General features: G+C 42.7%; 1 protein-coding gene across 3 annotated transcripts; it reads left to right on the top strand.

Annotated features, from left to right (window-relative positions):
• Positions 1 to 51,350: 51,350 nt before the first annotated feature.
• On the top strand, positions 51,351 to 63,351 carry Ccnl1 (cyclin L1). Of its 3 annotated transcripts, XM_036190517.1 has the most exons (12): positions 51,351 to 51,784; positions 52,024 to 52,098; positions 52,514 to 52,623; positions 54,256 to 54,328; positions 58,019 to 58,139; positions 59,033 to 59,097; positions 60,777 to 60,876; positions 60,980 to 61,084; positions 61,171 to 61,312; positions 61,456 to 61,567; positions 61,676 to 61,774; positions 62,564 to 63,351. In XM_036190517.1, exons 3-12 carry the CDS (start codon positions 52,587 to 52,589, stop codon positions 62,910 to 62,912), a joined length of 1,203 nt encoding a protein of 400 aa, XP_036046410.1. In that variant the 5' UTR covers positions 51,351 to 51,784; positions 52,024 to 52,098; positions 52,514 to 52,586; the 3' UTR covers positions 62,913 to 63,351. The 3 variants fall into 3 exon arrangements, with proteins under 3 accessions (XP_036046410.1, XP_036046408.1, XP_036046411.1); XM_036190515.1 differs by lacking the exon at positions 54,256 to 54,328; XM_036190518.1 differs by lacking the exons at positions 54,256 to 54,328; positions 60,980 to 61,084; positions 61,171 to 61,312; ... (1 more) ...; positions 61,676 to 61,774; positions 62,564 to 63,351 and adding an exon at positions 59,339 to 59,352 and having other exon boundaries at positions 51,397 to 51,784; positions 60,777 to 60,839.
• The last annotated feature ends 8,738 nt before the right edge of the window (positions 63,352 to 72,089 follow it).

The following is a 72,089-nucleotide window of genomic DNA, read 5'->3' as shown; positions in this document are numbered from 1 at the left end:
TTTCCTCTGACCTCTACATATGTTCCTAAACATGCGCACACACACACACACACACCATGCACACACACACACACAAACAATAAAAAAAAATCTAATGAACTATGTAGACAAGGGAAACATAAGAAAAAAATTAAAACCACTAACATCTGCCATGTTTCCTTTATATAAATACAAGAAGTTATAGGAATCATATTCAAATAACGGTCACCAAAATGCAAAATTAATAATGGCATGGTAGTGCATGCCTATTGCAACACTCTAGAGAAGGAGGCAGGAGTTCAAGGACAGCCTGGGCTATATAATGATGCTAAGAGAAATTTTATTTACTTGTACGATAAAAACAAATTGGCAATGTTTCAGATTATAAACCAACCAGCCTAGGCTGCCACTCTGTTATTGCTTCTTTTAATCTAGAAAACCAATGCTGTTTTGCTATCCTACCCCTCAAAGATCTGCAAGGCTTGGTAACCAGTCAACAGCTACACACACACACAACATGTCTGCTTCTGCAGGGGACTGGCAACAGCAAGGCGCTCAGAGGAGGACAGTAGCTAAGTCAAATTCAGCACAATAACTCAGGGGATGCTACTGAGGACTTCACAACACTCCTTTGAGGAAAGATTCCTTGCTGATCTTAGTTAGTATCAGGAATAGCTCCATTCCATCAGTTTGGAACTTATATCCCTCTGGACATCATGCTGGGGAGTTTAGAGAGCTCTCTGGCCAACGTGAGCAAGGAGGCTCATCTTTACAGTGTATTTCATACAACAGCGCAACTCATATTTCATAACACAGAGCTTCACTGTGGATTAGGAGGTGTGGCCTTGTTGGAGGAGGTGTGTCACTAGGGGCTGACTTTGAGGTTTCAAAGGCCTGCACCATTCCCAGTGAGATCTCTCTGCTTCATGGTTGCCTCTAAAGATGTAAGCTCTCAGATGTTACTCTAGCACCATGCCTGCCTGCCTGCTGCTATGCTCCCCACCATGATGGCTGTGGACTCCAACCTTCGAAAACTAACCACCTCTTTCTTTTACAGGATGCCTTGATCATGGTGTCTTATCATAGCCATAGAAAAGTAACTAAGGCCTTCTCTACATCTTTCTCCCTTGTTGAAGGCTCTCATATGCTTATCTTCTTGTTTTCAGCTGTATTTATCTTTTCACAACCTAGTAAATATTAAATAATTTCCTGGGGTATAAAATACCATTAACAAGTAAATGCATATATACGTCTATACATAAATACATGTACATACACATACAAAATGTGTTCTAAGTATGAAAACCTAAAGTAATGTTTTGGATGTATCAGTTACTATGCCCTTAATGTGTTATAAACAATAAGTGGAAAGTTTATATCCAAAGTATCTATTTCAGGATCTGAATTCAACCACATGATCCTCTTGGCTTCACTATGCTGCTGCTCACCTTAGCATGTCAGCAGAATTTGCCACTATGCTCAGGAGGAAGCAGAAAGATTTCCCACCTCAAGGCACTCTCCCTCTACCTGTAAAATCCCTGAGAGTTTGATTCCAGAGTTAGAGGTAGGAGAAGACTGGAGCCAGACAGAGGAAAGCAAAGAGAGAATCATGTTAATGTAATTCTATCTGATCATACAAAGAGCTGTAACTGCCTCCAGTTTTTAAAAATAAAACCAGCTGCAGGCTGAGTTGATGCATTGTTTGCTGCATTAGTGCATCACTAAATGCAGGCATGGACTCTGACCACGAGGAAACCAAGTGTGCTGAAGGCATTCCAAAGGAAACCAAAGTGAGTGTGTGAAATGGAGGAGAGACAGAAGAAACAAGGACCACAGGAAGTGTGACAAAATGTTATGCTATGCAAAGTCTTCCTTTTGATTACAAACAACATTAAAAATGTTTTTAATGTTATCGCATCAGCTTGATAGTCACACACACACACACACACACACACACACACACACACACTAAGAAAAACATGCTTTTGATTTCTAAGCTTTGAGGACTACATCTGCGTGAAGCTAACAATGGACATATGCATCTCTAACCAGTCACTGCTGTGACAGCATATTTTTGAAATGATTCTGTTCAAAGGGCAGGTAAATTTTTTATCCAAAGCCTCTCTTAGAGATTTCATGTAGGAAAGACTCTGAGGAAAGCTGCTGGTGCTGCTGCTGGTGGCTGCTGCTCCCACCTCAAAGCTTCAGAGGCTGGCTTTTGGTAGAACCCATAGCTAAAGTGGGAGCTCTAAAGCAGGCAGCTTAGAGTCAAAGTTCAGCTTGGCACACACAAATTTTTGCAAACCTTGACTAGGCACAACTAAATCGTATTTCCTAGAATCACAAACAACACAGCACCGAGGGAAACTGGAATCCTAGAGTTCCCATTGAGACATTCAAAGAAATTCTTGAAATGGCTTCAGTGTTAAAAGCCCAGACCATACCCTGCTCAGGTCATGCCACATGAAACTGTCTCCCTCCTTCCTTACAGCTTACTTGTACACAGTCCCAGGCTAACAGACTCTGAGCTATCAGAGGCCACCAGTGACACACTCACATGATAGATACACATTGGCTAAATGAGCCCCACATCCTCAAGGTCACACATCCCTTCCTTGGAATACAAGACCCTTTTCCTGTTCCCTGCCACCCAGGAATCAGAAACAACCTGTACTTTGGACCTATCCTCAAACAAACATGAGGCAAAGATGCTCCCCTTTCCTCTGAGCCCTGTAAGAATGGTCCCCCACTCCATGTGTAGGCTGATCTCTCCTCAGATTCCCCCACCATGCTATCGTCTTTCTATAATAATTCACTCTCTAAATCTCTTACCCAAAAGGACACTCCATCTCAGCGTCTTTTGAGTCCCAAACTCAAAATCTTTCTCTAGGAAACTGTCTAAAGTTATATTTCTTCTAAAATAATGTTTCACAACTTGTTCCACAGAGCACATAATGAAATGAGCTTCAAATGCTTCTGCTAGCTCTGTGCATAAAGAATGTGGTAATGCAAGACTTGGAAGTGTGTAGCTGTACCTCAAGCATTCCAGAAGCTGAAGCAAGAGGATCAAGAGTTCGAAGCTAGTTTGAGCTACATAACAAAGCCATGTAAGAAAGGGAGAAAGGAAAGCAAGAGAGAGGAACAGAACTACTGAACTATATAACCCAAGCATGCAATCATGTGACCTCCCTACCACCGTGTTAAGAGGACTACTTCCGTTCCAGAGCATGCAATGTTCTCTTCTGGCTTTTGTGGGCTCCAGAAAACACACATGGTGCGCATAAACTCACTCGGGCTCCCACAAATACTCATAAATAATAAGTAAATAAATCTTTTAAAAAATAATAACTCTTCAGCTTGCATGAGTCTTTCTCCTCTTTAGAAAAGATATAGCCAATATACGGCTTAAGCCAGGAGCCAGGGTGATTGCTCAGTCACTAGAATGCTTACATGAAGAACACAAGGGCTTGAGTTTGATTCCTAGAATCTATGTTATTAAAAAATAAAAAATGTTGGTTGTGGTGGTGTTTCCCTTGTTTCCCATTTCATAGATTTCTTTCCACTCCTCAAAAACACTGGCTTTGGTTTATATCTTGTATCTGTGTGTGAGTGTGTATGTATATACACATGTGTGCGGGTATACATGTGTATATGTGCATGTAGAGGCCATGGGACAATGTCTGGTATCACTCTTCACATGCCATCCACCTTTTTCCCCTTGAGACAGGTCTCTACTGGCCTAGAACTTACCCAAGTAGGCTGACAAAATCACAGGAGCAGGCGCCATAAGCTTCATGGTGGCAGGGCCAGGGGGAGTGTGGATTATGGGTTGAGATGGTAGAGAGAACCATTTGGAAAGGGTTGATAAATGGACAGAGTTGAAGAAAAAGGGTTGTAACCAAAAGAAGAAATCAAGGTGAAATATTTCAAGGAATGGCAAGGCCTGGGCTGTAGGCACACCAGCAGCAGTAGCAGCAAAGCTGAAGTCAGAGGATGATAGAAAGGATCTGGGTGGGTTGTTAGAATATTGGAATCATAAAGCTGAGTCAAGCCCTCAGAGTTCTGAATCACCAGCCAGTGTTTTGATGTGTAATGTACACAAATATGGCTGTCTAACACACTGGAACCTTGCCTTATTCTCTAGTGATCTTCTGGATCACAGTCTGTGTCACCCAGACTGGTTTATTTCAAATGCTATAGAACATAGTCTACAACAAAACCTTAACTCATTGTTCCTGTCCTTGTTTACTAGAATAAATTGCATAGAAACTGATGAATCTTTGGAACAAACATAGTGAAGTAGTACTTCTATTTCAAGATATGCAATCATGAAAATATGAACTTTATTATTGCCTTCAACCAAATATTTTCTCTTTAATGGCAATGAAAATGATATGTTGACATTTCACAAATATAATAGAATTACTCTTTAAAAAGCAACTCTCTTATATATTCCATGTTTAGTATATTCTATATTTCAAAGTTGCTACATTTTTATTAATTAAAACTGTCTAGGGCTGGAGACATGGCTTAGTAGTTAAGAACATATACTGTTCTTGCAGAGGACCCAGGTTAGGTTTCCAGTGCACACATAGGACAGCTCACAATTGGAGTTCCAGGGGATCCTGGACCTGCTTCTGTCCTCCAAGGGCACTTGCACACATGTGGTGCACATAACCTCATGTAGACACACACACACACACACACACACAATGAATGAATAAAAAAATGTATCCCCCTGCCTGGTATGGTGTAATCCCAGCACTTGAGGAGGTTGAGGAAGGAAAACTGTGCATTAAAAACCAGTCTAAAAAATATAGCATGACCTTAGGGGAGAGCAAGAGGCTCTCCTAATGCTATAATGGAAGTAGAAGAATTTTGTTACCAACTCAGTAACATATATGCTTTTGCCATTTCCAGAAAATACATTTAATTTTTTACATTTGTTTTGTGTGTGTGTGTGTGTGTGTGTGTGTGTGTGTGTGTGTGTGTGTGTGTCCATGCATGCTCGAGCATGAACACATGCCACAGTGGACATGTGGAAATCAGAGGACAACCTGGGGAAGTCAGTTTACTCCTTCTACCGTGTGGGTGCCAGAGATGAACTCAGGCTTGACAACAGGTACTTTTACCCACTGAGCCATCTCACTGGTCCACATTTTAAAAATTTCCCATAGTGAAATTATGGGCAAATAAAATAGAAAATGAGAAATCTAGAAATTGTATCAGAAGTATCAACTATGTCACATTTTTTGGATGTTTTTAAGGCAGCCCAAGGAAGAGTTCTTGGCTTCTGTCAGGAAATGACCAGAAAATAGTTTTAATAGCATGCCCACCTCAAAGTAACTAGTGGATCGCCACTCAACCAAACTGTCTCAAAGATTTTGGAGCTTCTTTATTTGAAGAAATATTCACACCAAGGACTATCCTTTTATTAAAAAAAAAAAAAAAAAAAAATTCAGCCGGGCGATGGTGGCGCACACCTGTAATCCCAGCACTCGGGAGGCAGAGGCAGGTGGATCTCTGTGAGTTCCAGGCCAGCCTGGTCTACAAAGCGAGTTCCAGGACAGCCTCCAAAGCTACAGAGAAACCCTGTCTCGAAAAAAACAAAAAACAAAACAAAACAAAATTCTCAGTGTAGTCTGACTTTGAAACCCCTTGCACGGAAGGCAAAGCTTTATTGTCATAACAAAAGAAAAGGTTCAAAATGCGAGAGGTGCTGTTTCTAGTTGAAAATCACAAATGCAGTTTAAGAGCATGCCTCTGAGAAGGTTGAGAGAGACAGAGACAGAGAGACAGAGAGACAGAGAGAGAGAGAGAGAGAGTTGTTCGGCAGGGAAGAGAGAGAAACTAGGTAAAGTGAAGATCGCAATCCGTGGCGAATGGCTCACGCTTGTGTGCTTCTTCTTGAGTTCTGTGTCTCCTACCATCTACCAGCCTCATCTAGCACAAACAGTATAAGATGCCCCGTGGTGGTGTTTAATGCTGTGAGAATCTATCACTTCTGCTTACACAGAAGCAGGACTATACTAGCAATACTACTTTTTAGATTGATTTCTTATGTGTATGAGTGTTTTGTTGTGTGCACGTTTGTATACCTCATTTGTGTCTGGTGCCCACAGAGGTAAGAAAAAGGTGTCAGATCCCCTGGAACTGGAGTTACAAATGGTTATGAGCCACCGTGTGGGTACCTGGAGTCTAACCCAAGACCTCTATGAGAGCCACAGGTGCTCTTGACCACTGAGCCATCTCTTCAAGCCCCCTCCCCCCCACCACAATACTATTTTTAGATATGAAGATGCTGAAACTGAAATAGGTGTTGAACCATAAAGGATTATAGTGATGACGTGACTTGTTCTGTTGATGTGAATTCTTGGAAGGTCATCCGCCCTTGCATTCACCCTCCTCTGACCTCAGGCCCAGTTTCCCAGACCCATGTGATTTGGTCCACATCAGTGCTGACTAATCACATTGATTCCTCTCTCAAATGTGATGTCACTTCTGCTTTGTCTTCAGGGACAGAAAAGATGCCCTACGTGTTATGAGAGACAGGATGACTCAGGGTAGGTGAACTCCATCTGTTTTGTATTTTTCATAATAATAATTTATCCTTGTCTTGGTCACTGTTCCATTGCTGTCAGGAGACACTACAGCCAAGTTAACTATAGAAGGAAACATTTAACTGGGGGCTTGCTTACAGTTTCAGAAAGCTAATCTATTAGAATGGCTGGGAGCATGGAGGCAGGCGGGTAGACATGGCACTGGAGAGCTCACATCTGACCGGCAAGTTGCTAGCAAAGAGAGAGGTAGCAGGAGTGAGCCTGGGGGGCTTTTGAAACCCCAAAGCCCAACACCTCCTCTGACAAGGTTGCACCTACTCCAACAAGGCCACACTTCTTAATCCTTCCTAAATAGTTCCACTAACTGGGTACCAAGCATACATACATGAGCCTCTGGGAGCTGCTCTCGTTCAAACACCACAATCCTTGGATGATTTAGTGACTTCAGGGCTGAGTATGAATGAGCACATGCTGTGTGTGATCTCAGCAGGTCAACCTTGCCTCTTCAGTCTACTGTATGAGGATGAGGATGAGCACATGCTGTGTGTGCTCTGAGCAGGTCAACCTTGCCTCTTCAGTCTGCTGGACCTCCAGTGGTACTGAAGACTAGATGTGCCCTATCCTCCCTTTGAACCCTTTTGGTTTCATTTTCATAAGCAATGTGCCTCGTCTCTCACCAAGAATTTCATTATGATTGATGAGTTCACTGACAGAAAATTAATGGGCTAACTTGAGAATTAAGGCTATCTCACAGTACTCTCTTTTTTATTTTGAGCAAGAGAATTAATGGAAACAAAAGAATTAATAATTGGTTTTTTTTTTACTTTTTAAAGCAATACAATTAACATTTTTAAAGTTTCATTTATTTTTTACTTTTATGTATGTGTGTTCCCTTCATGTATCTACATGCACCACATGTGTGCAGTGCCCATAGAGGCCCAAAGAGGGCACTGAATCCCCAGAACTGGAGTTACAAGTAGTTGTGAGCCACGTTGCTGGTGTTGGGAACCAAACCCCGGTCCTCTGGCAGAACAGCAAGCATTCTTAACTACTGAGCCATCTCTCCAGTCCCCAAGGTGGATATTTAGAACAGACTTTTTCAAACGAATTGGCACTGGAAAGTGATTACTAAATAAATCATGCAGTGCTAAAACAATATACACAAGAAAATCATAAAACAAACATGTTCCTGTCAGACTAGGTGGTGCACAGCTGTAACGCCAGAACTGGGGAAGCTGAGGTCGGACTGACAGTTTGAGGCCAGCCGAGGTTACATAGTGAGACTGTCTCAGAAGAAGGAAGACGTCCCCTCTGGTATCATCACTTTCCAATGTCAAGGCTAGTTCTTCATCAAGAGAATGAAGTCAACTCACTCAAGATTTAACACAAGATCTCTTTGGATTCTAAGTGAATATTTCATACATTTTGTTTCACTTCTAAGTAATTACTTCAAATTTTCAATTTCTTTGACCACAAAATATATTCTTAAGTATAGGTTTGCTTTTCTGTTCATCGTGTCAAGATCAAACTAACTTGTTTGAAGAGCCAGATCTGGTGATGAGGACTTGTAATGCAGGTACTTGGGAGAAAGGTCAGGAGGATTTCAAGTGCAAAGCCTGCTTTGGCTGGTGAGGAAACTCAAGGCCAGCCCAATCAACTGAAGAAGAGAACAAATGCAAAAGCAGGGCCAGGTGTACAGCTTGGGTATAGAGTACTTAAACAATAGACCCTGGAAAATCCCCAGTACCACAAATACAATAACAATAATAACAATGTATGTAGATATTTCAAAATACCCTTGACCTTGTTCAAAAAATTTTAAACATGGCCTATAAAACTATATTTATTATTATGTGACTAAGATCAGGAATACTAAAGCATTTAACAAAATTTTCATATGACCTATCTCTGGAAACTTTGACTAAGAAAGATGTCTTTTTAAATAAATGGGGCTAGAGAGATGGCTTAACAGTTAAGATCACTCACTACTCTTGCAAAGGACCAGAGTTTTATGCCTAGAGCCCACACCCAGTGGCTTGCAACTACCCGCAACTCCAGCTCCATGGGACCCAATGCCCTCTTCTGGCCTCTACAGGCACTTGCATGTATACATACTCACCCTGACATACACATAAATAAGAAATGAATCTTGGGGGGGGGGGAGAAGAAATGAAAAATGCCCTCAAGATAATTCACTCAGGGGATAGAAAGATGGCTCTGCAGTTATCAGCTGGCTGCTCTTCCAAAGGACCTGGGTTCAATTCCCATCACCCACGTGATGACTTACAGCTATCTGTAACTCTACTTCCAGGGGATCTGACCCCTCTTCTGGCACCTTTAGGCAACAGGCATGCACATGGCGAATACACATGCATGCAGGCAAAACCCTCATACACATAAAATGAAAACAAATAAACCCTTCAGAGACATTTTGGAATGGGGGGCATGGGGGGATGGCAAGATGTATCAGCAGGCAAAGGCACTTGCAGCTAAGCCTGATGACCCAAGTTCAATCCCTGGCATCTACATGGCGGAAGAAGAGGACCAACTCTCAGAAGTTGTCCTTTGACCACACATGTGCTGTGACATGCATGCACTCATGTGCACGTACACACGCGCGCGCACACACACACACACACACACACACACACGCACGCTAAAAACAATTTTGAGAGAAAGAGAGGAAAGAGAATAAGAGAAAGAGACACCTCCATCACCCAGGAGGCTGAAGCAGGAATTTTGTCAAGTTGAGGCCAGCCTGGCTGCATAGTGAGTTTCAGGTCTGCTTGATTGTGATGTGACACACTGTCTCAAAAAAAAAAAAAAAAAAATTGAATCAAATAGATTACAAAAAGCACTATTTTCAAATCTGTGAGTAATCTACAGAACTTGAGGCAAGAGGCAATATAGGTTAGAAATTCTGGAACGGTCTCTCCATCTCTCCTACACAGAAAAAAAATTCCCAGAAAATTATAAAGTTACCATTTCCTACTTTTCATAATTATATGACATTTTCTCACTGCTTAGCTCTGAAATTCAATCCTTCAGAATTCCTAGTTTGTCCCACATGGTTGAATGGAATGTTCAGCATTTTTTTATATTATGCCTCATTAGGCAAGAAATCAACCAAAATAGACATTTATGATGGACTCAAAGTTCACTCATTTTAAGTAAATACACACACTAAACATTTTAATAAACCAAACTTCTAAGCACAGCCATCCCAGCATAACCACAGGGGACTGGTTCCAGGAACCCTGTGGAGTCCAGAGGCCACAGAGTCTCAAGCTCTGGACATAAAATGCTGTAATGTTTAAACAGAATCTGCACACCTCCTCCTGCCTACTTTAAATCATCCTCGGGTTCCTTCTAAGACCCAAGGCAATGTAAGTCATCCATTATACCATATTCTTTAGAGAATGATGATGAAGAGGTGTCCACACATGTTTAGTGCAGGCACATCCACAGCGGGCCACAACTACACAGGACCCAAGCCACAGCTGATTGAATCTGCAGAGATGAAAACCCTGGAGTTTAAACAACCATGGAACACTGGAGTCAACATATTGCGAAAGGCTATGAGACCTAAACCTGAAGACAAATAACAGGAGGTAACTGAATGTTGGCTTCCTGTTTAGTGAAGTAAATTGTTGGATGAAACATTGCAAGACAGAGCATGCATGACTTGTGAATGCTTACACCAGCCACTGCTTGCAGTATTTGCTAATGAACTGAAGACTTAGGTGGCAAATCCCAGGGACGCTAACGATGATTAAAATGTTCGGGAGGACTGCCCGCTTATAAGAAATGACAAAAGCAACTGGTGTTGTCCCATCCAGAAAAAACAACAAAAAACTAGAGGGTGATTCAGAGTAAATTTCAATTTACAATAGCTGTTAAGCAGTTGGGGACAAACTGTTCTCCAGTGGGACCACCAGGCAGGGATGACACAAGTTTCAATACAAGAAACTAGACTCAAAACAGGCTTCACCATAATGAGGCTCTGTGAAGCTTTAGCCTGGGTAACTAGAGGGTGACAAGTGTGACCACTTGAAGCCAGCTCCGGGAATCTGGGGAGGGGGAAGAAGAATGTATTCCCTGACAGACGGACGGCTCATGAGGAGATCAGGAGGGTGTCTCCTGGCACATCACAGAGCAAGGGACTTTCTGAGATGCCTCCTAACTCCACTGGTCCTTCCAAGACAAGGCTCTGAGTGAGGTGCCCTGCCCCAGCAGGTCCTCAGTTCTCTCCACCCCCTCCTTCTGCCCATTCAAGCACATGTTTTCAGCCTCCTTCTCTTCCCACACAGGCATTATCACAAGATGTAGACATAAAAACACTTGTGATGAGATTTTATGGCCCCCTGGGTACACCAAGGGGGTGGTAACTGTGCTGGCCAGTTTTATGTTAACTTGACACAAGCTAGAGTCATCTGAGAGAGGAGATCTTTAGTTGAGAAAAGGTCTTTATAAGATCCCACTAAAGGCAGGCCTGTAGGGAATTTATTTGATCAGTGATGGATGGAAGAAGGCTCAGCCTGTTGTGGTAGTATCCCTGTGCTGGTGATCTATAAGAAAGCAGCCTAGGCAAGCCATGAGGAGCAGGCCAGTAAGCAGCATTCCTCCATGGCCTCTGCATCAGTTCCTGCCTCCGGCTTCCTGGCCTGTTTGAGTTCATGTCCTTCCTTCAGTAATCAATAGTGCTGTGAAAGTACAAGCTGAATAAACCCTTTCCATCCCAAGTTGCTTTGGTCATGGTGTTTTATGGCAGCAATGATAACCCCAACTAAAACAGTAACAACATGTATTTCTATAAATGATACAAATTCCCATGCAACCTCCCATTCCCACCTTTGGAGGTAGTGGGATAGAATGGGCTAAGAGAAGAATAAACTCCACTGTTAGGAGTCAATCAGTGCCAGGCATGGTGGCACACACACTCAGGAGACTGAGGCAAGAAGATCATAAATTCTAGGCCAGTCTAGACTGGATAACAAGGCCCTGTCTTTAAAAAATGTTAATTTCTTTTATTTAAACACCCTCTTCCAGACATAAACACAAATCACAGTTTGAACTCCCTCTAAGGCTCTTCTCCTTTTCTTCAAAGATAAGGACTGTTAGATATGAAAGGGGTTACATGTTTCAGATGATGTGACTAAAGGGGATGATTGGGCCTAGTGATATTAGAGATGTCCCCTATGCACTTAGTAGCACCCAGGAGGTGACATTGTGGTAAGCTCCTTTTGGAAAAAGTTGAGGATCTTGGGGGTCTTTGCTTTGCTTTAGCCCAGGCTGACCCTGGTAGTCTTTGGCATCAGTCTCCTCTTCAGCTTCCAAAAGTACCTGGCAGATTGCAAATGGGGAAGGAGGGCTTGTCCCACCTGTGCCTCGGGTTTCAGTCCTTGCCTTGATATACATAAGAAGTTATGGGAAGCTGGAGAAATGTCACAGTGGTTGAGGGTACATGCTGCTCTTGCAGAGTCAGGTTCAGTTCCCAGAACCCACATAGGAGTGTACAACCGTAAGTTATGTCTGTTCTAGGCCTCTGGGGACACCAGGAACACACATGATGCACTTACACATGTACACAAATGCAGGCAAAGACAGCCATACACATAAATAAATTCATTCAGTATAAATAAATCTTTACAAAGCAATTATGAACCAAAGGATTCTCAAGGCTCTGTTTTGACCCTCTCTCTGCTTATACCTTCAACCAGTTCAAGCTTCCCCCTCCCCATGGAGTGTTGCATTTTGGGTATTGTTGATACTGTATCATGGAATACTAGAAACAAACCTCCTTGTTCTCTGGGCAGGTAAGCCAACTGTTCCACAACAACCTTTCTCTCTGGTCCATCTCTCCTCAGCTTTCATCTTCTGTTCTCCAGAAGGATGAAATAGAATGGAAAGTGAAGGGAAAATGATTTTATTCTAACTGAATTGTAGGCCTTCAATAATCACATGCCTAAAGTGAAAGAGTAGAAAATTTGTGACTAAGAAAAAATACTTCAGGCTGCTGCCGAGCAGGAGACCAGCAGGGCCAGTCCTCAGGGCTGTCACAGTGGGACCCATGGAATTGCAAGCAGCCACATTCCAGGAGGGATGAATCCTCCATACTGTTTCCTCCAGATTCCTTTTATGGAGCATGTGTCAACCTTTAATTACTATTTTAGCAATGGCCTTGTGTCAAATACAAGGTGACAGAAAATGTCTCTCCTGCCATCTTGCAATTTGTGTGTGTGTGTGTGTGTGTGTGTGTGTGTGTGTGCCTACATGTGAGGATACACATGTACAAGTACACATGTTTGCACATACATGTAGTTGCTCAAGATTGATGTCTTCAGGTCTCTCACTGAATCACCATTTTGGCTAGCTTGTCTTTGCCTCCTGTGTACTGGGATTACAGATGGGCCACGCCCACCTATCTTTTCACTTGGATTCTGGGAATCCAAACTCCAGTTCTCATGCTTGTGCAGCAAGAACCTTATCCACTGAGCCCTTTCCTCAGACCCTTCATACAATTATAAGTTTATCTCCTTCTTCTAAGTGTGTGAAAGTGGATAGACGTAATCCCAGCACTTGGAAGACCGAGGCAGAAGGACTCACCCAAACTTGAATACAGCTTGGTCTACATAATGAGCATCAAGGCAGCCGGGGCTGCACTAAGATCCCTCCTCAGATGGACTGGCATTTCCCTTGATGGATGAAATGAGCTGACCAGTCATCCTGGACAGGCGGCACCACACTCCCTTCTAGGTTAATTCAAAAGAGCCGTTGACTCTGTAAGAACAAGAAACACGAAGTTACATTTGCTGATCTACTAGTTAATATTCTTATATTTTAGCAAATCAATGTCTCCCAAATGTTGCTCTCTTGTTGACCAAATGTGTGATTTTCCTATAAGTTAGTAATGACCGAATCTCTCCCCTCCTTTTGGCTACATCTTCTGCTTTATCATTCTGCTCAGCATCTCTGCCTGCAAGACAGTCCCAGGCAGTGACCGCAGCAGCTACTACACAGGCAATTCATCATGTTGGCTGCATTTAATCTGGGCAAGATTTGAATTTTACCACTTTCCCAATATGCAAAGCTCTAATGGTATCCTAAAATGTTTGCCCTGGAAGGTTTTTGGTAATAGGTGTTTAATAGACTTCATATTAAAAAAAAAAAAAAAAAAAAAAAAAAAAGTTTCTGAGAGAGAAGCATCCATTTAATAGTAAAATGCTGCCTCCTTCTGGGTAAATTGAATTATACATGAGAAACCTGTCAAACTGCCACAGAGATATATTGTCTTAGGGGAAGGGAGGAGAGGAGAGATTTTTAAAAGAAAATTTTAATATAAAGAAAATAGAGGCAGAAGAGTTAACTTGAAAAATTACCCAAGTCTGACTTTGAAGTAATAAAGCATGTAAATCATGTATCCTATGCATGAGGTTTTGTTACCAAAGAAATGGGGCTTTTCATCTTACTGATGAAAGAATTTAAGAACAGACCAAAAGAAGCTTGAAGACATCCTTACTAGAGTTTAAAAGAAAACCCCAGGGCAGACAAGATGTAAATCCTGGCAGCTGCCTGGTGGAGGAAGATGGAGCAGAGAAAGAGAAAGCACATGCTGTTTGAGTTAAGCCTGGATGTGGGTCTGCCATATGCTAGATGACCAGCAGCCACATGGTGGGGAGGGGAGCTTTATCAAAAAAGTAGGTCAGAGGGGCTGGAGAGACAGCTCAGTGTTAAGAGCCTGCCCTTCCAGAGAACCAAGGTTCAATTCCCAGCACCCACATGGCAGCTTACAACCTGTAACTGCAGTTCTAGAGGATTCAAAACCTTCCTCAAGCCTCCCTGGGCACTAGGAAAAGTGGTGCACAGACATACATGCAGGCAAAACATCTATATGTTGTATAATATTTTGTTTGTGTTCTGACAAATAAAGCTTGCCTGGAGATCAGAGGGCAGAGCTAGCCACTGATTAACCATAGAGGCCAGACAGTGGTGGCACACACCTTTAATCCTAGCACTTGGGAGGAGGAAGCAGAAAGATCGAGAGTTCAAGGCCACCCTGGGCTTCATGACATTGAACCAGTCTAAAAGAGAAACAGAGTGGGACAGTGATAGCTCATGCCTTTAATCCCAGCACTAGGAAGGATTATGCCTTTGATCCCAGTACATGGTGGCTCATGCCTTTAATCCCAGCATCGGGAGGTGGATACAGGAATATAAGGCAGGTGGAAACAGGATCTTGGTGCCCATTCAGTCTGAGATTTGTAGAGACAGGATGCCCTCTCAGTCTGAGATTTCATAGAGGTAAGAAGTTTCTAGTGAATGGCTGGCTACTCTGCCTCTGATCTTTCAACTTTCACCCTCCATATCTAACTCCAGGTTTTTATTGTTAAGACTAATTAGGATCGCGCTTCACCCATACACATAAGTTAGAATTTATTTTGCAAATGAACTCCAGAGTATAGGGAAATGAAGCTTAGAAAAAGAAAAGACAGAAGAAAAGGAAAAGTTCCACTTTTCTAAGTAACTTACTCTTTGAGTAAAACAGGCTGAAAAGGCAGCTCTGTAAGCTACTGCATGAGCGAGGGGATTCCCAGGAAAGAATTACAGGGTTAATAAATTCTCCTAATCTCTTTAAAATGGCTTAAGGTGATCCCACCTTCCTATGGCATGGTCCCTGGGCCAAGCGACTGGTCAGGCTGTTAGGATTCTGCCTCCACGCCAGCTGCATGATTGCATATGAGTAGTTCAGGAGCTAAGCAAGGGGTCTTGCGTCTTACGTCATCAGTGCACTGCGTGGCGTAGCTGTAGCTCCGTAAGCCCACCCTGCCTTAAAAAGCCGGACACAGACTCCCCCTCTTCCCTTCTCTTTTCTCCCCCTCCCCCACATTTTCTCTTCTCTGTTCTCCCCTCTGCTCTCTGCATGTGCTTCTCCCTAGGCCTGTTCTTTTGTCCTTCCCTCCCCCGCCCCAATAAAGCTCTGATCCTGCGTTTTGTCGTGGCTCGAGCCTCATGACCTGATGACCTCATGACATGGTAACCAGCTCCGCTTATCATTTTTAACACAAGCTATCTGGATTAGGTCTTAAGGGCGGAGACAGTGATATGCCTCCACCCAGAGATAGATTCCATTCTTCTGGCTAGGAGGCAACAGCTTTCTCTTAGTGGGCCTTCAAGGCTTCCGTCACATCCCCTTTCTGATACGGTAACACCAAAATTATTTAGGAGGTGGGCTGATATTAGGATATAGAATTTTTTTTTTTTTTTTTTTTTACAACAATCTAGAGATTTGGTGAGGAGGAATCTGTGTCTGGACTGCAGTTTTAGTTCCCACCCTCACAACGAGGAGATAAGAAACCAGAGCTCCTCTCTAGTCCTCCTGGCTAGAGACCCCAGGATGTTTCTGGAACTGCTGCTTTGCAGTCTCTGCTCTGAGCTGCCTTGTCCAGTTTCTAGCCGCCCCCCACCCCAGCCCCGTTCCTGGAATAACTCACTTAAGGATGCCTGTTTAGTCTCGCCAGGCAGGGAATCAAAATTTCCCTTTTTGGGAAAACATCAGAATTGGGTTGGTTAACACCCAGTGAGGATTGGTGTATGAAACTGCCATATCACGAATTAGGTTACAATCCTATCCTGGGTGTGAAGATCCAGATATACTCCCTGTTTTCAGGAGAGAGGGTAGAGGTCAGAATGATGTAGGGGCCATGTCAGGTAAGGTCAAAGGTTTGAGGAAACTATTGAAATTCTTTGTGACAGGCACTGAGGTCAGGGACAAAGGAACCCAATGGGTTTGTTTGTTTTTTGTTTGTTTGTTTGTTTTTTGAGATCTGCAAGAGAAGGGAGACATGGGTACACACGGGCTCTCGGGGACCCATTACCCTTGGGAAGTGGAAGGATGGATTGGGTGGGAGAAATAGCAGACCAATAATGAATATGTAGTAAGGAAAGTCGAGACAGGTAGAGGTTTGGTGGTGAAAGGTAGGGTGGGAAGAGGCTCGGTAAGCAAAAGATGTCAGTGGGTGCAGGGGTAAGAGGGTTAGCAGCAAAAGTAGAGCGTGGGCAGAGGCTTGGTGGAGAAGCAGGTGGTAGCTCAAAGGTTAGGGCTAGGTCGGGAGGATGGTGTCTTCAGTCGGGCCTGGCTGGATAAGGAGGAGAATCAGCAGGGAAAGACAGAGAAGCAAATGAGTGTTTTCAGCAAGACGTGTTTAATCCAAGAAAAAACTGCAGAACGGGGTTCTCTAGACCTTGAAACCAGGGAACTCACTGTCCACTTACAGACTCAGGATAGTTATAGAGAAAGTGGAAGGAATGAACCGGGCACTAGAAAGCTTCCTCTTTCGAGAAGTCCAGTGGGGGGTATCAAGAAAAAGAATGTCAGGAAACTGATAAACAGTTCTTGTGGCCAGTGGTAACTTGGGGTCAGTAGGATGGGGGTAGCAGGAATCTAGGAAAACAAGTTGCTTTAGTTCGGAGGCTGTTAGTCACTGTGTTTCAGGAAATTATCAACAGTTAGCCAGATGGAGCTGTACAAAACGGCCTGTCCCTGGTTAATGAGTTGGGGGTAGAAGGGGTCTGTGCCACAGACTGTGGATGGAGGACAGTTTGGGGGGACTCGGCTCTCTCCTTTCCTGTGGGTTCCGGGAATCAAACTGGGGTTTTCAGGAGCCCTTGCTCACTGAGCCATTGTCCTGGCTCCGCTACTATGCCGCAATCTATAACAATACATTCACAAGCGACGGTGGTCACATTCGCTCTTGGCATTACCAGATACTCCCACTTCCTGTGGTAGCCCTGGCAGGCAGACACGTGTCCTTTTACTCCAATCTTAATGACTAATATTAACCCTCAAACCACATGCTACGCATCATACACTAAATATATCTATGGTGAGGAGGCTTACAGAATGGCCATCAAGGGTGCAGAGGCCAAGAGTTTCAAGGAGTCCTGTCTGGGAAAGCAAATCTGAAAAACTGATGTGGACTCAGAAGTCTCCTTGTTGGCAAGACAAGCCAGGCTGGAGAAGCTGCTGTTCTAAGTCGGGCTGCTGGGGTCACAGGTTTGGGAGGGAAACCACAGAGCTGTAGGGGCAAAGGAGCAGGCCTGGATCCAGGTTAAGGAGTGGGGAGAGAGATGGCCAGGCAAACAAGGACAGTTGTGTAAGGACTGTGTCCTTAATTATGTCATCAGCCTGCGATGGTGTCCCAGCCTAAGAAGCGGGCGGGCCCTCTGTGCATTCCTTTTCTCTTTTCCGCTCTCTTCCCTCCACGCGGTCTCTCTCTCTCTCTCTCTCTCTCTCTCTCTCTCTCTCTCTCTCTCTCTCAATAAAGCTCTAAAAAGGTAACTATGGCTGGTGACTCTCCTCCAGCACTCTCTTCCATCGGCATGGCCGCTGCAAGCCCCAACCAGCCACCAGCAGCGCCGCATTAACCAACAAGTTGAGTAAGCTGTGCCAAGAGTAGAAACTGAAGGCCAGGCATGGAGACGCACGCCTTTAATTCTAGCGCTTGGGAGGCACACGCAGGTGGATCTCTATGAGTTGGAGGACAGCCTCATCGACACAGTGAGCTCTAAAAAAAAAAAAAAAAGAGTAGAGGCTGGGGTGGTCAGGCATGTCCTTTGCCTGCCCACCCTTGCTGCTTACAGCAAACATTCGGTAGTTGGATGACAGGGTGGCGGAGGCTGTTTTCATCCCGGTGTGATGTGTTCCACTCTGGGATCTAGATGAAGAAGTTGTCCTTTCTTTGTGTGATGAGCCTCACAGGGTCTTGGGCTGCTCATGGTATGATTTTAATACTTCTGTATGCCCCTACAGTCTCAGCTCACCGTGATAAATTTACAGGGTAGCGCTCTTTTCATTTAAGATTTACTTTATGTTTTAATGTGTTTATTGGCCTGAGGATATGTACGTGCACCATGGACAAGCAGGTATCCAGAAGAGGGCATAGGATACCCTAGAACTACAGTTACAGGCAGTTGTGAGCTACCTGATGTGGGTGCTGGAAACTAAACCAGGGTCCTTTACAGGAACAGTGAATGTTCTTAACCATTGAGCCATCTCCCCAGGCCCGTAGTGTGACACTCTTTCTACTCCCAGGAATAAGCCCCTCACTCAACTATGGGTGGGGCCACACAGATAGTGTGGTTTAAAGTGTTCCAGGGGCTCCAGTAGTTCTCCCTCAAAATGGACTCCACGGCTGCTTGTAAAATGGAGTCTCTCTCAAAGGTGGGCACAATCTGAAGAAAACCACCGCTTTACACAATATGGAGTAATTAGAGCAGGCACAGCCTGATGTCAGCACACGGTCTTGCAATTTAACTCTTATGAGTTCCAGGCCAGCCTGGTCTGCAGAGTGAAATCCAGGACACTCAGGGCTACATAGAGAAACGCTGTCTCAAAAAACAACAACAAAAACAAACAACCAGTATCTCTTTCATTAGGTGTTGAGAGGGTGAGCTGAGTCGGAACAGCCTGGTATAGAACAGCTCTGTGGATGCTGGCTGCTGCTCTTACACACACCACAATCATTGCTGTCACTAATCTGCTGGCCATGTTTCTCAAGCACTTCAGTTTTCTGAGACAGAAGCTTGATCCTTGGAGCCTGTGGAGGACAATGTGTAGAGCTGTGTTCATGAACTAATTAGTTACATGAACTTACTAGACACATGCCCTGTTTATTTTTCAATGACAAAGTAGTAGAATAAAATAACTAGTAGTGCTATTTGATATTTTATTAGTTATAACAAGCAGATGGCCCCAGAACAAAGGCTGAAGATTATACACATTTCACGCTGTTAACAATGTCTCAACAGTAATATTTTTCAGATATCCATTAAATTAAATGAAGCTAGACACAGTGGCACAGGCTTTTCACCCCAACACTCAAGAGGCAGAGGCACATGGGTTGCAAGTTCCAGGCTAACCTGAGCTACATGTAGACTTGGCCTCAAAACAAAAGATAAAATTAGTAGATGCTAAAATAAACTACAAAATAAATGTAAGCGTAGGTGCCATAGAGTAGAGATGACATTCTTTTGGATATGGTTTTGGTTAGTTGATTGGTTGGTTGGTTAGCGACAGGGTCTCACTATACAGTCCACGTTGACCTGGAACTTGGGGTCCTCCTGCCTCCATCTCCCAGTGCTGGTATAACAGGTGTGTGCCACCACACTTAAGTCTCAAGATATTCTTCTACTTGGGAAGATTTTTCACAGAGATGCCAAGGACATAGTTAAGGATGATTTTTCTGTGTCTTGCAAGTTTCTGAAGACTTCCTGTCAGATTTGAAGCGAATGATGTTAAATTCAGATACTCCACTAGGTGGCGCGAGTATGTTATCTGCTAATATCCTTACCCAGAGGACCATTTATTCCCATAATAAAATAAAATAAGGCATATTTAATATACATGGTTGAAGAAATGCTCCTTCTAAAGAAAAAACATGATTAATCATTAAAAATGTTAATAAGAATCATGAATTGCCTAACAAGATAGACAATTGAACACAAGCTTTAATTTCCACTCCCCCCAACCCAAAAGGAAAGCTTATAAATTCATCCAGCGCTCTACACAGCTCCAGTGACTGTCCTAACAGGGAGACAAGGGGAGGAAGAAAGGACAAACACATATATATATAAAAGCTGGGGTCTCTGCAAGAAGGGACGGGAGGATGTTTTGTATCCACATTAGGAAATGAATCAAGATGGAAGACCTGAGTTCCAGGCTCAGGTCTCTCTAATCTGGGAGGGAAGACAGGATGAAAGTGGCCCAGGAATCTATTCAGTGAGTCACAGTGCTCACATCTATGATGTGAATGGAGACTGTTATAAAGGGAAGGGAAAAACAAGCGGAGCTGCAGAGTCCTCTTGTTGGTACAACCTTCCTCACGCTGGATTGTATTACTCTCTTGGAATTATAAGCATGAATTGGTGATAGATACATATGTTTTAAAACTAGGCAAATTTTTTGTTTTGTTTTGATATAGGTTCTCTCTACATAGCCCTGGCTGTCCTGGAATTCACTATGTAGATCAAGTTGACTTACAGAGATCCTCCTGCCTCTGCCTCCTGAATGCTGATTTGGCTGATCTGCTGTCTGGGCTGGTGTCTCCTTCCTCAAACGCTGTCTTTAGGTGTGCACCACCATACCCAGCCAAACTGGGCAATTTGGGGGGGGGGGGGGTGTTTGTTTGGGTTATTTTGTTTTGTTTTGTTTGTTTGGTTGGTTGGTTGGTTGGTTAGTTTTTCAAGACAGGGTTTCTCTGTGTAACAACCCTAGCTGTCCTAGAACTAGCTACGTAGATCAGGCTGGCCTTGAACTCACAGAGATCTACCTGCCGCTGCCTCCTGAGTGCTGGGATTAAAGGCATGCATGTGACACTACCACCTGGCTAGGCAATTTTTAAAAGCAAGATCGGATGTGATCCTTGACAGAATCTTGGATGTAAACTTTCAAAACTCTATTTTATGGAGACAGTTGGAGAAAATTAAATGGGGACTATGTATTTTAAAATATTGTGGCAACATTAAATTTCTTAGAGATGATAAATATATTGTAACTAGTATATTTAAAATTGTCAGCAACTTCCTACCCCCAATAATGAGAGCTTGTTTGGAGGTTCTGGGGGTGGGGGAGCACAGCTACATATACCCTTGACCAAAGATGGTCCTTCTTTATTCAGGGAAGGTTGTCCTCTTCAACCAAGCATGCAGCTTTGGGAGGGAAGCACATGGGGTAGTGGTGAGGGAGGGAGGGAGGGGACACCAGCCCAGACAGCAGATCAGCCAGATCAATCCTGGTGATCAATGGGGTGACAGATATCTCAGCCAGATCACCCCCACATTCCTACTCCCAACTATGAGTTTACTGTTGACACATAGGTTTTATGAAAACTCCCACTAAGTCAAAGCTGGAAATGGAAAAGATTCTTACCAAAATCATTATCACCAGGGACATTGATGTGAAGAATGGACATCTGATGGACAACTGTGGAACTCTCTGGAAATGACACAGCAGATGTGTGAGTAGGATTGACACCCTGGCATGAAGGGACTCCATCCAAACCACTGCACAACAGGCAATATTGGGCCATGTTTTCCTGGCTGTTCTGCTGCCAGGTGAATTTGAAACTGGAAGGTCTAAGAATGGATAGACTTGTGTCAACACTCTTCTGGCTTATGCACTGGGTCTGAAACAATTAAGTGTCAATGTAAACAAAATGAATTCCAGAGTCACCTTTCACCAGAAGACAGATGGGGAAATCATTCAGGAAGTCGGGGCCTAAATAAGGAAGCTGGCTATAACCTTGACACAGTAGCCTTTGTGTCAATTTCTGCTTGGGACGGTGACAACATGCTGAAGCCAAGTGCCAATATGCCTTGACTCAAGAACTGGAAAGTTACCCATAGGATGGCACTGTTAGTAGACTCCCATTGCAAAAGCTTTGGGTTACATTCTACTGCCAACTCACCCAACTGCCAAGCCTTTGAATCTGGCCCTCCACTCGGTTTACAAATTGATGGTATTCATACAGTCGCTATAGACCATGTGGAGACCGGCACTCTCAACCCCAGCATAGGTTTGCTACTTTGCTCCAAGTAATGTCACAAGTGAAGTCTGTTGAAATTCACCACAGAGCTTTGGGTGAAGGTCTTCTCAAGGACAAATGTGCTGCAATGTCAAGAACACACCTATCAAAGACATTCACCATGGCAATGTCACTGGTATAGTCAGCAGCAGGAATGGAGGCAGAGACTCACACTATCACCCACAGAAGCTGGAGGAATTCCCTTAATCATTTAGAAACCTCAATTCAAGGTAAAACAAGATCCTTGGTTTCAGAAGAAAAAGTAATTTCAGGACAAGCCAGTATGAAGCAGAGCTGGGGGTTATTAAAAATAGAAAGTCATTTCAGAAAAGAACGAAGTATATACGTGGCCTTCTCAAGGATGAATTGTAGTTTATTAAAAGGCTTTTAAAATTTTTATAATATTTTTATTTATTATTTTGCTCATATGGGTGAGCACATACCAACCATGGTATGCATGTGATGGTCCCTCCTTCCAACATGTGGGCCCCAGGTATCAAATTCAGGCCATCAGACTTTTTCCACTGAGGAATCTTTCCAGCCCATCTTTTTGAAATGGGTTTTTAGTGTGTCACCCTAGCTGGCTGGAAACTCATTATGCACACAGGGTTGGCCTCAATTCACAGAGATCTGCCTGCCTCTGCCTCTCAGGTGTTGGGGTAAAAAAAGCTCCAGGAAAGATATTCATCCAAGTGTAGGTATAGTTATCAAGGGGCAATCATACTAAGTGTCTCACCATTAGCCTCACTATCATTTTGGTAGCTTTCGAAGTATTGCCAAGAAACTTACTTTTTCTTTTTTCTTTTTTTGATAAATGATGTTATAGGGTGGCTCTGGTAGTGACTTAAATAGGATTCTTATTTGATAAGGGAGTCACTGGGGTTTTGTACAAAGTTTAGGACATCTTTTAATGTAAATGACCTGATGAGGTCCCAAGTGGTGTACGCTTAGAGCTGGGAAAGGGGAAAGGCCTTGAGCAGATGTTGTTAATTTTGTTGGAATTCTTGATTCTCAGCTAGTGAGAAGCTTCAAACAGACTCTGGGAGGAGGGGCTCCTTTTCATGTCTCCACAATTTTCCCCAGCTTCTCTCCTGTCTTAGTATCAGTAAAAGTGGCCATTCGATGGGGGCAGCTATTTTCACTGTTCGATTATCTCGATCCATCCAGGCCATTTCAGTGCTATCACTGCCCACACACTAGGTGGATTTACAGCTCACACTGCTTGCAAGTTTGCTGAGCTGAAGACAAAGGCCAGTAGGCACTCTGGTAAGATGCTAGAAGACAGCTCTGAGTTTTTGAGATCCGGTGTTTCTGCCATCATCCCAGACAAGCCCATGTGTGTTGAGAGCAAGTGTCCTCCTCTGGGTCATTGTGTACATTATGATGTAAGGCAGACAACCACTGTGCACGGCATCAAAGCATGGGCAAGAAGGCTGGTGGAGTCATCCACACTCCCCAGAAAGCACAGAAGGCTATGTTAACACTCCCTACCACCTGCTGCCACAGTGTTAATCATCACAGAAATGCGGATCTTAACTGCCCATCTAACTAAAGAATTTGTTCATAACACATCCCAAAACCTTCAGAAGAGAAGGTGAACGTCTTTCTTTTTCTCCATCTAAAATCTTTTCACTGAACTCGTGTTAACCCTAAGAGAAGGCCTCAAGTCCCCTCCCATCCTTCCACTTTAACATCCAGAATGTGGGGGATGACAGGCATTGTCGCCACACCTGCGTCTTAGGACATAAAACTATGCAGCACAACTGACCCCTGGTCAACCTGACACATGAACAAATCACTGTAAGGTCACAGCCTTTCTTTTCTTGTTCATCCCCAAGGTCACACATTAACATAAACATTGTAAGTATAAAACATTTTACTAACTTAAAAAGTCCCACAGCCTTACAAATCCAAACACTTTAAAAATTCAGTCCTTTACAAAAATATATCCAGTTTCTTTTAAAATACAAATTCTCTGTAAAACTTCAAAATTTCCTTTTTTAAAAATGTAAAGTCTTTCGACTGTGGGCTCCTGGAACATAAAAAATAAGTACTTTCATACTTCAACAGGGGAAGAAATAGGGCAAAGAACAAAGCAAAACCAAACTCCAACAGTGTAAATAACTCAGTATCCAACGTCTGGGATCCACTCACAATCTCCTGGGCTCCTCCAAAGGGACTGGGTCACTTCTCCAGCTCTGCCCCCTGCACCACACACAGCTTGTCTTCTGGGCTCCAGCTGGCTCCATTCCACAACTGCTGCTGTTCTTGGTGGCTATCCCATGGTACTGGCATCTCCAAAACACTAGAATCTTCTTCTGAAACTAGGCTGCACTTTCATCAATAACCTCTCCTGGGCTTTCTTCGGGGACTCCAGCATTGCCACATAGTAGCAAGCTTCAGCTGCTCTCCATGACCCCTTCATCCCTTCAAAACCAGTACCACCTGGGTGACTCATACTACCAAGTTCAGCTGCTGCATGAGGTACAGCCTCAGCCATTTCTGGAACACAGCTTTCTGTGTGCTGACTCTGAGGAAACACTTCCCAGAAGACTTCAAGGTGAATGTCTTATAGACCATTGGATTGTATATGTATAGCAATTATAAGGTATTGCTTTTTATTTTAATTCAGAATTTCAAAACCGTGTGTGTGTGTGTGTGTGTGTGTGTGCGCGCGCGCGCGCGTGTGCCTGTGCGCGCGTGTGCGTGTGCGCGCATGTGCGTGTGCGTGTGCGCGCGCGCTCAATGTTAACACTCTCCCTACCACCTGCCGCCACCGTGTTAATCAGCAGTAGAACCGTCACAGAAATGTTGATCTTCACTGATCTTAACCATCTAAGTAAAGAACTTGTTCATAACACACCCCAAACCTTCAGAAGACAAGGTGAATGTCTTCTGGGATGGACAAGAAAAGAAAGGCTGTGACCTTACAGTGATTTGTTTGTGTCAGGTTGACCAGGAGTCAGTTGTGCTGCATAGTTTTATGTCCTAAGATACCAGGTGTGGTGACATCGCGCGTGCGATGATGATGATGAAAAGAAGGCACTGGATCTCCTGGGGCTGGAGCTGCAGGAGCAGTAAGCGCTTCTAACCACTGAGCCATCATCTCTCCAGACTCGTAATAGGTATTTTCCATAGCAACAACTTGGTCAAAAATCTGTCCCAGAACTCTAAGACCATTAATACATTAATACAAAGTTTGATAAGAAAAGACTATCAGCAAGGGTGATAGAGAAGACAGACTGCCTAGAGAGAGACTGTTGGGTGGGGATGGAGGAGCTAAGTCCAGAGGAATGAGTACCCTTCCCGTGGCATTCCAGGCCGAAGCCACATAGCCGGTGGGAAAGCAAAGGCCAAGCCACTTTCCTAGGCACTCAACAAACATTAGATCAGGGTAGCCCAGTATGCAGAAGTCAGTCTCCCTGCCTTAGGGCCTTTATTTTCTGAGCTACAGAGATGCCTGTAGAAATGCCCTAAGGCAGCTGGGGTGTAGCTCGGCAGTGGTGATTGTGATTAGTGTGTCCACCACCCTGGGTTTAGTCCCCAGCGCACACTAAAAACCAGAGAGAGGTGGAAGGGAAAAATGTTTCGAGGTGAAGCACACTCAGGTGAAATGACCAGCAGAGATGTCTGTAAGGTTCTGCCCATGAGAAAGCAGCAGCAGAGAAGGTTAGAGAGGGGTCTTTATGACATGGCTTTTATTCTGAATTTATTAAGCAGAGGAATGAGATGAGCTGTTGTGGAATATTACTTTACACTATGTGACGATGTATCACTGTGATTGGTTTAATAAAGAGCTAAACAGCCAATAGCTAGGCAGGAGGTATCGGCAGGACTTCTGGACAGAGAGAGCTCTGGGAGGAAGAAAGGGAGAGTTGCCAGCCAGACACAAAGGAATTGGGGCATGTAGGAGGAGAGGTAAAAGCCACAAGCCACATGGCAGCACACAGATTAATAGAAGTGGGTTAATTTAAGTTATAAGAGCTAGTTAGAAACAAGGCTAAGGTAATGCTGAGCTTTCATAATTAGTAAGACGTCTCTGTGTCATTATTTGGGAGCTGGCAGTACAGAAAAAGATTTGCTACATTTGGTGTCCAATGCATGGCATGTAAATCCACAAAGAGCCTGAGAAAGCTGGGGGGCAGGGGGGAGTCCAAGTAGACTTGGTGCTTACAGAGTACACAGGAAGGGGTCTTTTAAAATGCCCTGCTACTTAGCACTTGAATGGGGTTTATGAGCAGCAAGCAACACACTACTTGGTGGCCAGAGACTAGGTAGGAGCACCTATGGGAGCTGGGGCACATAGACCAGCTCCAGGCTGGGGGCCTAAAGCATGAGGCTCCACTCTCACCCACTTGAAGAGGGCAGAGCCAGCCATCAGGCAGGTTAAGATTTGTCTTCATGGTCAGAGAATGCTGTAAGTGCTCAGTAAAGACAGATCCAGACAGAAAAGAAACTCTAAACAGGCTACAGTGTGTTTAAAAAGTGTGTGTAGGCTTTAAAAAGGAAAAAAAATAAATGGGTCTAGACCATCAGAGGGGGGGGAAAGCCTTATAAATAATGAAATGAAATCTTTAAAGAGAATAAAATGATATAAAAAAGATAAGCCACATAAAAAATGGAAAAGATACAGGGAGTGTGGATTGCCGATGAGCGAGCTGTGAAGAGACATTGGCTTGTAAGAGGGCTACTGAATTAAACCAGCCTAGATACTTTTAAAGCCTTAACTTTAAAATGAAAACCAGAAAATGTATTGCTTTAGGGGAAGAGTTTATGCTTTTGTTTCCACAGAAAACAAAAGGTTGTGGATTCATTCAAGGTTGATAGAGATCAGAACCCCTGAAAATACTGGCTACAGACATAAATAAACCTAGAAAAACTACAAGACAGGTGACATATATTTTGCCTGATCAAACATAAAACAAAAACAAAAATCATCTTTGGCTGGCTTGTGTACAACACACAGTCCATAGCTGTGTTAATGCAGATATGTGTGTTACCTTTGAAAATGTGTGTGTTTTCAGAGCAAGGGGATGAGACAACAATGAAATGGGTGGCTTAGGTGATCCAGCCGCTCATGGTGCCTCTATTGCAATTTCCTCAGAGTTTTACATCCAGAACAGCTTCAAGGCTGCTGACTGAGATGGTCCAGCCTCATAGACTATTCTAGCCAGGACTGCAGATAAGCCTTGTGCTTTCCCATTGCACAGAGACTGGACAACAAATGTTTTGGCTAGTTTTCCCAGGACTTGACCATTATCTCAATTTTCTCAGGTTCCCTAATGGTGCCATCGCCCCAGACAACAGGAAACAGTCTAGAGAACATGACGCTCACATTCCCGAGAGGTGTGATGGGTGGTTTTGGTCATGTGGTGGGTTATGAGTGTTTACTTTTTAGGAGGGCTGGTTACAAGATTTTGTGGGTAATGCTCAAGAAAAAAGCTGAAGAAAGAAGGTTAGCTTTAGGAATCCATTCTGAAGAGAAAAAGCAGGGGATATAGTATAGACATGATGGGATAAAAGGGTGGATTGCTGAGTCTGCCTTAAACAACCACTAGCTTCAAATATTTTACATTGGTATGGATTTGTGTATTTTGATACAAATTTAAGGTTATTTTTGTTATACTGTACATATGTTTTTATTCTTACTTAAGGTATTGTACCTATGCAGCTCATTTTAAAATGTAATGTAAAGTTTTAGTCCTTGAAAGCTATTTAGGATAATAAAGAAATACAGGTTAATCATTAATCATCTATAACAATCAAACTTATAGTCATGTTAGATATGTTTTCTAGGTCATACAGAGATATATTTTAGATAGATGGTCTTCAAACACTTTAAAGACCTATAGAATATGGCATTTAAAAATGTTATAATAACATAAGGCTTTTCATGACAGTGAAACACGCCTGTTCCTGGCAGCAGAAATCTACTTCAGAAAAGGATGATAAGCATTGAAGAACCTCCATATGGAGTTTACTTTCTCTGTGGCAAAAGCTAGCTATTTGGGCAAGAAACCGTCCTTGCCTTGACTGCTGACAGTATATTGTCCAAACTGGACAAAAGGACACAAACGAAAGAGACTGCCAAACTTCGACAGGACAGGGTAGGACTGTAATTGGAGTTTTCTCTAGTACCACTCAGACTCAAGTAAATACACAGATATGTATGTGTGTATACACACACACACACACACACACACACACACACACACACATATATATATATATATCTTATGTGTGTATGTATGTATATAACTTATAAACTGTATGGCCGTGGCAGGCTTTTTGCTAGCTAGATCTTACATCTTAAATTAACCCATTTCTATTAATCTATAACTTGCCCATGGCTTGTGGCTTACCAGTACTTTATATCTTACTTCTCAAGGCAGCGGCAGTGGCTGGCAGCATCTCCTGACTCAGCCTTGCCTTGTGGGCATCACAGAAGCCTCAATGGGAGTAGTGTTTCCAGGACAAAGCTGGAACAGCTATCTACTACATCTCCCTCTTTTGTCTAAATAAGAAAGTTCTAACCTAATACAAAACTATATACAATAGGAATGACTATCAAATATTGTCCAGGAGGAATAAGGGATAATGACCTAGACAAGATGAAACTATAACCAATACAAACAATATCAAACAAGAGACACATACTAAAATCCGGAGAAGTCTGGAGCATGGGTAGATGGCATGTTACAAAGGTCATTCTAAAAGGTGCCTTATCCTGAAGAACCTGAATCTAATACTTAATATGTTTTAGCTCAGATAGAAGATTGTAATTGTAACTGTTAAGTCCTCAATTCCATCAAAGACCTGAGAAGGAATATAATAATACCTGGGAAATGGGAGAAGGACACAAGTTACTTTCGGGAGTCTTGCGAGAGTAGACAGAGACAGCTGGCAGCCTGGACAGTCACCTAATGTTTCTCAGCATCATTGGTGCATTTAAATTGTCTACAGGCCAATTAGAGTATCTGACAGACCATTTTCAGAAGCAGGAATTCTGAAAGACCATCTTACCTTGTCTTGGCAGAGTACAGTGGTCACTTTCCTTGTGTCCTGCTTGTCCAGAAGGACAGCACTCAATTTGTCAGCAGCTGAGGCAAGGGCAGTTCTTTGCCCAGCAGGCCATTTTGTGCCAAGAAGACAAACTTCCAAATGGAAATGTCTTAGAAGCCCAACATTCTCTCGGGATCAAATTATTGTTTTCTGGAGCAATTGTGTCTCATGTCAACAGAATTCTAAGTTATTTAAATGCCATATTCTCTAGATCCATGAAGTGTTTGAAGATTACCTGTCCATCTGACCTATGTGTCTGTAAATCTGGATAACCTAACTAACATAACTATAGAGATGACAAGCATAGGTGACTATAAATCTGTAAGTCTTTTCTACCTAAATAACCCAAGTACTAAGCTTCATGTAAACAAGATAAACAGTCTGTAAGCAAATGTATGGTAAAAGGACAATGACTTCAAAATTGTGACAATACACAACAGAGGTAGGAATGTGTAGTGCAATATGCAATATGACAATAATCCTAAATATATATCAATATACAAAATATCCTAAACAGAGGATATATACATACAATATGAAAGATATAAATTTACATTTGTATCAACATACAAAACATTTCAAGTAAGAGTAGAAATATATGTACATTACAACAAATATAGTTCTGTATTTGTATCAATATAGAAATTATCTTAAACAGGAATCAATATACAAGAATCCATAACAGTGCAAATTATCTAAGGCTGCTATTTACTAAACTTGTTTACTAGTATATACAATAATCTACCATAATATCTTATACCTATTCATAGAACAATCCTTTAAGAATTCCTGCTTTACAGAAAAGTCTGTCAGATATTCTGGTCCTGTAGGCTGAAGGTGGATGCCCCAACATTACAGAGGAACCTTGGAGTGACTTTTGAGGCTGCCAGATGTCTCTGTTCATTTTTTAGTTTTTGAAGTCACTTGCTCTGCACTTCCTGTTTACTCAGGTAATGTTATATCCTTCTCAGGTCTTTTATGGGGTTGAAGATTAGATAGTTATAGTTACAGTTTCCCTTAGTCATGATAGAAAGTAAATTAGGTACAAAACTTTGGACTCATCAAGAGAGAATAGATAATGGAGTGTTTTCTCTGAATTTGCCAAATACAAATGGACTGGACATTGTGAATATAATTCTTACCTGATAATTGTTCTTTTTGTTTATAGTTTTATTATGTTAAAGTTAAAAACCTTTCCTTTTTATTTACACAAAAAGGGGGAAATGTTGCAGAATATTCCTTTATACTGTGTGACAATGAGTCACCGTGATTGATTTAATAAAGAGCTAAGTGGCCAATATCTATGCAGGAAGAGGTTAGACAGGACTTCTGGGGACAGAGAGGTCTTGGGGAGGAAGAAAGGCAGAGTCCCCAGCCAGATGCAGAAGAAGCAAAACATGCAGGAGGACAGGTAAAAGCCACAAACAACATGACAGCACACAGGTTAACAGAAATGGGTTAATTTAAGTTATAAGAGCTAGTTAGAAACAAGCCTAAGCTAAGGCAGAGCTTTCATAATTAATAAGTCTCTGTGTCATTTTTTGTGAGCTGGCAGCCCAAAGAAAAATCCATCTACAATGAACTGAACCAGGTATTAAAGGATTGCTGTGGTGTTTGTGTTTAGAACAGAGTGTGAGAGACACAATGAAAAGCAGATAAGTCTTAGGAGGGCACTGGATCACAGTTGCTAGTGGACAGAGAAAGATGACATCCACTGGTTGACCTTGTCAGGAGCAGGTCTGAGGGCACTGAAAAGGTGAAACCTGGCTTGAGTGAATGTGACAAGATGGAAAGAGCAACTGGGAAGACAGAAAAACGTTGGGCTGTGAAGGAGAGAAAATGGACAATAGCCGGAGGAGATGCAATTACAATATGTGCTGACAGGAATAACCCACTGGGTGACAACTGCATTAATTTGCATTCATTTATTGGCATAGATTAATATATTATCGGTTGATATTAATAATTTATATAGGAGGCGGGTATAGTTGGACTTTCTTTGGACTGCCAGCTCCCGAGTAATGACACAGAGATTTATTAATTATGAAAGCTTGGCCTTAGCTTAGGCTTGTTCCCAGCTAGCTCTTAAAACTTAAATTAACCTGTTTCTATTAATTTATATTCTGCCATGTGGCTCATTACCTCTCCTCAGTACCATATGCCTGAATTCCTCTATGTGTGGCTGGTGAATCCCTAGCCTCAGATTCTTTTTCAGAGTTCCTACCTTCCACCTGGAAGTCCCACCTATTCTCTCCTGCCTAGCTATTGACCATTTAGCTCTTTATTAAACCAATCAGAAGGTGCCTTAGGCAGGTGAGGTAAAACAGAGACATCTTCACACAGTGTACAAAAAGATTATCCCAACAAGCAGGAACACTTGCTACTCCAACAACCTTGAGTAAATAGAAGGAGAAAGGCTCATCAACACAGACAAAGGTGGCCCTCAGCTAAAGCCACAAACATTCCACCCATAATAGCATTGGGGAGGGAGCGTATATAGCTCCAGGTGCAGAAAGTGTGTGGACATGGTGGTAACAGCCACGAAACTTATATTCTGACTCCTTTTATTTTCTTAGGAAAATTGGCAGGATGAGGAAGGGAGAGGCAATAGACATCTGCAGGCTGGGAAGTATGAAAGCTAGGTATCTGAGAAACTGACCATACCCCAGAAGGTACATCCCAGAAGGCACACAGCATGTGTGCTTGCAAGGTGTGGAGTGTGGGATGAGTGTTCCAGAGAAATGTGTAGCTAGGTATCTGAGAATCCAACCACCATTCAGAAGGTACATGGTATGTGTGTGTTTGGAAGGTGTGCAGAGTGGGGTAACTCAGACAGAAAAATGTGTGACTGCAAAATTGGAGTCCATTTGGGGCTGGAATCCTTTAGTGTGAGCCTAGTAGGCCTCACTGTGTTTTTTTCTGCTGTTATAGTATACTGAGTGCGTTCAGGCTGGGAACCTACTGGCCACTCAGCTCTTTATGAAACCAATCAGAAGGTGCCTTGGCAAAGACACATCTTCACAGTGTACAAAAAGATTATTCCACAACAATGACTTACTGAGAAGTCTCACTGGACAACATACTGGCAAACACACACACACACACACACACACACACACACACACACACACACAGTGAGAGAACATGTGTTACATAAACGATTGCATTATGGAGGGGAGGAGTATCATGTAATCTGAGAACATGAGTTGGAAATAGGGAAAGGGTAGAGAAATGGTCTGGAAGCCACCAGGAGAAGAAGGCTGAAGGGCAGAGGTGGATATCAGCTGCACTAGAGAGGACAGCAGGGGAAGAGTATTCTCTGGGGAGCAGAGTTTCCAGTATGCCAGGAAAGCAAAGGGACATTTACAGGTAAGAGAACAGAAAGAACCTGCATGTGTGACCAAGTTTGACAACACTAAAGCATCAAAACCCAGTGTCCAAGTCATGCTAACAATTCCAAAGTTATCGTAACTCACTGTACTTTCTGGTCCAAAACATACTTAATGTCTAACCTGCGACCCAGTCGCCATTCTTATTTCCCAAGCAGACACGATAAACATTTCCCTAGAAGTAGCTCTAAACACGGGCTTTGTGGTGATGAAAGCCTGAAAAGCGGGGCAGTGAATGGTGACCCAGAATGGTGCCCCCCCTGAGATGCTAGGAGAGGAAGAGAGCAGGAGTGTGACAACTCTCTGGGTACTGTTCGGGGGTGGGGGGTCAGTGTGGATGAGTACATCAATAAAAGAGTCAGGGATTGGGGATTCAGCTCAGTGGTAGAGCACTGGCCTAGCAAGCACAAGGCCCTGGGTTCGATCCTCAGCTCAAAAAAATAAATAAATAAAATAAAAAAATAAAAGTCAGGGTAAGGGAACAAGAAAACCTAAAAGCTTTCTGCTTTTAATGAAGTAACCTGAGACTCTGTGATGCCTACAGTTCAGTGTATCAGAATGTCCAGGAAGCACTGGGAAAAGAAGTCTCAAACTCAGAAGAAAAGTGAAACGGAGAGATTTCTTAGCAGTTATTGCACAGATGACTGCTGTGGGATGTTCTGTATGTTAAATGTGTTGCTCTGATTGGTTAATAAATAAACACTGATTGGCCAGTAGCCAGGCAGGATGTATAGGTGGGACAAGCAGAGAAGAGAATTCTGGGAAGTGGAAGGCTGTGGCAGAGAGATGCTGCCAGTTGCCACCATGAGAAGATGTTAAGATACCAGTAAGCCACAAGCCATGTGGCAACTTACAGATTAATAGAAGTGGGTTAATTTAACATAGAAGAACTAGATAGCAAAAAGCCTGCCATGGCCATACAGTTTGTAAGCAATATAAGTCTCTGTGTGTTTACTTGGTTGGGTCTGAGCAGCTGTGGGACTGGCGGATGAGAGAGATCTGTCCTGACCCTGGGCCAGGAAGGACTGGAGAAAACTCCAGCTGCAAAGATGACTGAAGTCATTCCACAGATATGGAAGCCAAAATGGGTGAGGGGCAAACCTTATTGGAAAGAATGCAGAGAGAAGGCTTCTCAGAGTGAGACTCCAGAGCTGATGGGCAGCAGTTCCCCTGTCAGTGGGCAGCAGCTCCCCAGTTGGTGGCCAGCTTCCTGCTAAAAAGTGATCTTGCACTTGTACTTTAATACAAAACATATTTAATATCTTTATAGCTGATTCAAGGGTGAAACTTAGAGACTGATGAGGTGGGAGTTCTGTGCTGAGCCACAAGGCAAAGGAAGAAATCTGTAATACTAATCCTATCTACAGTGTTGAATACAGTCTCCCCCAGGTTCATATCCACCCAGAGCACCAAAGTGTGACCTTGTTTGAAAGTTGGTTCTTTGCAGATATAATTAAGTTAAAAGAGAAATCCTTCTGGATTATAACAGGCCCCAAATCCACTGTCTGGTATCCTTATGGGAAGAGATGGCACAGAGATACCCAGGAAGGCTTGATAAGAACAGAGGCAGAGATGAGAGGCAACTGTACACCAAGAAATAAGGCCATCAACAACTATGAAAAACAGAGAGACAGAACATTTCTCTCTGAGGAACTCTGTTTTCTAGAATGGATGGCTAAATCTCTTTTAGACAATAGATTTGGGGTGTTTATTTGAACATTCCTAGGAAAATAATATGCTGCTTATTTGAAATTTGGTATTTTCTGATAGCTCTCCTAGCATTAAGCTTGTGTTTTTGAAATACTGTCTGAAGGGTCATGTGGTGGTTCATCAGGTGAAGACAGTCATTTGTCAAGCTTTATGTACAGCCCATATTTTTGACACACTTTCCTCAGAGATGTGGGGGCTGTAGCTACTCCTCTTGCATAGGCATAGCCTTCTGACTGCTCCAGCCAACAGTTCTTGGCCATGATGCTAAGGCAGAGCAATAAGGCTGTACAGTGCCTGCCTTATTCAATAGAACCCTCCTGTTTAGAGTCCTGAACTACTACAAAATCATCTGGCTATCCTGAGAATGCTCACTGTATTTAAAAAAAAAAAAAAAGCCCCATAAGGCACAAGTCCCAATCGGTAGCCAGTCCATGTTGAGGGATAAGATCCAAAACCTCAAAAATAGTGCAGTCATCTCTATGACATCTTGACTGATTTCCTGACCTACAAAAGCCATGAATTTTAAAAAAAGGTTGTTTTGATGCTTGGTTTTAGCCAACAGGCCAAGAAACAATAGAAATGGCAGGTTCAAAAGTAAAAATTTTGGTGGAGCTAATTTGCTACACCAAAGTAGTAAGCGTTGTAATCACTTAATATCACTGTAAATGAATTCAACAATTTCCCAATCAACTCAGGAAATTCACCGCCCTAGAATAAAAAGTTTCCCAAATACTATGACCTTCCATGTATATGGTACCCTACTTGATGTTTCCTATTACAGTGTCAGAGCAATGAAACTTAAGTCCAGGCCCTTTGTTAATGCTGGGGGTCCACTCACTTCTTAGTTGTAAGAAGGCATAACTATTTGTTTCTTTGTTGCTGGGGGTGGAGCCCAGCTTTGCATGTTAGGCCAGCCTTCTATCCCTGGCCTGAGAGAATCCACCTTAGTTGTGCCCTTTTAAGCTCTCATTTCAAATTCGATTGCGTGAATGTGGTAATAAAATGTATGCTCACCATTTCCACACCACTTATACCTATAAAGATTTTATTTCATGTCTGTTCTATAGTTCTACCAGGGAACATGTCAGCAGTATTGTTGACATTTAAAAGTCAATATCATTCAATAATTACTTGTATTTGTATTTTAAAACTACAAAAATTAACACCCAATAATGCTCCTGCCCCCTTCACTGTCATATACAACATAGAGTATAGACAACAAAGTCATATAAATACACAAAACTCTCTCTGAACTAAGCAAACTTTCTTTTTCTACCTTTCTGGGATGCAGGTTCACCACTTTGTGATTTACTTCTGAGAAAATGAAGTTAGAGAATCGCCACCCTAGGAGGCAGGATTTTTTTTTTTTTAAACAGAGCTTCTGTGGTTTACAGACTTCAAGGTGGGCGTATAGAAATATCCAGGTCTGGGAATCATTTATTGCTTTAGAATAATCCTTCTAAGCTGGGTGGTGCTGGCGCATGCCTTTAATCCCAGCACTTGGGAGGCAGAGGCAGGTGGATCTCTGTGAGTTCGAGGCCAGTCTGGGCTACCAAGAGAGTTCCAGGAAAGGCACAAAGCTACACAGAGAAACCCTGTCTCGAAAAACCAAAAAAAAAAAAAAAAAAAAAAAGTTAGCTAGTAATAAGCCCGAGCTATCTGCTGAACACTTATAATTGAGTCTTCATGGTGGGCGGGAAAGAAAAAGTCTACCTATAAATGGCGTTCCAGCATGGGGCCAGGCTCTACCTGCTTGTGAACTTTTGTTCCTGCTCAAAACAAGAAAATAACACTTAAAAAAATTTTAAAATGGCCTCTACTAGGTCTAAGTACAACATATTGCATATAAAAAGGGAATCATTCATCTTAATATTCCATACCTCTGAACCCAAATTGAGTTATGATCTGATTGTCCCTGAAATCAGGAGCAAGTTCCTAACAATCCAGTTTCAATAGACATGAATGAAGGTCAAGTTCTCCCTAACTTAACCATTAATGAAAAAGCAACCTAAGGTAAATTGACGCTAACCAATTAGGTTTTGGGTTTCTGTCTGCTTGTTTTTGTCAATTGCTATAATCCCACTCCTGCCTTACAAGAAGAGTAACTGTGAAATGACCAGTTGCTTTTTCCTTTCTTTAAATGTTAGCATTTAATTAACCTCCCTGGGTGCCTTCAAGCCACCAGGACACAGGCACCTCCAACACCCTTCATCTTCTCTTCAGCTCTTCTGCTGAAACATTTGGCTTTCACGATGACAGGCTGCTTAGGGAGTTTTCCCTTCCCCAGAACTTGGTAGTAACCCAATCGCACAACATCAATGATGGGAGCAGCTCCAGTCTTGTCTTTTTGGTTTTTTTTGTTTTGTTTTGTTTTTTGTTTTTGTTTTTTTAAAGATTTATTTATTTATTATGTACACAGCATGTATGACTGCAGGCCAGAAGAGGGCACCAGATCTCATTACAGGTGAGCCACCATGCGGTTGCCGGGATTGAACTCAGGACCTCTCTGTAAGAGCAGTCAGTGCTCTTAACTGCTGAGCCTTCTCTCCAGCCCCTCCAGTCTTGTTCTTTGCAGCGTGGACGCATTGTCTTCTCATTGAACAGTGTCCACAGTTTATCCAGATTGGGGAAGGGAGGGGAGGGGGAGGGGAGGAGAGGGGGAGACTGGAAGAGAGGGAGAGGGAGGGAGAGAGAGATGCTGACTCAATCTTCAGGAAAGAAGCCAAAGATCTGACCTGTGGCAAAAAAACAAAGGAAGCAATGATATGGAGAGGAGACAGGACACAGAGGGAATTTAGGAAGGAAACTAAAAGCATAGAAAAGGGGGAAAGACAAACGCAGAGGAAGCGACCGCACTCAAAACACTGCAGACTTAAAGATGCTTTAAGCCGACCAGAGTACTGGCATGAAGGCAATGGCTTGAATCCCATCCCTTAGACAATCTTGTTTATTTGTCTGCAAAATTAGACAAAGCCTTTTGGACTTTTTAACTGTTCTTTAAAACTTCATCAGCTTTTCATGCCCAGCCTTTCAAGGTGCAATCCTTGGACAAGATAATCCAAATGGAAACTACATTTAAAATTACAAGCTAAGGTGTCTCATCCCAGCCTTCATATACAATGCTTCCCATGATCTCCAGCTCACAGAGGGAAAACATACACACAGCTCAAAGCCTCCAGATAAACCTAATGGACCTATTTTGTAGTTGTTTCCTTTTAACAAAACCTCCCAGCTTGGAAAGTGACAAATTACAGTTTTACTCAAAAAAAAAAAAAAAAAGGTACATTTAAAATTGGAAGAAACTAGCCGGACGGTGGTGGCCCACGCCTTTAATCCCAGCACTCAGGAGGCAGAGCCAGGCGGATGTCTGAGTTCGAGGCCAGCCTGGTCTACAGAGTGAGATCCAGGACAGCCGAGGCTGTTACATAGAGAAACCCTGTCTCGGAAACAAACAAACAAAAAAACTGGAAGAAACTATTCCAAAAGATGTTCATTTAAGCGCTTCGAGGCCACAGGCCCAACCACAGAGTGGACTGAGGATTCTGCTGTTGGCGTCACAGAGGGCTGGCGCTGCAGGGGGCTGTCGGCATCACCCTCGCAAGGACAGACAGCGGGCGAACCAGTCACGACCGCCCACAGAACAGGCAGCCAAGAAACTGGGCTAGGGCGGGCCTAGGTGACGGCTTCCGGCGTGTGCACCGCCCTTCCGGTCCGCCGGGCGGCCGGCTGGCTTTCCCCGACAGGGCCGGCCCTGCGCACGCTCTCCGGCCGAGGCTGGGGAGGCTGACGCTGCTGGTCGGCCGCGCTGTGGTACCGTGTGGTCAGCGAGTTGGGTGGAGGGGAGAAGGCTTCCCTGGTTCCCTCCCGCACAGCGCGGCTGTCCCGGGTCTTGATCTCCTCTCCAGTGTCCTATTGGGGTGGTGGTGACAAAGGTGATTCTTTAGCCCCGTAAAACTAGGAACTGCCTAGTTAGTATCAGTTTACCAAATTCACTTGCCCCAGAACATTTACTAGTTTTCCTATCAAGAAGATAGAGAGCATGTGATGTCATGGCCTTGGCATTAAAAAGTTCCGGGAGGCTTTAATGGAGGGCAGAACAGTTTCCTCTTCCCGGAACTCACTGAGGCCCAAGGGATAGTCCACATTGGACAGATCCTCCGGAGAGCCCATACAACACATAGGAAAACGCACTCTTCACCAATGTAACAAACAGGCTGATGTCTAGGTATCAAGATTTTAAGTTTAAAGCTGAGTCGGACTGACTACCCATAGTAAAATTGACGTTATAAACGACTCAATGCAGTGCCTATGATTGTTTCTCTAATTTTATATTATTTTGTTGTTTGCTTGGTTGGGTTTTTTTTGTTTTTTCCCTCGAGACAGGTTTTTTTCTGTGTTGCCCTGGCTGTCCTGGAACTCGCTCTGCAAACCAGGCTGGCCTTGAACTCACAGATCCATCCTGCCTCTGCAACCCAAGTGCTGGGATTAAAGCCAATACACCACTACTACCCAACTGAAATTCTAGAAATGAGGTGTAGATTGTCCCTATATAATACAAAATAGTAATGCAGCCAGCACTTCACTGATCCCTGGGGACTACTGAATTAGCAACTTTTGAAAATCCAATGATACACATGAAAACACTGTAAACTATAAAAGCAATTCTGTACACACTCCACTGTACTCTGTTGTAAAGTAGCTGAAAAGCTTAGGAATGTAAATACCTCTAAATTGTTTATTTATTGGTGGAAAAAATCTTTTTTGTGATGGTTTGGAGGTGAGGCAGATGAGCAACATCTGCTCCTGTGGTGTGTGGCACTATACAGAAATAACAACCATCACCAACCCAAAACTTGTTTCCAGTGAGGTCAATGTCACAATGTATGCAACTTAAGTCCAACTAAAATTCCTTCCAAAGTACCCTCCAAAAAGACCTTTCAGGAGGTCTTTTTGTTACGATTTTATTTTATCATCATCATCATCATCATCATCATCATCATCATCATCATGCAGGGGGGGAGGTTCGAGGGTATCCTGTGCATGCAGGGAACCATGCTGGGCAGATGTAGCTGCAGGGCAACCCACTCCATGCGGGCATGGTGGCCCCATGTAGGGTGGACATTCGCAACTCAGAGGGTGCATCCTTGTGGAAATAGTTTATTATAATAGAAAGATAAAGAGGCAGAGAGACAGAAAGAGGGGGAGAGAGAGAGAGAGAGAGAGAGAGAGAGAGAGAGAGAAAGGGAGGGAGGGGTGCACACCTCTTGGGAGTGTGGAAGAGGAGAGAAATGGGCGGAGTTTTTCCTTAAAAGAGACCTTTAGGTCAGGACATGGTGGCGCCAAGGGCCGGGATCAGAATATTTACCCTTTTCCTTTAGTTACAAAATGAGGTATTGTTCATTGTGATGTCACAGCCCTTCCGAAGCTGTAGAACCTTTGCTGTCACAGAAAGAAGGGCGGGGCCTGGGAATCAGGAAAAACAACAATTTAGAAACATCCTCAGTGACTGCCGGAGTCAGTGACTGCCACCGAAGTCAAGAGATAATGGTTCATTTTCCAAAGTTTACACTGAATAACCAGAGTGTTTTTCTAAAATCACCCTATTAACAGAATCTCTTTAAAAAGCTCTCCATTCTCATTCCATACAATCATCAGCAGAGGGGAGATGAAAGCAGTCAGTCATGTCAACTCTAATAAATCATTTACATGTAACGTGGACTGAATTAACAAGACTAAAAAGCCAAGTCAACCCCTTTTGCCAATGGACAGATCTCCAGGTCACCACATACTGATGGCAGTTAAGCATGTTTCTAACACAGATTGGTTGTTTAGAGGTATAATTTGTAAAGCAAGATAACCAAATTAAATGAGCTTTCACAAATATTGGCTTTGGAAGTTTTTAAAAAGGATAGTCCTTGTAGGCTTCAAGGCAAGAGCACAGGCCTCCATCTGGGTAGAGAGGCTAGATTACATTCCACCACCAAAGAGCCCAGGTTGGAGAGAATCTCCATCTTAAGTCGGTGGTTCTCAACCTTCCTAACACTGTGACCCTTTAATACAGCTCCTCATGTTGTGGTGACCTCCAACCATAAAATTATCTTGGTTACTGCTTCCTAACTGTAATTTTGCTAGTATTATGAATCATAATGTAAATATCTGATATGCAGGATATCTGAATTCAACCCCTGTGAAAAATTCATCACCAAAGGGGCCTCGACCTACAAGTTAAAGAACCGTTGGTCTAAGTCCTCTCCTCCAGAAAAATAAACCGTAAATAAAGTCCACAGGGAGACTGGAAGTGAGGCTTGGTCTGACCTTAGGAGGAACTGTGTCTATTCATGGTGGGGGGTACTTTTGTCACCCACCTGTGCAGATAGCCAAAATTCCTGCAGAAGATGAGATATAGCCTCTTACAGGGGCAGAAATCACTTCTGTAATCCACAAGGGAAGCTGGGAAGTGTAGTTTTCCAGCAGGAAACTATCAGGATCCACATGGTTCTGGAAGAACAAAGTCCCACAACCTGTCCTCTAGCATTTGGACAACATGTGCCCTCTGACAGAATCCATGTAGATGGGGTCACCAACTGAAAAAAAGAAAACTTTAACCTAAATTTAGTCATAGGGAAATAATCAAATCCAAGTTGTTAGTGCTGCAGATACACTAAAAATGGATTTTTTCATGAATTTATGAAAAATACCAAAATAACACAAAAACCAACTCTTCTAAAGTGACCCATAGGGAATTTGAAGAGGTCATTATTTCTGGTTTTATGTTTAAATGCTCAAAATTATAACGTTCATTAGATTTCCAGAGTTATTGTTTCCAGTAAGAAAACAGACACAAAAAATGCCAAAAAGCCTAATTCTTATCATTCTTTTTTTTTCCTGATCATTCCTTTTTTCTTTTTTTCAAACAAGATTTCTTTGTGTATCCCTGGCTGTCCTGGAACTCACTCTGTAGACCAGGTTGGCCTCGAACTCAGAGATCCACCTGCCTCTGCCTCCTGAGTGCTGGGATTAAAGGCGTGCACCACCTGATTCCCTTTTTTCTTCAGGGAAATTCTGCTTGTGTTGAATGTGTCTTCAAAACAGGATACCTAGCTAGGCTCGTGAGATGACTCAGTGCGTAAAGGTGCTTGCCACAAACACCTAACTTCCTGAGTTCCATCCCTGGAACCCATGTAAAGGTAGGAGAGATTGCACAAGGTTGTACTCTGACCTCCACACACAGGCCATGACATGTCCATACACAACACACACACACACTAATTTATTATTGTTGTTGTTATTATTATTATTATTATTATTATTATTATTATTATTAAAAGAAATAGAAAACACTATTGACTGGGTTCAAAATCAAACAACTCAGTCCCTAAAAGGAAAATGGCATTTTTCGGAAACTTGCCAAGCCCTCTGTTTCTTGTCCAGGTCCATTTCTAAGCCTCCTTACTGCTGCGGTAATTTGAATGAGAATGACCTTATAGGCCATGTGTTTGAATACTTGGGTCCCTAATGGGAAGGATTAGCAAGTGCGGCTTTGTTGAAGGAGTTTGTCACTGGGGTGTCACTTTGAGATTTCAAAAGCCCTTACCATTTCCTGTTAGGTCTCTCTGCCTTATGGTAGTGTCTCAAGATATGAGCTGTCAGCTACAACTCCTGTGTCATGCCTGCCTGCTTGCTGCCATGCTCCCCACCATGATGGTCATGGATTCTAATACCAAAACTGTAAGCCCCAAATAAACACTATAATAAATCACTTTGGCCATGGTGTCTTATTGCAACAATAGAAAACTAACAGAGACACTACTAATACCTAATTCTTGCTCTTTGAGGCACAACCATCTGCTGGGTACTTATCAAAAGGTCTTTATAGCTGATGCAATGGCATATAAGACTGTAATCTCGGCATTTAAGAGCTCGAAGCAGGAGATAATAAATTTGAGGCCAGAATAACCCTGACCAAAACAATCAAATAGTTACAGTTGTTAATGGGTATCTTTTGCAGCTTAGAAACATCTCTCCAAGAACCCAGAAACATCCCCAAGAATGTTACCATCAAGACCCTGTCTTAAATCCTGTGGTGGTGGAACATGTCCTTAATCCCAGCACTTGAGAGGCAGAGGTAGGTGGATTTCAGAGTTCCAGGCCAGCCAGGTCTACAGAGTGAGTTCCAGGATAGCCAGGGCTACACAGAGAAACCAGTTTCCTAACTTTGATAAACACACACAGATGACCTACTCTTACGTATCCTAACCAACCTTTCAAACACCCCCTTAGCCGTTTCTAATTGGATTTTGAAATGACAAGCTCTAGAGGTCACAGCTGAGCTATGTATGATGAGTCTCCCACAGGCTTTGCTGCAGACAGACAACACCTCTGGCACGTGGGTGGAGATGCCAGTGGCTGCCAGATTACCTTCTGGGAGCTTAAAGGGTGCTTTTGTTGAAGTGATCTGACTCATATGATCCTGCAGTTTCTGCTCTGTGCCCTTTTAATGTCAGAGAGCCCCAAATTCCACATCCATACCATGCTAACCATCTCTGAGCATGCGCTTTAAGTCTCTCTGCTGGGTTATTCCATAAACAACCCTAAACTCTGTTCTCTAGAAAGAGTTTTTGGGATTCACCCCCTCCATGCTTGGCCCCCGTAAATAACTCATTTGTTAAACTCATTTCAGTGACTGTTGGGATAATGCAGAACACCCTGGATGGAGGACACTGCTCTAGACAGTCATATCCCTAGCTCTCCTTTCCCAATTGTAAAAGTTCTGTAATTATCAGAGGGAATCAGAATAGCAAAAGCGCACACCTCATCAAAGCATGAGGAACTAAATGGTCCTAGCAGTGAGTTTCTGGTTCAGATGGGTTTGTTGGGGATACTGTTGCTTTAACCCTTTCGTAGCTATACAATAAAGGTCTATTCCTTAAGCCTTCACATTCCAGCCCCTACCTACCTCCACAGTCACACTAGTCCCAAGTATAACACACTATGTTATGGCAAACCATAATTAAAATGTTACAATTAGGGGTTGGGGACTTAGCTCAGTGGTAGAGCACTTGCCTGGCAAGCACAAGGCTCCGGGTTCGATCCTCGGCTCCCCCACAAAAAAGAAAGTAAAATGTTACAATTAAATTAAATGTCACAACAACAAAATGTCTGGATAACCTAGGGGTGGAAGATAAGGAGCCTCTACACTTGGAGACATAAATTAATTCATTGCTATCTGTTTCTACTCCTGCTCTCTGCTCTTTGCTGGCTCCACTCTCAAGCTGGTTCTTCTCGAGTGTCAATAGAACACAGTGAAGACAGTTGTCAAGGAGTAGGCAGACAGCGTCTAGTACTTCGAGGCTCTGGGTTCAAATTCCAGTAGCACACACAGTCAGTAGCTCTGACCTCACCCTCTTCTTTGCAATCCAGAATAAGAACTTCTCTCTTTTCCCCTCATGGTTCCAGAAAAAGTCCTGGGGCTGGCACACATTCTGAATCAACCACTGTGGGGAGATGAAGGTTGGGAGGTATAGCCAGGAACTGGGGAATATGTCAGCTTCTCCCAAACCACATTCACTAAAAATAGAGATATTGCGTGTCCCCAAGGGAAAACTGGAGAAGGAAGATGGGAATCTGGAGAGACAACACGACAGACGTCCACTGTATTTCTCAACACACCCAGCAAACATTGCCTCTTCAACTTTGCTTCTGTTTTCTGCCTAAAATGCAGGATCCTCCATATTTATCCTTATGGCAAATGCCTTTAAAAAGAAAACAGACCACACACTTCCTTTCTAACGTATTTGCTTTTCACCACAATTACTTCATCCTTTGAGCCATTTCTGTCTTGTGCCAACTTCTATTAGACTACATTGGAAAATTCTCAAAACAATCTCTCTCTCTCTGTCTCTCTCTCTCTCTCTTCCCTCCCCCCCCCCCCGACCCATTTATCGCCCCCTCCACACACACACACATTGGAATGGCTCACAGGTAGAATACTGGCTGACAGTTGTCCTTTGGCTAACACCAGCACACTATGGCACACACATACCCTCCAAAATGTTTGTTGATTTTGGGGACTGAATGAAGTTCATCAAGTTTGGTGGGAAGTGCCATTACCCTTAGCCATCTCATAGCCCTGGCAATTCTTTAAGTCATGTATTTTCACTAAAGAGGAAAAAAATAATGAGCTGTGGATGCAGACAGACAGACAGACATATGATTTTTTTAAAGGCAGCACAGGAACTGAAAGTAAACTTTAGAAACTTTTATGGTATAAACTGAAGTTCCCAGAAGAGAGAAAAGCCACACCTGTGTTAAAGACTCTAAAAGGTTAAATGATGGACTAGAACTTTATGATTTTGGAAAGTTAGAAGGTTGTGGATCCAGAGCTAAATTATCTTGAGCTATACTTAGCCCACTTAATAGTCATTCCTTGCTCAACCACCTGACCTAATGTCTTTAAGATTTATTTTATGTTTGTGAATGTTTGACTGCATGGATGTATGTACACCACATGCATACTTGGTGCCTGCAGAGATCAAAAGTGTGTGGGATCCCCTACAACTAGAGTCACAGGCAGTGCTGGGATATGTAGTGAGTGCTGGGAACTGAACCTGGGTCCTCTCCAAGAGCAGCCAGTGCCCCCAGCCACTGAGCCATTGTGTTGGCAAGTTTTACTTGGCACAAGCTGTCATTATCTGAGAAGAGGGAACCTCGAATGAGAGAATGCCCCCATAAAATCTGTCTGTAGGGCGTCTTCTTAATCAGTGACTGACGTGGGTGGCCCATATCACTGTGGGTGGTGCCACCCGTGGCCTGGTGGTCCTGGGTCCTGTGAGAAAGCAGGCTGGGGAAGGCATGGCTGGAAGCGCCAAGACACTGGAATGCCGAGCTATAAGTGAGCAATCTGTGGTGAGAGAATCAGAGGGTTCCGAGCAGTTTGTGTGCCACAGAGAGAGCTGAGCATGAGATGCGAAGGTGGTGAGGAACAGCCTGATGTGGAAGGCCTGCACTGCCACCAGAGGCCATGGTGGTGTCTGGGCTGTGCTGCAGATAAGGGCCTTGTCTGGGTCCCTGGTCTGTTGTAGAATATCATTTTAAGATGTATTACATTCGTTTATGCTGTGGAATATTTAATGATGCAAAGATGTGTTGCATTCTTTTTTTGTTTTTGTTTTTGGAGACAGGGTTTCTCTGTGTAGCTTTGCACCTTTTCCTGGAACTCACTTGGTAGCCCAGGCTGGCCTCGAACTCACAGAGATCCGCCTGGCTCTACCTCCTGAGTGCTGGGATTAGAGCCGCTGCCGCCTGGCTGTGTTGCATTCTTTTATGTTGCATTTGCTTAACTCTGTGAAGCTGTGTTACTGTGCCTGTCTAAAACACCCGATGGTCTAATAAAGAGCTGAATGGCCAAATAGGGAGGTAGGAGAAAGGATAGGCAGGGCTGGCAGGCAGAGAGAATAAATAGAAGGAGAAATCTGGAAGGAGTAGAAGAGCAAGAGAACAAGGAGAGGAGGCCTCCAGGGGCCAGCCACTGAGCCACATAGCCAGTCACAGAGTAAGTGTATAAGTAAGATATACAGAAGTGAGAAAAGGAAAAAGCTCAGAGGCAAAAGGTAGATGGAATAATTTAAAGTTAAGAAAAGCTTGCCGGGCAATGGTGGCGCATGCCTTTAATTCCAGCACTAGGGAGGCAGAGCCAGGCCGATCTCTGTGAGTTCGAGGCCAGCCTGGGCTACCAAGTAAGTTCCAGGAAAGGCACAAAGCTACACAGAGAAACCCTGTCTCAAAAAAAAACAAACAAAACAAAACAAAAAAAAAAAAAAAAAAAAAAAAAAGAAAAGAAGAAGAGAGAAGCTGGCAAGAAACAAGCCAAGCTAAGGCTGAGCATTATAATTAAAAATAAGCCTCTGTGTGTGATTTTTGCAGGAGCTAGGTGGTGGGCCCCCCAAGAACAAAAGACCATCCAAGAACCAAAAGAGTAAAAGAAAACAACCAACAACAGTGGTCCTACTGCAGCGAGGGTCTGTGTTGATGTCAGTGGCCTGTGTGCTCTGCAGACGTCCATGGTCTGTACTGCAGCCTGAAGCCAAGTTGATGTTCAAGGACCACACTGAACTGGCTCCACCCCTAACTCGACACCCACAGTGGTGCCTGTGGTAATGTGGGCACGGGAAAGCTGGTCCCCAGTCCCTTGCTGGGGTGTCACAGGAGAGCTGGTAGGCTGACTAACTCAGCCACCACCCAGGCCCAGATCTAGGACTTTGAGCTGGCCCATCCCAACACCTACTCCATCTATGAGCTGCTGGAGTGTGTAAAGGGGCCAGTCCTGCAGGATCTCCACGACTGGGGTAACAGCGGATATCCAAGAGACTCTAGGAGGGTCCAGTACTGGTGTAGCAGAAGCCAGAAACAGTGACCCGCTGCAGTGAACATTTGCAAGTAAAGCTGTTTGGGCAAAGGGTATATAGTACGCGACTCACCACAGCTTTCAGTGTCACTATGATGAGTGAATGTGATTTGGTTTTGGTTTTGCTTTGGTTTGGTTTTTCCGAGACAGGGTTTCTCTGTGTAGCTTTGAGCCTTTCCTGGAACTCACTCTGTAGCCCAGGCTGGCCTCGAACTCACAGAGATCCGCCTGGCTCTGCCTCCTGAGTGCTGGGATTAAAGGTGTGCGCCACCACTGCCCGGCTGAATATGTGATATATTTTTATTTTATAGATTTACCTAAGTGATTTTTATTCTTTTTTATTTTCTTTTGTGGGGGAGGTTACAAAGGTAGAAGGCAGATATGAAAGGACTGGGAAATTAATGGGATTGTGGTGCATGATGTGAAATTCACAAAGATTCAATAAAAAATTATATTAATAAAAAAGAAAGCAGGCTGAGCAAGTAATGAGGAGCAAGGCAGTAAACAGAACTTCTCCACGATCTCTGCATCAGCTCCTGCCTCCAGCTTCCTGCCCTGCTTGAGTTCCTGTTCTCGCTGCTTTTAATGATCAACTCTTACAAGGAAGTGTGAGTGAAATAAATCCTTTCTTCCCCAAATTGCTTTTAGTCATGGTGTTTCATCACAGCAAAGGTAATCCTAAACTAAGATGGCCACCTATCTCCAGCCCCTGGCCTGACGTTCTTTTGACAATCAAGTACAACTTTAAAAATGTATTCTGGCTGGGCGGCAGTGGCGCACACCTTTAATCCTAGCACTCAGGAGGCAGAGCCAGGCAGATCTCTGCGAGTTCAAGGCCAGCCTGGTCTACAAAGCGAGTTCCAGGAAAGGCACAAAGCTACACAGAGAAACCCTGTATCGAAAAAGAAAACAAAAAAACCAAAAATTCTTAGCAAACCACTAACATCTACTATCCAAATGATACGAGTATCAGTCATCCCAGAGTATCTGTAACCTTAACAGTTTTCTCTTCTTGAGTGCAACCCACCTACCTGCAGTCCCCAAGAATGTATTTGGTAAATGCTTATTTATGACTTTGTTTAGTAACTACTAATGTATCAGTTTCCATGCTGGAACATATATGAATCTGTGTTCCTGGGTGTCTTAGTATTATAATTGCTATGTTGCAGTGAGAACAGAAACTCAAGTGGGATGAGGATCTGGAGGGAGGAGTTGATGCAGAGTTCATGGGGGAATACTACTTACTGGCTTGTTACACACAGAGCCCAGGACCAGCCGCCAGAGGTGGCACTATCTGCAATGGCTGGGCCCTCCCCCATCACTCACTAACTAAGAAAACGCCTACAGGCCTGCCTACAGTCTGACCTTATGGAGGCGTTCTCTCATTTGAGATGCTCTTTTCTCAGATAACTAGAGCTTGTGTCAGGTTGACGTAAGACTAGCCAGCACACTGGGTCATGGACACTCATATTTGGCTCAGAATAAACTATCTCTTACAACTTGGGAGTCTGGAGTTGTGTTTTTCACTGATAACGTCATGTTGACCTAATATTTCTGTTTAGGCTAATGATAACTCAGGCTTGCATTTTTTCTTTTTTTCTTTCTTCTTTTTTTGGATTTTTGAGACAGGGTTTCTCTGTGTAGCTTTGCGCCTTTCCTGGAACTCACTTTGTAGACCAGGCTGGCTCTGCCTCCCGAGTACTGTGCTGGGATTAAAGGTGTGCGCCACCACCACCCGGCTCAGGCTTGCATTTTTATGTCTTGAAGTTTCAACTGACTAGTAATTCATCTCTATCAGATTTTATTATCTTTTATACCACATTGAGAGAATTGTTCCTTCACTATAAAAGCCTTGATAATTGTATTGGTTCTTGGCCTTTTGGTTAAGACCAAGTGTAGAACTGTATAAAGTATACAAAGAGAACCATGAACCTTCTTCCTACCCACCTCCAATCCAGAGTATTTTTATTGGTTTTGTTGTTCTGAAGATTGAACCCAGGCCTCTTGCTTTTTTTTTGTTGCTGTTTGTTTGTTTGTTTGTTTTGAGACAGGGTTTGTTTGTGTAGTTTTGGTGCCTGTTCTGGATCTCACTCTGTAGACCAGGCTGGCCTCGAACTCACAGAGATCTGCCTGGCTCTGCCTCCCGAGTGCTGGGATTAAGGACGTGTGCCACCACCACCCAGCCCTCTTGCTTGTGCTTAACCAGCTACAATTCTGTTCCTCTTCAGTGTATAGTTCACTTTCATGTAAAGGGGGTTATTTCATGTTATACTGGAATTTCATTTCACTAGTTATTCTTATGCATGTGTATGCTTGCCTGAATTTCTATACACATGTTGTACAGAAGCCTACAGAGGCCAGAAGAGGGCATCAGATCTTATGGAATTGGAGTTACAGATGGGTATGATCCACCAATGTAGACTCTAGGAATCGAACTCAGGTCCTCTGTGAGAGCAGTAAGCACTCTTGAATTGTGAAGACATCTCTCCAGCCCCTGCAACTTCCTTTTGTTCACTTAATAATGTATGGATGTCAGAGGTCCTTCAAACCTTTTACAAAGCCTTACCCAAATTCAACACATTTTCGAACCAAGTGTAGTGAAATAGGCCTGTAGTTTCAGCTTATGGAAGCTAAGCAGAAAGATCTCAAATTAGAAATGAGTCTACATAGGATGACCCTTTTCCCAAAACACAAACAACTAATTTATCACATTTTTAGTTTATATAGTGTCTTAGTTAGGGTAGCTATCACTTGATGAAACACCATAATCAAAAGGTATCAGAATTGCTGGGAGGTGGTGGCCCATGCCTTTAATCCCAGGACTCTGGAAAGCAGAGGCAAGCAGATCTCTGCGAGTTCAAGGCCAGCCAGGGTTGTTACATAGAGAAACTCTGTCTCAGGGAAAAAAAAAACAAAAACAAAACAAAACCAAAAAGAATCACAGATTCATGAGGTTTTTGTTTTGTAGAGTGCTGAGATTAAAGGCCTATGTCACCACTTCAGCTCTATATAGTGCTTTTTTGTTTTGTTTTTTTGTTTTTTGAGACAGGGATTCTCTGTGTAGTTTTGGTGCCTGTCCTGGATCTCGCTCTGTAGACCAGGCTGTCCTCGAAACTCACAGAGATCTGCCTGCCTCTGCCTCCCAAGTGCTGGGATTAAAGGTGTGAGCCACTGCTACCCAGCTAGTTTTGTTTTTTAAGGGGTTTGTTTTGAGAAACTTATTATGTAGCTCTTACTGGTTTGGAACTCCATATGTAGACCACTGTGATGTTGAACTCAGAGATCCACCTGCCTTTGTCTCCAGAGTGCTTGTTCAAGCACACCTAGCAAAAATGAGCTGTAAAAATGTCTTATTTCGACAGGGTGGTGGTGGTGGTGGTGGTGTATGCCTTTGATCCTAGCACTCAGGAGGCAGATGGATTTCCGAGTTTGAAGCCAGCCTGGTCTACAGAGCGAGTTCCAAGACAGCCAAGGCTACACAGAGAAACCTTGTCTTGAACCCCCTCCCCCCCCAAATCTGGCTTCGGTGACATAAATGACAAATATTACTCTATAGGTGGAAGGTTAAGGCACTTTTCTTTCTTCTTCTTCTTTTTTTTTTTTTGGTTTTTCGAGACAGGGTTTCTCTGTGTAGCTTTGGAGCCTGTCCTAGAACTCACTCTGTAGCCCAGGCTGGCCTCGAACTCAAGAGATCCACCTGGCTCTGCCTCCCGAGTGCTGGGATTAAAGGTGTGCGCCACCACCGCCTAGCGATTAAGGCACTTTTCATCAAGACATTAAGCCTTACAAAACAAAACAAAGTAACAATCCCCAGGCTGTGTATTAGGACAAAGTTTTTTTTTCTTCTCCCTAGAGAGTATCTCGGAGGATTGAACTAGACTAAAAGACCCTTGGGCGGCCAGAGGCTCCCCACATGGAGGGAGGAGGATCTACAGTTCCAAATGTTGGCAGCCTCAGCTGTTTGGGAGATTTAGTGTAAAAGTAGAAAACCACAGCTCTTACACTAGAGGGAATTCAGGAACGTTTTATCCTGGAGCCATTTTGGTCCATGGCCCGGGAACACAAATGTAGGTTACCCCAAATTCCACGTAAGAGGAGGGTTGTGTTTCTTACGTTGACATAGGTTCAGTGTAATAAACAAGACGTTACTTTCCCGACTCTAAGGACAGGAACCATTTAGGATTAGACTCCCTGGTGCAGTGAAATCGCCGGTGTCACGTCCTCAACCTAATTCTATTTTTGGAGCCAGGGATTTTCCAGATTACTGTAAACCCGGCGAGGTGAGGTCAGGGCCAGGCCGACGTCTCCCCGGCTGCGCCCCGACACCCACGCGCGCCGAGTGCTTCCCGGAAGACCGCGCGCTTCACCTCCCTCCTTCCCTCGTTTCTCAAACCCGTGAGGCTGCCCTGTTCCGAGTCACTTTACACACCCGTGTCGCCGATGGCGGGACGCACACCGACCGGGGAGCGTTTCGAAGGCCGACCCACCAGGCGGATAATCCGGTGCCTAAAGGGATTACCACCCAGGCAGCCCTGATCCGCCTGGGAAGCCTCCACGCCTATCCCAGCCGGGAGGAACACGTAGGCGCGCGCCGGGGCGGGGCGGGGCGGGGCGGGGCGGGGCGGGGCGGGGCGTCGGCGTGGTGACGTCAGGGCGGAAGCGCACGCTGCGTGCAGCGGCCTGGAAGCCGGCGGTCACGGGAATATCCGTCGCGCCGAGGACGCTGGTTAGTCTCGCTTTGGGTTCCGGCTGCGTCGGCCGTACGTGCAGCTCGCTGGAACTATGGCGTCCGGGCCTCACCCGACCTCGACCGCCGCCGCCGCCGCCGCCGCCGCCTCCGCTTCGTCCGCCGCCCCGAGCGCGGGCGGCTCCAGCTCAGGCACGACGACCACGACGACGACGACGACCGGAGGGATCCTGATCGGCGACCGCCTGTACTCGGAGGTGTCGCTTACCATCGACCACTCGCTGATTCCGGAGGAGCGGCTCTCGCCTACCCCGTCCATGCAGGACGGCCTCGACCTGCCCAGCGAGACGGACCTGCGCATCTTGGGCTGCGAGCTCATCCAGGCCGCCGGCATTCTCCTCCGGTTGCCGCAGGTGAGAGTCCCGGTTGACTGCCGGGGTCTCCGCCGCCCCCCGGGTCTCTCGGGAGCTCGGGCGGCCGGGCAGGCGGGGAGGGACGTGGGGACGGAGGCAGGGGTGCGGGGGCCGGCGGCGCCGCGCGGCCCGGGCGGGGGGGAAGGGAGGCGAGCGGCCGCACAAAATGGCGGCGGCGGCGGCGCCTGGTGCGGGCCCGCCTGACCCCGGCGCTTCCGTTTCTCCTCTCTCGTCTGCAGGTGGCGATGGCAACGGGGCAGGTGTTGTTTCATCGTTTTTTCTACTCCAAGTCTTTCGTCAAACACAGTTTCGAGGTAAGCTCGGCGGGGGCGGGCGAGAAGGGACGTCTTCATCATCCGGAAGCGGGAAGGAAGGGGTAGTAACCAGCTTTTCCAGAAAGGGAGTGGTTAGCTTGGGCCTTTGTACCTAGTTCCCACCCACGAGGAAATGCGGCCCGCAGAACGCCTTTTCAAGAACTAGAAAATGGATCCCGAGTCCACGTGCTCTGTTACCGAGAACCACGTCTAGGAACAGTCGAGCAATAGAAACGCCCATAGCTGCTAAGGCCCGTGCGCTGAAAACGTCGCCCTTGATTCCATTTCGCCCAAAGCCCCGTTGTATCCTAAGAGTTTCTCTTTAAAAGTAATTTTTGTTAGACTTCGGGCAGAGTTGTCTCCAGTTTAACGTTACACTTCGTTATAAGTTTTGTCCCCTCGTGGGTTCTTTCAGATTGTTGCCATGGCCTGTATTAATCTTGCATCAAAAATCGAAGAAGCACCAAGAAGAATAAGAGATGTGATTAATGTATTCCACCACCTCCGCCAGTTACGAGGAAAAAGGTAAGACTGGCCCATTGAACATAGTCTCTTGCTACTGCTGTTGTATACCAATCATCAAGTCAAAACATCTTTTTTTTTTCTTCTTCCTCAAGTCAGTACGGATGCAAAAGCAAACTGGCATTAGGTGTTGAAATTCACATAGGAACCCTGAAACTTAAAAAGCCCTCAATTAACCAGCTATCTAAAGTTTGTAGAGGCAGGTGGCATTTGTGGACAATCGTAGCAGTGCTGTGGAGCCAGTCCCTTGGCTTAAGATTAACCGAGAAAGGGGGTACGGTTGGCTCAAGTGGGAGTGTGCTCTGTAAGTTCTTCTTCCCCTCCCCTCTCTGGAAAACTGAAGGCTGGACGTGAAAGTGCTGTAGTTCAAGTTACTGTCGTGGCAAAGTTCGTGTAGGTTGTTACTCCGCTTGGAGCCCCAGTTTCTCCATCAATTGAGGTTGGCTTTTTTGTTAGAGTACTTCTCAACATTGAACTACGATATATCGGATAATACCGGATCTGAAAGGACTGGAGGATGATAAAGTTTGAAGTCAAAGGGATTGAACAGGTATTTTGTTTTGGTTAGATACAGTCTCAGTGAGTGGGTTAGAAAAATAATGTACTGAGTTAGTTGCCTTCAGCTGGGACTCTCTACCTGATCTTGTAAGAAAATACAGTCTGGAACAGGATCTTGGAGGTGTGGTGATAATCTGGTAACTGTGGGCCTGTGTGGTCATCTGTGGCAGTACCAGAGTTTGCTGCAGGATTCCCTGTTGTACAGGTGATGCTGGGACCGCTGATGGACAGTCATGTGTAGATGAACTTCTGAGGAGTTGTGATTAGTTTGAAAGGAAGGTAGCTGTGAGAAGATGAGTTGTTTGGGGGCTGGGGTTGCTTAGTCCGAATGAGCATCGTGTCCGGTGGTGGTAGTCAAGGTGCCAGCCAGAGAAGCAGATAGATAGTAAAGTGAGTTCAGAATGGGTAGCATGGTCAAAAACTGCTGCCCCAGTTTTGTTTTGTTTTTATAGCTTTTGTTTTGTTCATGCTTTTTCAGCCCCATCTTAGTGTGTTCCGGATATTTCTTTTGTTTGAAGACATTTTTAGTTTGTGAAGAAAGTAGAGAAATGGGAGACTTTCAAACTGGTGTTCAGTATGTTCTGAGCTTTTATTTCCATTTAGATAGTGGCTGAATTTTTTTTTCTAAGATGTTTTTAAATGAGACACATAAAATAGAGAATTCTTATCTTCAGTCAAAGAGCTATGCTTTAAAAGGACATTTTCTAGTATATGAGTCATTGAGCCAACTATAATTACATTGTGGCATTTTCCTGTGGGACTTGACTTTCCTTCCTTGGTTGTCAGGATAGGATCATCTTAATTATAAAACTTCAGAATTCAGAATAATCCAATCTGACTGACTTGTATTGGATGTAATTGCATTTTTGGTCATCATTAAAGAGAAATTGATTTTGTTTCAATGTTACCGAGTTTGATTATAGCATGAAATTCTTAAAGAAGTTAATTGCATGGAAGCCCCCCCTTTTTTAAAAGCAGGATATAAGTGTTTCTATGCATTTTACAAGTTTACTCAGACATGTAACTTGTATATGTTATTAACTTCAACTCTTTTTTCCCTTGCAACCGACTATACAGCGACCAGCTACATTTACCAAAGCCTGGGTGATGTGGAGTGGTACATAGAGATGAAGCTGTCGTCATGGCAACAGTGAGTGAAGTATCGAAAATCCCCAAGGAGAAGCCAGTGTTCTGAGAATAGGTCACTGGAATCGGGGACTAACAGGTTGGCCACTGGTGAACCATTTAGAAAAAAACAAACAAACAAACAAAAAACTCCTGTTTCTTGTTACAAGCTTTTTTCTTTGCTGTCCAAGTTATTAAAACTATAGCTTAGTAAGGTGTTGTGTGTTCTTTGCATAGTAGGTATTAGAGAGTATTCGTAAATGGTACACTCTGATTAGTTTGACTTGAATTTTAGTACAATTTGAATGCTAACTAGGTTACTGTATGTCCTTTTCAACTACGGGGGCACATGTATGCAGCCTTAGAGTCATTGTAGTCATGGCTACATAAAGATAACTGTAATACCCATGTCCAGTTCTCAATGAGGTACCTGACTTGTCCCCCAATAGTTTTTTTTTTTCATAGTTTGATAGCTCTTCAGAATGGCTGAATTTAAAGGAAAAGAAAAGCTATTTATACCAGTAATTTTCAGATACAATTTGCTATTTATATGTAACATATTCCCAGTGTGTTAAGAGTTTTTTTTTTTTTTTCTTTAAAGAAGTCTGTTCATATCATTTAAGGTTTATGTTACAAGATAAACTTAAAGACTTAACTACTTTTATTGGTGATTGTTGATGCTGTTTTCAATGTATAAAAGTAAGAATTGGAAGGGTCAGGTTAGTATTGACAATTTAACCATTTGTAGTGTATTTCTGTGGTTCTGAGGTAACTTCAGTTTGACATTTAAGGAATGCTCCTATTCAAAATAAGCATTAGAAATTTCTGTGTTGAATAGGAGTCCTGTCTCCCTCCATGTGTATTAATTACCCATGTGGTTTATAGTATAGTTCCTTGTGCTACTTCCAAAGTATCGGTCCTTTGTAATACATGAGACTAACCATGTTTGAACCCCCTGCTTCTAAAGTTTTGTCATTCACATGCTGTGTTTCAGTCATACCATAAAAAGTAGCTATCATACAAACAGACCAAGAGTTCCTAAAGATGGAAATTTGATTTCAGATTAGTTAATGAGCAAAGTCTGGTAATAAAGAGTCTTCAGAGGTGGAGTTTGGTGGTTTTGAGTGTTGTCCATATTCCTGATTTCTGAAAAGATGAGGACTTTTTAACTCCCTCAGCTTTAAGTACCACCTCTTTATCTAGGATCAAGGATGTTTACTGAATTGGGAGGAAATTCTGCCAAGCCTTGATTCAATGGAATGTATGGCTAAAAACATTTCTGTTTGATTGCTTTGTTACTATAAAAAGCTTTTGCTGCGTAAATGCTTTTTCAGAATCTTTGCTTACCGATTTAAAGACATTTTTTATGTTTTATCATGGTCTAAAATGATTCTGTAAAAGTAGTTGTTAATTTTGTATTCATTGAGTTTGAGCTTTTCCTTGATTTATGAGGTAAATTTCTGAGCAAAATGAAGACAGACAGAGATTATGCATTTACAAAGCTAACTTGGAAAAATTGGTAGTAGCAAGACTGGACAAGAGCTTACATGGTTGAGTCGTAGTAAGGTTGGTTGGTTTGGAGTTTTAAGATTCAGGTCTCACTGTCTTAGCTTAGGGTGGCCTGAGATTTATGATCCTTGTGCCTTAACCATTTTACTCCTGGGATTAAACAAAGCCTGTGCCTTTACATGTTCTTTGGGATTCTGATGTGAGGAATGTGCTTATGGCAGAGGAGTAACTGAATCCTTAAATTTGGCACCAGTTAGTAGCCAAAATTGAAAAATTGTTTACCTGTTTAGTCACAGATTTTATTGCCATTTAAAAGTAACTAACTATAAAACAGTTTTCTTAGCAATGCATTTTAACACATGGGAAAAATGAGAGAGACCTTGGCTTTTGTGAACTATCTGTATAGGGATTTTAATGGTGCTGTTTACTTACTGTCTGGATTTCAGGGGTTAAGAACTAAGCTTTGAACAGATAAAATGGAGCCTCTGACTCCTAATACCAGTTGAAGGACAACCTTGTAATGACATTTATAAAACCTGAAAAATTGTAAACTCTTACATCGTATCTCTTTGGAGTATGTTTTCATACATACATTGGTTGCTCCCATTTGAGTTAAACTTGACTTTTCTCTTAAGTGGAATTTGCAGCTATTGTCCTGATAAAAGTGATTCAAAACAGGCCATTGCCCTACTTAACCAACCTTTAAGATTTCTCACTTTGAAAATGTAGTAGATACTGAACTTGAAGCAGTCTTGCATCATTACTTTGTTACTGTTAATGGTGTTACTTCTGCCAGCTATTAATTATTTAACACAAAGTTACAAAATAGCAGTAACTGATTTTGCTTTTAAGTGAAATAAGGAAAATATAAAGTAGCTTTATTTTTAACTCTTGAGAGCCTGATACCAGGGAGGTAGTAATGTTCTTCATTTCAGATTGTTTGTTAGTCTTGTGTTAATTCAGGTTGGCCTCAGTTCACCTGATTAGTGGATGAAGAATGTCCTTGAAGTCTTTATCTCCACATTCCTCTACTCCCACCCCATATGGTGTTGGGCTTACAGGTGTGAGCTAGTACTCCTGGCTCAACATTACAGATGAGATTGTTTCATTACCTCCAAGTGGTTATGCGTAAACAGGCTCTTTGTTTTTGAGCAGGTTGTGTGTTGAAGCATTCAGGCAATGCATTCTCTCTAGAGTGTAAAACTTACCCATATACTTACTGTACAGTCATTAATAGATATGTACATCTTGCTGTTTGAGGTAAGAATGTATCAGAAAACATGCTAAATTTCAGATGACATTAACATTACTTAACTGGCAGATTGTAAGACAAGCCAGATTGCGCTTGCCTCTAACATAACCCGCTCTAGTGAGTGAGGCAGAATGAGCTCCATAACCAAGACTTTATTTTTATTTTTATTTTTTTTTAAAGAAACAAACTTACGTGATGTACATGAGATGAGTGGCTAGGTGTCCCTTCCCCCAGTATGAAAAATGACTTATGAAAACAGCTCAGGGGACATCCCACACAGGCCTTGAATGTGGTTTCTGAGTCTTGGTTCCCTCTGTGGTCTAATAGGAGCTACATTGACTGAGCTACCTAATTTATTCTTTTGTCTTTTTTAATATTTCATTTGGCAGTTGAACTAATTTTGGGTTTGTTTTTTGTTGTTTTGGGGTTTTGTTTTGTTTTTTTGGTGGGGGTTTTGTTTTTTTGACCAGGGGTAGGTGCTAACTAAACAGATATTCTTTGTGTATTTGTTTTTAGTGTGTTGACCATAAATTTAGCAAAGGTTTTACTCAGAATTTTTCTAGGTCTTCCTCATATTAGAGCTGTATAGTAAATCTTTCAGGATCACATTGGTTCTTGTCATTTCGAAGTTTCTTCTGGGAGGCTGATGAGGTTTGTGCCAATAATGCTTATCACTGAAGTTAAGTGCATAAGTTAAAGAAGAAAAAGTCAGACCCTAAGAATATATGGTAGTTTGTTTGTTTTTTAAAATTGTGTTAGTTTTAGGAGCTTTGTCTAGTTGCATATAATTAGTATAACTTGGACAGCATAAGATTAATGCTTTAACTTGTTAGCAGGAGTTTAAAAAGCTGGTTTCTGTTGCCAATAGTTGGTTGGAAGGGAAAATGGAGATGCCACAAGTAAAAGGTTTTGGATGTGCAAAACAGTTTTGATTTTATTTCTTACAAACTATAGGACTCCGAGCCCTCTGATCCTTGATCAGAACTACATTAACACCAAAAATCAAGTTATCAAGGCAGAAAGGAGGGTGCTAAAGGAGTTGGGATTTTGTGTTCACGTCAAGCATCCCCATAAGGTGAGTTATAGAATCCAGAAATTACATTTCGTAAGTATTAGGGCTTTGCCTAAAATTTTGACTTACGTGGAGAGTTAATCTGAGTTTTCAAAAGCTTTCTTTTAGGTGTTGATGTTTGTCAGTAAACTGGTACTCAAAACAGGCTTTGTTATTTGTAATTGTGTGATCATGAATATTCTTTGTGGTTAAGTTCTCGTTTTTCTTCCACCTAACAAACTCTTGTGATGGAATTCCTCATGTAAGGAGTGAATTGTACATATGTGTAGAAACTGGCAAAATGTTAGCTACTCACTGTAAACCATTCATAAAAAGCTTTCTTTCCTGTTGCCCTTCTAAACAGTTGAAAGAATTGGGACTATTGGAGATAGCTAGCTCTGCTCTTAACTGGGTGACACTGGCTGGTATCTTCAAGTTCTATTTTTCTAAAATTATAAAATGATAATGAGGTCCAGAAACACTTGGCATGAGCTGAAGTAGTTATATGTATTTAGTGAGTCTTGCTGGGAGCCAAATGCAAGGCAAGCATTCTATCATTGAGTTATATGTAGCTTCTATTTAAGAAACTTTAGTGTGCTAAGCTTTACTGCAGAAATTAATTGCTATAATGCTTAGTATTCTAGAAAATGTGCTGAGGCCAATGTGTATTCTCATAGCATAAATTCTGCTCTTTTTGATGAATGCTAGTGGAAAAAAGTTGTTAGCTACCACTTGTATCACATTTTTCTAGAATTGAGTAATGTGATAATCCACACTGAGTTTGGTATGTTTGATGGTGGCCTACATTTGTAATTGTATAGGAGTTAAAGCTATAACTAACACTTGGTGCTTTATTCATTGACCTCTGCTGTGAAAGAACCACCAAATATGCTGAGTGGTTTTTCTTTTCCCCCCAGATCATTGTGATGTATTTACAAGTCTTAGAGTGTGAGCGCAATCAAACCCTGGTTCAAACTGCCTGGTAAGTTGCTTTTTTACATTTCTTCTTTAGTCAGGAAAACAGAAGCAGAAATAAAGTAAGTTTCATTTTTTTTCTTTCCAAAATAATGAGATAAGTTTGTTTTGGGGCATTTTGTTTTTGTTGTTTTTTAACCAAAAGGTAAATCATGCTTATTTCTGCTTCCTGTTTTCTTGGCTTGACTAATTACTTTTAATGGAGAACTCAATTTAACTTTGTTCTTTTTTCTACTCTTTAATTAAAGGGTAGTCCATGATGGTAAGTCATAGAACTCTGCCCTCTGCACTTCAGCCCATGACCTCAGGATGGCCTGATTGGCTAGCCTGCTCTCCAGCCAATCCAGTGCAAGCTCTCATCCGAGATTCACTGAAGTGGTCCATATCCATCTGGCAGCATCTTCTAGTTCTGTCGGGGTGTCAAAAGGATTTGTATATTTGCTTCTAGAAGTAACTATGCATCATGCCTATGTATTTAATGTATACCTGTGACTATCAAAATGAATATTTCATTTTTGATAGATTGTTGTCCAGCCATTATGAATTGTTTTTTTTTTTTAATTGGGTTCAGTTAAATTTCTACATGCAGTGTGTATAGCTTCCATTCTACCAAAGGAGGCTCCCTTAACCTTGTAGCTTTAAATGGGTACCTGTTGCCATTGTAGGTTACTCCAGCTAGTGAGCCATTGCAGGCAGTGATATAAGAAGCATATAATTTTAAAAAGAAGTTAATGTTATTTAAATATTTTTGAACTTGGGCCTCTGAGATACAGAAAGGGTAAGCAAGGAAATTGTGGTTTGGCCATAAATGATTTATATGACTGTTGATAAACAAGCTTTAATAATTCTGGACTTTCCCAGAAATACATCTTTTTTAAATGACTGCCATGCTTCTTTTGGACTCAGTAGATAATGGTAACATTAGAAAAGCCACATTTCTCTATAAAATGCATGAGTTTTTAATGTATTCTGTGCAGCCAAAAAATACAGTAATTTTAACAAGAGTGAGGATATTAGAACTAATCCATTTAATTTCCAGCTCAGGCTTTTTATAGCAAATACAAAGTTTTTGTTTTTTTGTTTTGTTTTTTTTTAGTTAAGGAATTTCATGGGAAAGTTTCTCTAGAAGTTTATTTAAGTTAGATCATTGCTTTTATTTATGCTTAATTGCAAAAAGGTATGTAAACAAGGCCATTATGATGTGTATTATTGCTCACTTCTCTATCTAGATTTTTTTTTTTGAAGTTTTTTTCCTTTCTTCTAACTGTAAGAGTAAATTGATGAATTCTTACTAAAATACCTTTTTACCCCTATTTCTGGTATTGAGTTTTTTTTTTTTAAGAACTTGGTTGACACTGCTTTTCATTATGGATAAAGGAGAGATGGTCAGTAACTAATGGCTTGAAGTATTGTTGGAGTGGTGAACTGTGAAACTCATGATGTCAGAATTGACTTCAGAATCATTACCTTTTATAACAGTATGCTGAGAGAACTTTAGGGGTAAGAGCTAGATGCTAATATGGAATTGTTTAGAAGTGCTATGGGGAACGGGTTAGAAACTGGACATAGTAAAGATGTGAGTAAGGAGAAGAAAAAAGAATGAAGTAGATTGAGTCTCCAAGTGTGTGTGCACCTCAGAACAATTGATTTGCTATGGACTAAGCTTACAGCTGAAATGTTTTTCAGGAATTACATGAATGACAGTCTTCGAACCAATGTTTTTGTTCGCTTTCAACCAGAGACTATAGCGTGTGCTTGTATCTACCTTGCAGCTAGAGCACTTCAGGTAAGTGTACATTCTTCTGTGGTTTTTAAAAAAGTAAATTCTAGGAGTTTTGTTACTTCTGAAGAAAGTGTAAGTTTGAACCATTCTGTTTTTAATGGTTTAGATTCCATTGCCAACTCGGCCCCATTGGTTTCTTCTTTTTGGTACCACAGAAGAGGAGATCCAGGAAATCTGCATAGAGACACTTAGACTTTATACCAGGAAAAAGGTAATTTCAGTTACTGTGTTTGGTGTTTGATGACATTTCTAAGAATCTATCTAAAGAGGAATGCTAACTTGATTTTTATCCAACAGCCTAACTATGAATTGCTGGAAAAAGAAGTAGAAAAAAGAAAAGTAGCCTTACAGGAAGCCAAGTTAAAAGCAAAGGGATTGAATCCTGATGGAACTCCAGCCCTTTCAACTCTTGGTGGATTTTCTCCAGCCTCTAAACCATGTAAGATACAATCAGAATTGAATGAAATGTTTGGCGTTGGTCAGTTGTGATCTAAGGGTTAGAAACGTAGTACTTTCGGGTGTATTGGGAAATAGTTCTTTGAAAAATCCTGTCCTTAATATATTGTCCTTGTCTTTTAAAAGCGTCACCAAGAGAAGTAAAAGCTGAAGAGAAGTCACCAATCTCCATTAATGTGAAGACAGTCAAAAAAGAACCTGAGGATAGACAGCAGGCTTCAAAAAGCCCTTATAATGGGTGAGTGTACTTCAAAGGCTTGAGCTTTTATTGTTAAGCCTTTGTGCACTCCCTAAAACAATGTAAACAATGCTGCCTGCATTTTTTTTTTTTTTTTTTTTTTTTTAGTGTAAGAAAAGACAGCAAAAGAAGCAGAAACAGCAGAAGTGCTAGTAGGTCAAGGTCACGAACCAGATCACGATCCAGATCACACACCCCACGAAGACAGTGAGTCATGGGGCCTGTATGGGACGGGCTTTTAGGGCCTTTGAAGATTGGGGGTGGGCTTCAGGCTAGCAGTGAGTGTTTGGGCTTTTTGTTTGTTTAGAAGGTTTTATTTACTATATAGCACCAGTTTGCTAGGATTACAAGCATCCTTCAGGATTAGGCTTAATGTAAAGAGAAATAAACTTAAGGACATACTTTGATTATGTGGTACTTTAGTGGTGTTTTTAAATATGCATAAGTGGGTTATGCACAGAAGTTACGGGGAAATTGTAAAAGTCAGTTCTTTACTTCCACTATGTGGGTCCCAGATCAGACTCTGGTCTTTGGGCTTTGTGGCAGACCCGTATACCTGTTGAACCACCTCACTGACCCTAGTAGTGTGCCTTAATGGCATTTTGTGCATTCTACTTTGTCTCGCCATGCCTACCCCCGTTCTTGAAAAGTGTCCAGAAAATGCCCTGTGGGTATATATATGTATATAAAGCTGTCTATAATGTGAAAACATTCTTTATATTCAGTTTGCTAGAAATGTGAATATTTCATTACTGTATTAAAAAGCCTAAGACTTCCAGTCAGCTTTGTCATTGGCTTGCAGGTTCTGGTGCTTCAGTGGCATTTGAGTAATAGTCTTCAATTGGGAGAGGTCAGGATGGGGAGACTGAGGAACATGTTAGTCAAGGTTTTTTTTCATTGCTCATAGCTGACTGTTCTGAACTTGGTAATGACCAACAGTTACTAATCTATTGCCAGTAGAAATCATAACTAAACTTGAAATTTTTATTGTCTAAGTTATAATAATAGGCGAAGTCGATCTGGAACATACAGCTCAAGATCAAGAAGCAGGTCCCGCAGTCACAGTGAAAGCCCTCGAAGACATCATAATCATGGTTCTCCTCACCTTAAGGCCAAACATACCAGAGAAGATTTAAAAAGCTCAAATAGACATGGTCATAAAAGGAAAAAATCTCGGTCTCGATCTCAGAGCAAGTCTCGGGATCACTCAGATGTTGCCAAGAAACACAGGCATGAAAGGGGACATCACAGAGACAGGCGTGAAAGATCTCGCTCCTTTGAGAGATCCCACAAAGGCAAGCACCACAGTGGCAGTCGCTCAGGACATGGCAGGCATAGGCGTTGACTTTTTCTTCCTCTGACACTGCATGGCTTCCTGGTTTTGCCTCTGTGCAGTGTGATGTATGGACTCAATCAAAACATAAAGCAAACTGATTAGGAATTGATTTATTAAAATTGTCTAGGTCTCTAGAAACACTGAGGACATTTTCTTTGGAAAAGAACTATGGTAAGGTTTTTTGCACATTAAAATGCCCTAGCAGTATCTAATTGAAAACCATGGTCAGGTTCAATTGTACTTTATTATAGTTGTGTATTGTTTATTGCTATAAGAACTGGAGTGTGAATTCTGTAAAAATGTATCTTATTTTTATACAGATAAAACTTGCAGACATTGTTCTATTTAAGTGGTTATTTGTTTAAATGATGGTGAATACTTTCTTAACACTGGTTTGTCTGCATGTGTAAAGATTTTTACAAGGAAATAAAATACAAATCTTGTTTTTCTAAGCTGCTTCAAATACCTTATTGATTTAAATTTAAAAGATTTTAATGGTAAGATGGTTTTGCACTGATTTCTGACAGGTGTAGTTTGGGATAAAGTCTTACAGTATGCAGTGGTCATTGTGTATATAGGAAAAGTAAATTGGAGTGGCCTGATACTGTTTCAGAACCACTAAAATGCAAAACTGATTTGATCTGAATGTATCTGAAGATAATTTTAAATCTTAACTATTTGTAATGGGAATTTAACAGTTGAGCAAACCAAAATCACAGCCTAAAACTAAGACCCATCCATGGAAGTTTTAAGTGTTTTAGCATGCCTGGCATTCAATGGAACAACTTAATCTAGGATTGTCAAAATCAGTGAGATCATAAAGTAAAAAATTGACTACAAAGACATGAAACAATTCATGTACAAATAGGTATCAAGTTACTAGAGGACGAGGTACATTGGCAAAGGAGAGTATGGTGTGCTACTCAGGGGTTATATTCAAACATCAAGAAGTTCAATGTATTGTGTGTATGGTGGGATAAGAAGAGGAGGCTGCAGGTTTGGTCAAAGCTGGGTGAGGCAACCCAGTAGGAGAAAAGGGTACCAAGAGCAGGCAGAAGAGTCAGACACCCCCTCTCCCCCACAAAACACCAAGCCTAACAACCACAATATATATACAGAGTACTTAGTACAGACCCATGTAGACTCTGGTTGCCACTTCGGTCTCTTACTCATGGGAGCCTTCCTTAGTTGATTCTGTGTTCTGGTGTCCTGTACCCCTCATGCTCCTACAATCCTTCCTTCCCAACTTCCAGGAGTTGGTTTTCCATGCTCTGCCTGATGTTTGGCTGTGGGCCTCTGCATCTACTCCCATCAGCTGCCAGAGGAAGCCTCTGGTGGCAATTGGGCTAGGTACTGATCTATGAGTATAGCAGAGTATCATTAGGAATCATTTCATTGACTTTAAATTTTTTTATTTACTTTTTGGCCGGTCATGATTTGTTCTATCCTAGGTATCTGGGTCACTCGGCCTCCTGTTCCTGACCATCATGGGGTGGGGGTGGGGGCATGAGCTCCCTTTTATGGCCTGGGTCTCAAGTTAGTCCAGTCGTTGATTGTTCACTCCCACAAGCTCTGAGCCGCCATTGCCACAGCACATCTTGCAGGCAGGACCAGTTGTGGGTTGAAGGTATTGTGGCTGGGTTGATGTCCCAGTCCTACTACTGAATGTCTGTCCTGATTACAGAAGATCCTAACCATTCTGTCAGGTGTAAGATGGAATCTCAAAGTTTTGGTTTGCATTTCCCTGATAGCTAAGGATGTTGAACATTTCACAGCCATTTGAGATTCCTCTATTGAGAATTCTGTTTAGCTCTGTACCCCATTTTTAAATTGGATTTGTTGTCTTGATAAATAGTTGGGAGTTCTTTATTATCCATTTTGGATATTAGCCCTCTGTTGGATGTGGGGTTGGTGAAGGTCTTTTCCCATTCTATAGGCTGCTGTGTTGTCCTGTTGACAGTGTCCTTTGCCTTACAGAAGCTTTTCAGTTTCAGGAGTTCCCATTTATTAGTTGTTGATCTTAGTGCCTACACTATTGGTGTTCTGTTTAAGAAGTTGTCTCTTGTGCCAATGCATTCAAAAGATATCTTATTCTGAGCATTGTGCACATAGAACTGTGGTTGAGGCCTGTGTACCTAAACCTGCATCTGGGTTTAGAGAACAGTACCTATCAGCTCTAAAAGTAGTGATTATTAGTTATAAAACCTTTGCCATTACCTTACAGATTCACTTCATGCCCTTATTGGGGAAAATTTCACATAGGGTCTTAGCTGTTTTAATACCCCACTCCCCAACCCCAGCCCCTAACAGCCCCATGATACTTGCCTGGTTAGCTGCAACATGTTAGGGCCCAGTAAGTATTTCTTTAGTAATCTAGCTCTTTTGTCTTCTATTCACACTTCATATAAATTATACAATTGCTTTCAGGCCATTTGTAAAAGGTGTCTATGAAGCAGGCACTTAATTTGTGAGTTTTGGGTGGGAGAGGGGGAGACAGGGACTCATTGGCATGCCCTGGCTGACCTGGAACTCTATACTGGACTAACCTCTAACTTGTAGAAACCTACCAGTGTTCCCTAGTGCTGGGATTAAAGTCGAGCACCACTATGCCCAACTAACTGAAACTTAGTGTTTACACTTAGGTCCCAACTCCATGATTATGTTGTATATGTGCATATGTTTCAAAAATCTGAAAACACCCAAACACTTTCGGTTCTGAGTATTTGGACATTTTTGCTTTTTCTTTTTTACCCCTGTGTAAACAAAGTCTCGTGTAGTCTAGGCTGACCTTGAACTCAGTTCTGCCAAAGCCTCCAAGCACTGAGGACAAGATGTTCCAACACTCCTTGTTAAGATTTTATTTCAAAGTAATTTTAGAAAATGAAAATAAGGCAAAAATGCACAGACCTTCACTCACATTTCCCAATGTTACCATCCTCTCTGTCTTTTCTGATATTTTGGAGATGTCCCTTTATAAATTCTTAAATTATGTATTCCATGTTAAAAAAAATCCACACTATCATTACCCAGGTTTAAGGTCTATTGACCTTATTTAACCATAACCATTTTTCTTGTAATGCCCCATTTTTTGTTTTGGGATGTAATTTTGAATAGTGTTTGCCTTGAGTTCTTTTTTTTTTTCTCTAGACAGGATTTCCCCTGTATAGTCAAGGCTGTCCTGAAACTCGTTCTGTAGACCAGGTTGTACTCAAAAGATCTAACCTGTCTCTGCCTCCTGAGTGTGGGGATTCAAGGCATGTGCCACATACTTATTTAGAAACAGGGTTCTTGATCCTGTCTCTCAAATGTTGGTGTGTGACAGATACTCGTCCAGCTCCAGTTTTTATCCTAGACAAGATCTTGTGTATCCAGGCTGGTACTTGGCTAGTCAAGTTTCCACCTCCCACATGCTAGGATTCCAGGCACCTGCCACCATGCTCTGCCTTTGTTTTTAATGAACAAATATGCTTATGAGGGATGGTAGCGTTCAAATATGTGTATATACAGTATACAATGACCAGGTCAGGGCAACTGGCATGTCTGTGACCTCCTGACTTTGATAGCTTTCAGTGGGAGCCAGTTAGTAAAATATTCTTCAGCTTAGTTTTATTTGATACTTAGTATGGTTAGATTTGGGTTTCATGGTTTGGGTAGGAATACAATGGAAACAGGATCAGCTCAGTGTATCATTTTAGTTCATGGTGATTTGCCTCATTAACTGCTGCTGTTAACTAACTTCAGTCTCTGGTTAAGGTGCTGACTATGTTCTTGATAAAAACATTCACTTCCCTTTTACCATTGAGTGTTTTGCGGGGGTCAGAATTTAAGATCATATTGTTTATAAATATGTTTGCCTGCATGAACTATAAACCAGTATCTCCTGGACATGACAGGAGCAGAGCAGCTTTTGTTGCCTTTCAAAGACTTGGACAAGATAAGGCAAGTAATCAACTTTCTAGTCTAGCTCAGGGGAAGATCTGACGAACACCCACCTCTACCGGAGGCACTATTGACAAATGGCTGCTGAGGGGCAGGAAGGGTCGGTTTTCAAATGGAGGCCCCTGATCAGTGGACAGGCACCAATGGATGGCATACTCAAATGTGTGGCCTCATGAATGGGACTTGATGGTTCCTTAAAAAACAAGGAGACAAGTTGGGAGGTGGGAGTGAGTGGGAAGTGGGAGGAGTGGAGGTTGGTACAAATTCTAAAAGAACTTTCTTGTAATGCCAGTGCTCCCCATGCCAGTGGCATCCCACGGTATGTTTCCCCTTCATTTATTCCTCATGTTAGTGCAACAAAGTACCTGACAAAAATGAGGAGCTGGAGAGATGGCTCAGCGGATAAGAGCACTGGCTGCTCTGCAGAGGACTGAGGTGCAATTCCCAGCACCCACATGGCAGCTCACAACCGTCTGTAACTCCAGTTCTGGGGGATCTGGCACCCTCGCACATGCAGGCAAAACACCAATGCACATGAAAATAAATATCTTTAAAAAATAACTTGAAGGATTTATTGGGTTTATGCTAATAGTCCCAGGGAATCAGGTCCATGATATCCATGAAGGTGGGGAAGGAGAAGGCAGCTAGTCACACATTGTGTCCACAGGAAGCAGAGAGTAATGAGAAGCTGTGTTCGGTTTGCTTTCTTTATACAGTCCAGGATCCTAGCTCATGCAATGGTACTGTCCACATTAAGGTGCATTTTCCTACATCACCCTAATCTAGATAACCCTTTACAGACCAAAGTTGTGTTTCCATGGTGATTCTAAATCCCTCAAGCTGATTAAGATTGCCTCCCCCATCTGGTGGATGGGTATATTCTTAGTCAAGTATCTCAGTGTGGCCAATGGAATACATCGTAACAGTTCTTTTGAGGGCTGGGAATTGAATTCAGGACTTGACACACCTAGGCAAGCACTCTTAACACTGAACTATAACCTCAACCCTAAAATAGTCCTTGTGTTCCATTAATAATGAACTTGATTTTTTAGATATAGGAAACAAAGCAAGTTGATTGATGGACACAGTGTACACCATGCAGGAGAAACCTCCACAGAATAGAATTCTGAACAGTGGCCCAGAATTTAGGCTTACACAGCATCTTCACTAAACAACAGGATTTTAGAGAGGTGACAAAGTGGACATCAGGCTTGGCTTTTGGCTTTCACTGGTGGGGCATTATGAAAAGTGAGTATGGAAAGAAATAATGCAGTAAGTCTTGTGGAATCCTCTGATGCCACATCTGAGCTAAGATCTTCATTGATTAATTTCTGTCATTCCTTGTAGCTGTGAGAGGAGAGAGACCCCTTTACAAGTTTATGCCCTGATTGTAAAGAGTTTTTCTGATGCTACTCACAGAGCCTTCAGCTCAAAAATAATTTATGTAGCTGGGCAGTGGTGGTGCACACCTTTAATCCCTGCACTCAGGAGGCAGAGGCAGGCAGATCTCTGTAAATTGAAGCCTAGACTACAGAGTGAGTTCCAGGACAGCCAGGGCTACACAGAGAAATTCTGTCTCAAATATATATAGTTAAAGAGACATATATTTTGAGATGATATACTCTGGCTTCCTTCACATACAACCATTGAAGAATTACAAAGACGAGAATTCTTTTAGAATATACCTAATGAAAAGCCATTTTATATACGATGTATACATTAATTGTTAGTTAATTTATGCATTAATGCATAGCCATAACAATTTTCTGAGCATGGGGCAAAAAGGCTGAACATTTGTTCTTCCTTCTCTGGAGGTTCTATTAGGCACTCAAAATAAGTACTACCCAACTTTACCTTCTCCCATTCCGTTTAGGCCCAGGGAAAATAAATGGGCTGTCATAATGCTTAGGGGTCAGTAGTAGTAACTGTAAACTGAAATTTATCACCATGAATTCATTCTATTCCAAGTCTGTCTTTATAAAAGTCTGCTGGTTTCCACAGCCAGTTCAGCCTCTCTTCATTTGTTTTGTTAGCAGTAGAAATGGCTTATTTTTTTCTATAATATTCTTAAGATCCTGTATATTTGCTATTAGTATTTCTAATTCTTGCTTGTTTGACAAGCATCTGTAACAAGTTACCTTTTTATTTTTTGAGACAGGGGTTCTCTGTGTAGTTTTGGTGCCTGTCCTGGATCTCACTCTGTATGTAGACCAGGCTGGCCTCGAACTAACAGAGATCCACCTGCCTCTGCCTCCCAAGTGCTGGGATTAAAGGTGTGTGCCACCACTGCCCGGCCTACCTTTCTTTTCTTGAATGAACTTTTTCTGCTTGTAGACCTGATTTTGATATTCTAGAGACCTCTCAACCATACTTCTTCAATTTCAAAGATGGCTTTTCTGAACCTGCTTTTCTGTTCTTGTAAGCAACACTTAGTTCAGAATCTGATTGGAGTTATTGCTGAGACTGTTTCTGAACTCATTCCTACATTCACTTATTCTCTTACTGAAGAGTGATCTTCAATCATTGTGCAAAATGTGCAAGGGAGTCCAATGCCTTCCCCAGACCAGACAGGAAGCCATAATCACCAAGAGCCCCACGCTGATCCTTAGCTGCTGATTTTTTTGTTTTGTTTTTGTTTTGTTTTTTGAGCTGAGGATCGAACCCAGGGCCTTGCGCTTGCTAGGCAAGCGCTCTACCACTGAACTAAATCCCTAACCTGCTGCTGATTTTTTTTAACGTAGCCCTGGATCAAATTAAATTTGTGAAATTACTCCTGCCTCTGCCTACCAGTGCTGGTGCATGCATCACAGCACCAAGTTAAGAGGAACACCTTAAAACCCCTTTCATATGTATAACTTCTAAGATCCCTGCCATCATGTTTCTCTAGTGTGTGTGTAACTAGATCTCTTGGGAATATCAGCATTGGCCCGAAAGAAGGTGAAATGGACTGTAAAGGTCATGATAAATCCACTCCAAATGTACAGGACTTGGCTACTGTTTCCAGACCTGCCCTCCTTCCAATCATGATCAGCTCTCACATGGGCAATCCTCTTTCCCTTCTTAGAGCATTGAGATTACAATATAAATCTGGAATAAGTACCCTTGCCACTTAGATGTCACTGTTAGGCCGAGCGTCATGGACAGTCTCCAAGTTACGCATCGGCTGATCCACAAAGCCTTATTCTAAACACAGTAGGAAATTGTTCCCAAAGAATCGCACGTATCTTTAGGCATGCTACCTAATCCTTTGATAAATTCTTTTAGCTTAAGATATTTACCTTTATAACCCTTTTAATATAAGCAGTACATGCCTGATGACATTCTGTTTCACATACAACTTTTTACCTTCCCTCATTATTACTTATTTACTGCATTGCTGGGAGTTGAATCTAAGGCCTTATGTATGTTAAACATGCACTCTACCTGTGAGATTCATCTCCAGCCCTTTTGGTGCACCTTTCCAAACCCCTATTGTGGGGAAGAAATTCATAAAATTGTGATATGACACTGCCTGTAAGTGGTAGCCACTATTAAAGCCAAGATTGTGAGCTACCACCATAGCTTCTGGGAGCTGAACTTGGGTTTTCACCAGCTCCAGGGCTTATAATGTTCTCTGAGGGCTCCCATGTTCGTGTGTTCATACCCACATACCATATACATATAATTTTAAAAAGCATTTTGTGAACTCAGTTTGTTACAGAATCCAGACACATATTTGTAATCTAAGAAATAAAGCTTGCCTGAAGATCAGAGGACAGAGCCAGCCACAGAGTTAGCCACAGAGGCCAAGCTGTGGTGGCACACACCTTTAATCCTAGCACTCGGGGGAGGCAGAGGCAGAGATCTGTCTGTATTTATGTGAACTCAAGGTCACACTGGGCTGTGTAGTTCGTGTACGAGATTAATCCAGTCTAAAGAGAAACAGCCAGGCATTGGTGGCACACACCTTTAATTCCAGTGTAGCGATAAAGCCGAGCTACCGAGTTCACCAAGTCAGAGAAAGGGACTGTGGATCGAAAAACAGACAAGAGACAGCTGGTCATTCGCATCAGCAGAATGCCAAATGCCATTTATTGAAAGAGGGAGGAAACCCTAAATACAGGCTTACAGCACAATGGGAGAACCCCTGGAGGGCAGAAGTTTGCTTCTGATGTCTACATTCTTACATCTAAGCTGTTAACACCCAAATGCAGGATACACAGACAAGGAACTTCCCTTAAGCATTCAGGAGGGTGGAGAAGACAGGGAATCAGCGTAGGGAGGTCAAGGTTGGCAAGCAAGGTGGCAGTTACCAAATTGGGAGGTCAGGGTCCTCCATTCCAGCACTAGGAAGATTGAGACAGGAAGTGATATGGCTGGGCAGAGAAAGGAATATAAGGCGGGAGGAGACAGGAATTTACACTCTTGCAGAGGCTCTGTCAGGCTGAGGAGCTGGTGAGGTGAGAGGTGGTAGCTGTGGCTTGCTCTGTTTCTCTGATCCTTCAGCTTTCACGATGATATCTGGCTCCAGGTTTTTCGTATAAGACCATTTAGGATTTGTGCAACGAGACATTTAGCCGCTGTAGGATACACATCAACCTACTGGCTTTACTAGAGGCCTGTTTTAAACTGTCTTTCCATTTCCAAGTCTGGGTTTGCCAGCCTCTTTATGAAGAATCTGAAACCATCAGAGGCCTTTTGGAGATCAGTAGTAGATGCTGCTCACCAGCTGAGTGCAGCTGGAACTAGTCCAGCAGAGCTATACAGATGTCTGTCCCTGAGCCCAGTTTGTCCTCTAGGTGTTCAGGTCTGAAGATAGCCCATCCAGTGTTGGGCTTAGAGACTGGAGGGTATTAATTTTCCATGCTTAGCCACTGCTTTCTAGAATTGATGTCTGCTTGTGTTGGGAACTTCTTAAGTTAAGGCCAGAGTGGTAGGTGTGATGGCCTATGAAGGAAGAGATAGGGAGTAGTCGGGAAGCCAAAGGACATGGGCTCCAGTGTTAGCCTGGTCATTAGGAAGTCTGCTGCTCCCACTTGGTGGCTGTGTGGCACAGTTACTAACCTTTCTGAGCCAGAGTTTCTTCACCTGCAGATTATTGAAGATAATGCTTCTCTTTTATGATTGTGGAGTTAACAATGTGCATAGAGACCCTGGCACACAGGAGAAGGTACTCGGTTCTGTCGTCACTTCCTTGAAGACACATCCTCATATCCAGCCATGAGAAAAGCTGTCCCTGACATCAGGTGCTAAGTGGAGCACCCGCAC

The sequence above is a fragment of the Onychomys torridus genome, chromosome 6 (genome assembly GCF_903995425.1).
Source record: "Onychomys torridus chromosome 6, mOncTor1.1, whole genome shotgun sequence".
In the NCBI taxonomy this organism is placed as follows: domain Eukaryota; kingdom Metazoa; phylum Chordata; class Mammalia; order Rodentia; family Cricetidae; genus Onychomys; species Onychomys torridus.
The sequence above is the reverse complement of the archived record's forward strand: the minus strand, read 5'-3'. Positions and strand labels throughout refer to the sequence as shown.

Bases quoted from the DNA above. Each gene is read 5' to 3' on its own strand.
- Ccnl1 (XM_036190515.1), top strand. From the start codon at position 51,467: ATGGCGTCCGGGCCTCACCCGACCTCGACCGCCGCCGCCGCCGCCGCC. The intron at 60,877-60,979 runs GTAAGTGTACAT...TTAATGGTTTAG, and splicing joins TTGCAGCTAGAGCACTTCAG to ATTCCATTGCCAACTCGGCC. The intron at 61,085-61,170 runs GTAATTTCAGTT...TTTATCCAACAG, and splicing joins GACTTTATACCAGGAAAAAG to CCTAACTATGAATTGCTGGA.